This window comes from Melanostigma gelatinosum (genome assembly GCF_949748355.1).
Source record: "Melanostigma gelatinosum genome assembly, chromosome: 10".
NCBI lineage: Eukaryota > Metazoa > Chordata > Actinopteri > Perciformes > Zoarcidae > Melanostigma > Melanostigma gelatinosum.
Window position 1 is genome coordinate 15,275,912 of NC_136643.1, and position 57,435 is coordinate 15,333,346.

A 57,435-nucleotide genomic window follows, 5' to 3' on the forward strand; every position below is an offset into this window, starting at 1 on the left:
TTTTGTATTGATGTGCAAGTTATGTTCAAGTACACATAAAAATAATTAATTTCAACATTCTATTCTCAATGGCATTTTATGAATTCTTTTATGAATTCACTATTTGCTAGTTCACGATCACCATGTTTTCCATGGCACAGTTTTCACAAAACTCCACACATTATGACCCATTTACAGTACGATCTGAAAAGATTGTACAGACTTTTTGAATTGTTTTTTATACAAGTTATTACTGACGACCATAATAACCAGAGATGTATGCTCCTCCACCGGTGTGGGAGACTCTTGTCCCTCCTTCTCGTTCGTGTCTCTTGGGTCAGGTCAGGTTACTCTGCTCCGCGTCAAAGACGTGCGTACAGCGACACTTAGCGGCTGACATGGTGAACAGCACCTGCCTTTAAAATGCGAAACGGCAACGTTTGTCCTTTACGACTTTCCGATGAACGCCGCTGTCATGTCGGCCCCCTTCAAGATTTGTCTGCATCTTCTTTCTCAGAAACAGTGCAGTGCAGCATCATCACAAGTCACATCTGATTTGCATGCTATGCTTTAATTTAATTGATTCAACTGGAATAAAATTAATTCATCATAACTTTGATACTTGATTTATGGTGTTTTATCCAGTACAATACATGAAATATTTGGTGGTTCTGGTTCAGAATATTCTCCATTTCATATGATAGGTTTCTGTATGATATAGCCGTCTTACCTGTGACACGTGAACTTCTTTCCCTCCACAAGAAAATTAACATCACACAGCTGCTGAGCATCCAGGAGCTGCTTCAATCCTAATCAGGAGAAACTCCTGGAAGTGTAATCTGAGTGTCCTCCAGATGAAGCCACATCCACACTCACACAGTTTTGGGTATGTGTGAAGCAGGAGCACCCTGACCTGGGACAGAACGCTTTGGAGCAGCTATACCCTTTGCCTCCACATATTTATGTGAGGCCTCCTTCTCTACAATGACTGTGATCAAAACAAAGCAAAGAAACAGACTGTGACTGGAGAAGACCTTGAAGAGTTTATTTACAGATGCTAAATAAATAACCTTATATACTATTATTGTTATTACTATTATTATCGGCCACATCATTGCACAGAATGAGACTAATAGCCAACAATCGAGCGTTAAGTATTACAATTAGACAGACAATTTGGATTTTAATTATTTTTATACCATATTTATCCCGTTAAGGGGGAAATTCGTCTCTGACCCATCCCTGTATAGGGAGCAGTGGGCTGCCTATGACAGCCGCCACATGACACGTCTCTTGCGGTCACCAGACAACCTTCTTAACCCAGTGAGCCACGGTAGCCCACCTCTTCTACCCATCACGCCCTGGGGTCACGCAGTCAGTGGAGAACAATTCTGCAGCGCCTCAGCCTGGCTCTAAAATCTACGGCCACATCGCTCACGTAAGATCATCGTGACGCACGTATTCATGACGTCAGAGCAAGTCGGACGCAAATCTACCCAGCATGCATTGTGCGCTGATCGCCGGTGATCGATTCTGTGCACGCCTGGCTTATGTCGAACGAGCCTAATGACGTCACATGCGCCCTCGCCTCTCCCTCGCTCTGATTGGTCCTCCGGAAAATGAAAATGACATTAACCAAGATGGCGCTGGGCGACCGAGAAAAGTGATGAGAGAATAGAACAACAAGCGATACAACTAAATAACAGTGCGCATTTATTTACTCTGCGCGACACTTTTGAGACCAGACGTCTATCTTATCATCGGGGGACTGCAAAGCACGCGCTGAGAGTCCGCGCTGGTCTACAGAGATCTAATTATTCAACTGTTTGCTAGCTGCTAAAGTAGCTAACGGTCGCTAACTGCGGAAGGAGAGTGAGGAGAGTGAGGCAGGCAGCTCGAAGTACGAGCCGACAAGTCGAGCTCACCTCTCTGTTTTACACGTCAACTCACCTAAGTTATCCTTTGAGTTCGTGGGACGGACCGGGTCATCCCAACCAGAATCTAACGTTACACCTCTGACAAGGAAGGCAGAAAAAGGACGAGGAAAAGAGGAAAGGCGTCATCTTTGCTGATCTGACGCCATGGCTCTTTCACCTATTATTCAAAGTGGACTGCCGGGGGTTCAGGTAAAACACATATATATTGTTACATTTCTAACTTTCAGAGGCACGCATATTTGGTTAAGAGCCACCCGACTTTTTACGTTTCCTCTGAAGTTGAGCGCGATGCCTGTAAATAACTTTATCTACAGGAACACTGCGTCATTATCTCGATCAACACTTAACGTTATTGCCTTTGCTGTGCAATGATTAATGCACCCATTTGTCAAGTCCAGTGTCTGCTGTCAACTCTAAAGTGCACTGAATGACTAACCCACCGTTAAACCATAATTTATTCTGCTCGAGTTTACTCTTAATTTATGAACAACATTCACTGTAGGCTTTACATGCTCATCACAATAAAAGCACACATCAATGTATTCAACTTGTAATTTAGTCCATGTAATGAAAGACAAGAAAGACACCAACTGATAATTACCTTAATTTTCCATTAATCTGGCAATTCTGTAAGTCTACAAAATGTCATTAAAAAAAGAGCAACCACCATCAGAATTGTCCTAAACCTAACCCAGGGTGATCTAGGTGTATAACCAGCAAACATTTAACAACCTAAAGATCTTTAGGTTACAGTGATATGAAGCCTGTCTTCAGATAGTGAGAAGCTGGAACCAGAGAATCTTTGGACATTTTGCACAATAGATTTAATAAATTATTAATTAATAGTTGCCATTTAATAACCTATTGATCCACTAATTGATTAAGTAATATTCATTTTACTGTCACAATAAAATACTTTCTTATTAATATTCTGTTGCTTGACTTTATAGTAGTTTAAGATTTATTGTCCTTGTGGCGTAGTTTTATTTTTATGGGCCACCAATGGCAAAGTAGCGAGAATATTTTTTTTAATGGTCTTTTGTTTAACTTCATTTTAATTATTTTAGTTGAACCGGCGACTAGCTGCCAGTCAGGACACGTCCCGTTTGAAGATCACACTACAGCCTCTACAGGCTGTGCAATCATAACGATCTCAAGGAGTGACCTAAATACTGCTTCTCTTAAATTATGAACACAGATATGCACAGACATTACGCAGGTTCACGTGGTTAAAAACGGACCTGAGTCCAGAGGTTAGTATGCAGAGAAGACTTAGCACTTTGGATGCGGGAGGTGAGGCTGTGGTGCGTGGAGGCCGCTAGACGACACAGTTGTGTGGTGCCGATGGGAGAGCATGAAACGCGCTTTTAGAGCAAGGTTCAGGCCGTTGTAGTTGTCGCAGTAAACCTGCTGACTGTGTATATGGCAAGTACATTCCCATCATGTGTAGTCTGTGGCCGCAGCTCCATTGTTGTTTTCCCCCCATTGTTTTTACAGCAGTCCGCCTCGACGTTATGATTTTCACCTGGATGACTGACCACACCGGTGTTGTGATAGTATTTTGGTTGTGTTGTTTCTACTCTGCTTTATTCTGCACCGCTCTGCCGTCTTTGTTCTAAAGTCCCGTTGCTATCAAATTCAGCAGCCACCTCTTTGCCAATTTTTCAAAGTGCAGCTGCTCATCTCCCCCCTTCCACATAGGTTGACCACCGTGCATTAGCACTTTTACAGGAAACTGTTCTCTGGGGGGGGATTGTAAGGCAATCTGCTCTCTGAGCCAAGCAGTAGGGCTGAAAAATAAGGAGCATATTATTTTGACTGGTGTTACAATTGCAATATCAGAGGGTATAATCCTTTTCACATCATTATTCGTTGAAAATACATATTAATAAGGAGGCCATATTGTGATTTTATTTATATATTTCACCTTATGGCTGAGTTACCTGGTTCATTAAGCATTCGGCTTAAATGCTTTAGTTTGTTCATTTTAAAGCTTCTGCAAATATATTTGTTTCATTTGAATTTTTCAGATAATCTTAATGTATAGAGTGATGCTTTAATAAAAAAAAAATACTTTTTTTCAGGATAGACTTATTTTGGTGTAATATTTGACTCTGCGATGATGGCACTGCAAACACTACTCGGACTGTTTAGAGTCATGATTGCTGTGCGTGAAGGGAAACTGAACCGGCCAACTTCAAGACCATTATTCTCTCTGGTGCTCCATCCGGGAATGAGCCATTTAGTTCATTCAGTGAGTTCGGGTGTAGTCCTGCGGTTTCTGTTTGTGATGGAGGTCTCAGTCTGTGTTACCATGTGGTCTCATGATTGAAGTGTTACCCACAGCCTCAGGGTAAAAAAAAAAATGGTGACATGCAACGGTTAAGGTCCGGCTGAATTACATTCGTATATTTCACACTTTGCTTGAGTTAAATTACCCAAAAAATGTATAGAATTATGCGTTTTCTCGATTAAATCGATCAACAGAAAATGTAACAGTTTCTATTTTGATAATTGATTTAATATGAAAAAGTGTTGTTGGGTTTGAAACTGTTGGTCGGACCCAACAAGACATTTTTAGATGGAAACCGTGATGGGTATTAGTCACTATTTTTGGACATCATAGACAAAACAATTAACCGCACAAATTGTCTGCAGATTGATCTGTAATGGAAGCAGTTGTCAGATGCAGCCCTAGTGGTGAGGCTCAGGGTGCACGATTCATTTAATCTGTTTTTAGATTGCAGTGTATTAAAATCACAGGCTGATAGTTCCCTGACTGCTGGCTCTTTAATTGCTAACTTGAGTATCGTGTATCCCAGAAACATGATGGGAGACACTAAGCCATGTTGCTTGTCAGATGTTACTTATATAATGTATTCTCGCTCTCTCTCTCCCCGTCCTTCTCTCCGTCACACAGAATTTCCGAGCGGATCCAGAAGAGTTTTTCACCAAGCTGGACAGGATAGGGAAAGGCTCTTTCGGCGAAGTTTTCAAAGGCATCGACAGTCGGACACAGAAAGTCGTGGCCATTAAAACTATCGATCTGGAAGAAGCGGAGGACGACATAGAAGACATTCAACAGGAAATCACAGTCCTCAGCCAGTGTGACAGTCCCTTCATCACCAAGTATTATGGCTCATACCTAAAGGTGAGGAAAATCATCGTCAATCTGTCCCATCTCTTGCTCGACATAATGCGTGTGTGTCAGTAGTGTGTTCCTGCAAGCATGCGTGCGCAATGTAGGTCATTAAATAATGCATACTGGCAACGGAACACGTATTGCCTTTTTAATATTGCACAGATTGAAGGACTCAAAGTAGGCCGACGCTGCTGTATGTAGCTCGAGGGCTTTTCAGAGTATTTGGATATTGACGTATGTTTTACTCTTTCTGCTTTGTACTCTAGCAGATTCTGGCCTTTTTAAATATCCTATATAACATTTCTATAGTGAGAGTAGATTTTCAGTCACGCCACATGTCATGGTGCTTAGAGTGCCTCTCACAGCATTTACTGTGGTACTTAACAGCAGTCAGGAGAGAAGTGGTCTCCATTAGCTTAAGTTGTGTTGCTGGATGAAGGAGAGAATTAAGGCTTATTTGTGTGTGTTGTCCGCGCACTTACGTTTGTGTGCAACAACTCATAATGCAATAACTGCTCATAATGTAATAATTCAAACGTGATGTAATAATAAGCACATGATAAAAGCAAACCATGAGCACATAACGTATAAACAGTTTTCTGTTATAGACATTTATTACATTATAGATTAAACAGAAAATGTTGAATAATGTAATAAATTCAGCTCATAGTGTTCTAAGTAACAAAAGGAGTACTCTCGGTACATTTACTGTGGACACGGTGAGTCTGAACCGTTGCTCTGTTTGTAATAACTACGATAACTTTGTACACCGTCTGACTGAATTCATGATTTATTTTCCAGGGTACGAAGTTATGGATTATCATGGAGTATTTGGGTGGAGGATCAGCCCTGGATTTGGTAAGTATGTTAAAATACAGAAAGTGACCCTGCCTTAAACAATATGATTTTCAGGACATGACATTTATCTGATGTGTAAAATCTGTTCAAACTTCAGCCCAAAGTCACTTCATCCTCTAATGTGTCCGCTCTTCTAGTTGGAACCAGGTTCTCTGGATGAAACGCAGATTGCCACAATTCTCCGAGAGATCCTGAAGGGGCTCGAGTATCTGCACTCTGAGAAGAAAATCCACCGAGACATCAAAGGTAAGCCTTGAACAATCGTTTGACCAAAGCGGTTGAGACAAGTGGCATCGTTTGTATCTTTGTAAGCACTGAACGTTCATATCTTTGGCCTCTTTGCTTTCAGCTGCCAATGTGTTGCTGTCAGAACAAGGCGAGGTGAAGCTGGCAGACTTTGGAGTGGCGGGCCAGCTAACGGACACTCAGATAAAGAGGAACACGTTCGTTGGTACTCCTTTCTGGATGGCACCTGAAGTCATAAAGCAATCTGCCTACGATTCAAAGGTCAGACTCATTCCAGCTTCTATTGTTATCACGGTGAAGTGTAATGTTAGAGAGAAGAATCCCAAAGAAAAACAAAGATGTGTGAAATCATTCCCAAATGATTTGTAAGTTTTGTCTTTGTTTTCATCGCTCTCTTGACCTCTGTGTTCAAGTTGTTAAGCACTTTTTTAAGACCGTTTTTTTCTAGACTATAAATAACCGACTACATATTTTTGGAATAACCACAGCCATGAGTCAGCGCTTCAGTTTACAGGGGTTCCTCAAATACACCCATGCTGCTTAAGTCAGCCAGTTTAAATGTCATGTGTCTGTGTGGACGAATGTGTGAGATTCTGCTGCTTTATTCGATGATCTTTTCTCTCCCAAAAGTCTTTATTTTTTTTATTTTTTTGCAGGCAGACATCTGGTCATTAGGCATAACAGCAATAGAACTGGCTAAAGGAGAGCCGCCGCACTCTGAACTTCATCCTATGAAGGTGTTATTCCTCATCCCAAAGAACAACCCACCGACACTGGAAGGGAGCTACAGTAAACCACTCAAAGAGTTTATTGAAGCCTGTTTAAATAAGGAGCCTAGCTTCGTAAGTTTCAAGGACCGTTGTTCACACCGTTATGAGTAATGAGGCCAGAGTGTTCTTTTAATATTGTCCGGTAAGTTTGTTTTCTGTGTTTTCCATTAGAGGCCAACTGCCAAAGAGCTGTTAAAACACAAGTATATTGTACGGCATGCCAAAAAGACGTCCTATCTGACGGAGCTGATCGACAGATACAAGAGGTGGAAATCCGAGCAGTCCCGGGAGCAATCCAGCTCCGACGAGTCTGATGAGTAAGTTGTCTGGAACATAACGATCCATCCGGCAAGACGTGGTAACTCTGAAGCAAAAAAATCTAGCAACTCTTGAGTGCACTGATGATCCCAAACATCCTTTGTCGCCGCAGGGAGTCCAACGGCCAGGCCTCTGGAGGAGACGACGCTGGCAGCGATGACTGGATCTTCAACACCATCAGGGAGAAGGACCTCAAGAAGTTTCAGAATGGCGCAGCACAGCCGGCTGAGCTTGAAAGGGAACAGGTGAGACCACACGCCGCTGTAGTGAAGCAGTAGTAGAGCGCCTCTTGTTGTGTCTACGGTCTCTTAGATTTCCCCCTTTTGACATTTAAATCATCTTTTGTTTCCTGGTGCAGGAGAGTCCAAAGAGGTCTTTGTCACAAAGCTTATCAACAATCTTTTCTCCGCTGTTTACTGAGGTAATGGCACTAACGTTATTATCATTACTGAATGCATGATTTCAAGTAAAACTGTTTGCAATCATCAATGCTCATCACAAAGAACGAAATGTATTTTGTCAGAGACCGAGAAAGTTCACATTCTATTCTATTGGTATCTAAAATGTGTCATTTTTTCCGCAGTTGAAAGAAAAGGGCGAGATGCGTAATGGCAAGCCGGAGGCTGTGGAGGCGCTGCGGGAGGCCATTTTCCTGGCAGAAGAAACTCACCCAGGGATCTGTGACTCCCTGGTAGCTGAGCTAGTGCAGAGACTTCAGAGGTAATCAGGGTTCATGTTATCTCAAGACCTTTTTTAGGCTTGTTTTAACCCGAGTCCCGTTCACTTCCCTCTCTAGATATTAACCCTTTTCTCTGGTGTTTGTCAGGTTTTCTGTGCCACAGGCTACTGCCAGTCATTGAGAGGCGCCACATCCAGCTTTGCTCTAATTTCCCACCCTGGTGGCAGCAGTCAGATCTTTTCCTCTGACCTCCACAGCCCGGGATGAAGTCTCCCAGGGAAGTCTCCATCACTCATTAGCCTGAAGCAAAATCCTGGCCTATATAATGTCTGTTCATACGCTAGCACACCACCTGAGGGTCCTGTTCAGGACAGTCTGTGTTCAGCCGCTCGGCTGCAACCACGACTGCCACCTGCTGTATTAACGTCCCTTCTCAATACCTCCTTCACAGCTGTTTTTTTTTTTATTTTGACGGTGGAGTCTGCTGTCTTTCTGCGAGGGCTCTTTGAGTTATTGATTTTGATGAACGTAGGTTTACACTCTGTATCCTTTTGGGAGAAAACACCTTTGCTTAATTAACTGTGCATGCGCGCGTGTGCGGCTGCGCGAGATATCCTGTGAAGCGTGCGGTGACGAGTGGGTTGAAGCATTCTATTGAAAACTCAGGTATCCTGCTTTAAGTGGATCGGGTTCTCTGGGAGACGGACAGAGCTCTATGGGGTGGCTGTACAGACTTGTAAATATGCTCATTTCTACAGATTCCCGAAAAAAAAATTGAAGTGTTTGTAATGGAACCACTGTGTACAAATGGCCAAATGCAATCTGTAGATAATGGTTGTGAGGTAAATATTTTGAGACTAAAATGGCCATACATGAGAATGCCTTGCCTTTCTACTTGTTCTTTTGTATATCGGTCTTTTGATTTATTCCAGTTGTTAAACCTTCCAAGTATTCATCCAGTGAATGAAAAATGGCTGCCCTCGATCATGTTTTACTCTTGATTTATTATACATTTCTTAATACACACTCTGCTGTGGCTGTAATAATGTTGCAGAATGTAAAGAATAAAACAAAAGGCTGGATCGATGAAGCCCCCACCAGTTTTAAACTGCTCTGACGCCAGCTCCTGCTCCACAAGGCCTCCGCTTGTGTTGGTTTGTTGGACTCACCCCGTCGTCGTCTTCTTCTTCTTCTCTTTTTTTTGCGGTGTGTTTTTGACTGGTCAGATGAACCGAGGGTTCGTCCATTCATTCCATTAACAGGGCAGCGCTGTCATCTAGTTTAGGAATCAGCAGACTCCGTTAGTCTTCCCTTGGAGCTGCAGCGGTACTATCCATCTCCACAGCTTACCCACAGCTTTAATTGCACTTCAAGTATAAATGCCTTTTTGTCTATAAACAAAGTAGCCATAACACAGTAGCACGAGACTTACAGCATTTTGCAGGTATGCTATCTGAGACAACAACAAAAAAAAGTCCACCTGAAATCTCGCAGCTCGGACTCTGGAGTCGGCCATGCAGTGTTAATATTTGCTCGGCTGAATCTTTCCACTTTGGGACTTGTGGGAAGTTTTCACTTGTAGAGTAAAGACTTGTCTCGTAGTAGAGGACACTGCTCTCAGATGTTAACATGAAGCCACGAGGTGTTCACTGCTACTGCTTGTGACGGCGGTTAAAGAGGAATGTGCATGGTAGTGTAACAGTATAAAGCCCGTTGGTTGGCCTGAGCGGTATGTGTTGTAGCATACTGTAGCAGGACTGCACAGAGTTGAGTCAGCCTTAGAGTATTTGTGATGAATGGGATGAACAGTATCTGCTTTACAATGTTGGATCCGATGCTTCTGTTGTGATTTCTTCTCTTTTGTGTTTTCCTGTGGCATAAAAATGCTTATGCAGCAATACTTTTAAAAGACAAACGATAAAAGATCAAACATATTTATTTCATTCCTTGTCAGTATGATGCATGTATGAACAAATGGACTGATTTTCCTTCTTCTCAGACGAGAGGGCTTTTTATAATTCTTATGGAGTCACACGGGCGACATATGGTACACGGTACACAAGTTGAAGCGACGGTGCTGAAAAACACGATTTACTCGCTTTCTCTGGGAGAGTTCGATTAGAAGATCGATCTGCTGTGATATTTGGCCGTTAAATATGCGGCTACGCTGGTTAGCTTAGCACAAGGACTGGAAACGGCTAGTCTGCCTCTGTCCAGAGGTAACAAAATGTGCTCACCAACTAACCCTTCATAGTGGTGCGTTTCACTTGTCCAGTATCTTACAGGAGGCTTCTTGGCTCAGACCAGTCAAGTCAATATGCTATGCTTTATTAGCATGAGGGTAACAAAGACAATATTGCCAAAGTGTCAAGTGATAATGAGATAAAAATTAAAGACGTACAATTCATTAAATCAAGAAAAAAAGGGTACCTAGCTTAGCATAAAAAAAATGCACGTTTCACTACTTGCTGTAGCTTCATTTTATTCAGTGAAAGTGAGTAAGCGGTATTCATCCTCTTCTTTAACTCCACAGGAAAGCGAACAAACATATTTCCCATATTCTCAAATTTGTTCTTACTTTGATTTTATCATTTAAACGGAACATTTTCTCCAAAGACTTTCTTTTCTCTTCTGCTCGCTAATTGCGGCGAAGTACAAAGTTGAATGGGTAAAATTGGAATAAGTTGTTCACAGTAGAACCCGGTTAACCGAATCAAGAAAAGGTGCCCGACTCAATGATTTCCACCTGTTCGCCCTTTTTGTGTTTTCTGCTCTTCTGTGAAGCATTACTCAGCTCTTCATTGTAACTTGTGAGACGTGCCATGCCCCTCCATCCCAAACTGAGACAAATTCAATACATTTGCACCTTCGACATGGTCTGTGATGACTATCTTTTTATGTGTTGCACTTTGCGGATTTATTTAGATTTTTGTTTTTTTAATGGTAGTTTAAAAGGCTGCAATGTTAATGTCGCAATTACACCCGTTTTATTTTCTTCCCTTTGTGTTGTATGGCAATAAAGCAGTGTGATCGCCAAGAGTCAATCCTTAGCACAAGTAGGCATATATTCTATGAAACTATTTTTATAACCCAAAAGAGCAGTATTATGTCAGAGGGCGTAAAGTTTGGTTCTGTGATGTGTAAACGTTTCAGTAAACACTGGATAGCAATCACTTGAAACGTGCGTTTCATTTTGTGTGACTTTGCTGACAGTTCATAGTCCAGTATACATGTTTGCTAATTCAGGACAGTGCTGTGGGATTTATTGAAAGTTGTCAAATGATTTTAAGGAAAAAAAATAAAGAAATCCAGTACAGTTTGATGTATGTTTTTTACTTATTTGAAATGTGCTTTCCTGCAACAAGTTTTTAGATTTCCTGTGCATGACTATGAATTAATAACTTTAACGCAGAAGTATTGACTTTTAGGCAGCAATGCTCTAAAATGTGAAAACAAATGTAAAATGTGCTGTTCTGCTACATGGTAGGCCAAAACAGGACTTAAATGACATGTGAACAATGCAAAATATACACAACACAACCCCTTATTTTAAGCTTTAGTACAACAGCTACTAAATGGACCCTTTAATACGATTGTTTGATGTGACCCCAATATGACCAGTTCAAATTGGGCTACTTGAATACAATTTGAAAAAAAAATTCCATCTTAATTTGTGAATTTAAATAATACGAATCTGCTGAGAAAGACCATGTGATGTGGTCAAAAGCTCCAGAACAGCTACTGAGTGGGCCGTGTGGTGAAATGTATGAAATGATTTTTTTTTCCATGTGCATGGAAAGTCCTGTGGCAGTGTGCATGTCACTACACCTCATGTTTAGTGGAAATGATTTCAAAGGGCCCAGTAAAATAAAAAGAAAAAACAGTCAGCAAATACCTCACAGCAAGTTTTATTTATACATCCAAAAACAAAAGATCATATTTCTCACACTATATACAGATATTACATACAGTGTTTTTACACATTACATAATTTGTACACAAGAAAAATATACATAAAAATGTAAACTTTTGTATACAAAAAATACCTTAGACAAATTAAACAAGGACCAATAACAAAAGGTGACTAGATTAGCTCATCCTATCTTTAAAAACTAATACAGTACATTCATATGAGTATAGGAATTTGTCAGCCATCTCTGAATTCAAGCAGTTAAATGTGCCAACAGTACGAGCCCTGTTCATTTTGTTCTACGTGGTTTTGTGGGTAAACTGGTGCAGTGACTAATCTCATGCTATGTGGATACAGCAGCCTTGCAAACATTTCCATCCAACTTTTTTTTTCTTCAGTATTTCGGGGGCACCGTGTTTATGACCATTAGTTACAACACAGCGGTCACCGAGAAGCCTCAGTCGTCTCTGGTGGAGCTACGGGTTTACACTTCACTGCGTGTTTTCTCTTTGGAAGGGAGAGACAGAACTGGGCCTTCTCACAGCTGGAAACGTGGGGGTCTGGTGCAGGCTCAGAGCTGGTAATGATGGCAGCTGTTCATTTAATGAGCATTCAAGCAGAAAAGAAAAAAGGCAAGACAGACACTGGACTAGTGAAACACCACCGGCCTCATCCACTCCTGTGCAAAGCTATGTTGAAGAACAACATGGGTGTAATGATCCGTTTCTCTCCACAAAATGAGATTCAATGGTGATGCATATATTCCTATGTTTCATACCGAGAATCAAGCCAGTGATCGTAATCTAATATAACGCTCTCACACAAAAGGTTGCTGCCCCATGCAAAATCGCAAGACTTCCGCCTGGAGTTTAATAGCTATCAAAAATACTCCCCATCAGAATATGATTTAAAGACGAAAATGACAGCATACGAACATTGATCCCTCCAAAACGTACAACCAGTTTGATAGCCATTAACAGACAAGAGACTCATTCTACAAGACACAGGTTCCACTGAATACATTGCAAATAACAATGTAAATCCATTGCTACTCAATAATTCACCAACATAGCCCAAGATAGAGACGTGCTACTATAGACCCAATACTCAACAATATCTGACAATCTGTCAAATGTCTAATATAATATCGATCAGAAGCCGTGGTTGTACTGCTGTATGAGTTGGTAACAGGGGGAGGAGCTCTCAGGTTTGCATAATTTAGCTTAAAATCAGCAAGAGAGTTTTAGTTAAACAGACACTGCTCAACACACCATTTTTGTACAATTTAAATCATTTAGCCCTCTCTGGGTGTTCTGGCGTTGACATCTTGTCGTGAGTTTCCTTGGCGTCACTAATTACCATTGTATGTGGACCAGAGAGCACCTTTGAGAGTAGACACTTAAAGACCCTGGACAACACATCATCGCCCCCCCCCCCACCACCACCACCACCACCACCATTAACACTGACACTCATTTATTTGCCTTTAAAAAAAAAATTCCACTGTGTGTGACCCGAGAAGCAGGCTGACCTGACCACTGGTCTCTAGCTGAGTGAAATATTTCTGCTGTAAAACAGTTACAGAGGCCAAAGTATGTTCCTGATCCAGCCTGGACTCACAAGTGAAGATACGTGTAACGAGACCAATAAAATACCGTACGATGCTAGAGTTATGTTAATGTGTTTATTGCTTTAAGAAACTATATTTACCTTCAAGTGTCTACTAGGCCACTCAGAGTCCCACAACCAATGGTGAGGTCGGAGATATTTGACATCTGAGCAAACCGATAAATGAGCACATGTACAGTATACACGATATAAAAACAGCTGTTAAAAAGCATTTTGGTAAATTCATACTGTGAAATCTGACTCGGTAAGATTCTATATCATGACAACAGTTAAATAGCTTGAAACATAATTGGGGGGGGGTCACACATATCACAACCTGTACTCTTTGTTGTTCCAGAGGGTGACAGAAGCCATGTATGAACAGGTGGAGACGCAATGGCTGTCTGAGCAAGGCAGGGTACAGTTGATCATTTAAAGACAGGACTTGAACTGGCAAACAAACCGACCACCGATTGAGGCTTCATGTCAATGAATTCTGAGCACTGCGACAGATAATCTCTGCTAAGGTCCTTCCGCGAATTTTCACCCGTTTATTTCATCGCAAAATCTGACTGTCTGCCCCCCCCCCGCCCCCCTGCTGACAGGACCACAAGGCATCACACTAGTGGACTCACACCGACTTAAAAATCCCAGACCCCGCCTGGCTACAGGATCAAAGAATGAAAATAGAAAATATTGAGGTTGTGCAAATTCATTATCAAATAGTGCACGATTACCACATTGCACACATGTAGCAGATGAGGAGGGGTGGTCGATCAGGAGCCAGCCGACTGGATTTGTAAGCGACTGAGAGTCCACAGACCGCCGCGCAGCCGCTGCAGGCCCGACGGCTCTCATTTGCTTTGCGTGAAGGGCGGCGTGGCGCTGTTGGCACTTGCAGCGGTGGCACTAACGATGGAAAAGCCAGCGGGGGGCGCTGTGGAGCTGTGGCTCGGCTGAACGTCTTTCGGGATGCCACTGTGGGAGGCCAGTTGATGGCCAAAGGCCGCGATGAACTGTGGGAGCTGTTGCTTGGGGTGCGTGGAGGTCAGAAGATTGTGCGAAGAGGCCGGGAGGGAGGATGAGGGGGAAGTCGTTAAACCCGTCAAGCCACTCTGGGGCATCGCCGACAGCGCCGCCATGGGCTGCAGCGTCACAGAGTGCGTGGTGGCCGGGGGCGTGGACAGGGAGGTGGAAATGAGATGACTTTCTGATCCTATGAGATTGCCGAACTGTGTGGGGTCCGTGAGGGGGAGAGGGAGATTGTTCCACGACGAGCGCGGGGGTCCCGGTACCCCGCTGAGAGGGACTTCCAGCAGCAGAGGGGTGTCTGTCTGGAAGGTGCTGGCGTGGGGAGAAGAGATGTGGTCACTGTACGGGGATGGCACGTGCTCACTGCTGTAGTGGCTGCCTTGGGGAGACGATGTGGGCGCATCCGACTTGGTCAGGACGTGGGATGCGTGCGTCCGGGAAAACGTTCGCTCCGCTATGGAGGTCTGCGTGAGCAGGGAGGGGTTGGAGGGGGCTACTGTAGAAGAAGATGACGTCTGGGGCTGGTTAGCGGGCTGAGATGGCGGCGAGGGGGGGAAGTGGCCCCCGGTGGACTGCAGTAAGTTGTCCTCCAGCTCGAGGCTGGTGAAGTTCTCCGTAGGCATGCGGCTGTTGAGCAGGTCCCCCATGCTACCCGGCTGGACCGGACCAGGGAACACGGTCATGGCTCGGTGGTCCACTCCTTCAGATGGGGCCAGGTCTCCCATGGAGGTCAGGCACACCAGAGAGTCTGGGTAGGACCCCATCGCCTGCAGTGCACGCACCAGCTCCTCAGCCTCTTCCGTGGTGGGCAATAAATCTCCATTCTTACCTAAACGCACACAGAAGCAGAATTTAACACTTTTAAAAGCACAGACAGAGAGGACTTCACCAGCAGACACATGAAAGAATCAGCTGTATGACAACCTTCAAACAAGTCGAAGACCTGCAGGTCATCAGGTAGTCTCGGTAACACGTCGGAGAAATCCTCCTGGTTCAGCTCGAGGTCATTTGGAATGTCTGCCATTTCATTGGTGATGTCGTCCGGAAGCTCCTCCGTACTCAGGTCTGGAGTTGACGGGCTCCTGGTACAACGATGAGATACACTTCGTGAACAGACACAACACGTGTGACACGAGAGCCCGTGAATGAGGGTACAGGTATATTCAATTTGAAAGTAAACAGCGGAAGAGACACAAGTGTGTCTTACCTGATGCTGGCCTGTGAGGGCATCGCTAGGCTTGTAGAAGGCATTCCCAGGTTCCCCTGTGGCAGCGCTGGAGGGATGGGCTTCTGAGGCCTCCGCGGTCCTCTCCTCCGCTTCTTCTTGTGTTTTTTGGTGAGCGCCGGTGGTTTGGTCTTTTTACGTGGCTTTCGCTGTTGCTGGTGGTGCTGCACTCGTCTGTTACCGTCCCCTCGCAGGAAATTATCCTGCGTGTCGTGTATGAAAGAGCATCGAGTCACAACATTATCCCGTAGGAGGAGCAGGCACAAGCAATAACGGGGAAGTTAAAGGAAACTTTCGACGTTTCGGGAAATACGCCTGTTCAATTTCTTGCAGCGTTAGATGAGACGACTAATACCACTCTTAGGTGTCAATCTTCTCGTCTAACTGCGAAAAAAAAAACACTCACCATTTTTTTGGCATGCTCTTCACAGAGTGGTGTCTGGTGCGTGATGTCAAACACAGGGATGGAGCACTGCTGACCATCTGCAAATTTGGCTGTGCAACTAGCGAAGAGCTGCTGGGAACGATTCAACAGAATGTCTGCAGAGGACAATAAAGGAAATAACACACTAGACGGAAAGCCTACGATCGTAGTACTCCACTAATCACAACCCTCTTACAACTCAAAACTGGCAAAGCTAGTAGGCGACGTGGTGGAAAGGATACGCTGAAAGCAGTGTCGAGTGAAGGGCAGAGCTCGGTTGTTGCAGGCCTGGCCCTTTGTGCTGCCGGTGCAGGTCCCCGCATCTGTGCTCTGCTGCCTCGCCGGAGGCACACTGTAGAAACATACAGAGCCGGGGCTGAGCCAACAGCCACAAACAGTGACAACACTCCACATTTGTGATGTTTTCGTATGTTTCAAATCAGGAGATGACAGCGAGTCGGTCATGAAAGCAGCACACTTTGCTGTTTGCACGGGTATAAAAACACATCCGGGTGATGGGAGGGTTTCGTGACTGGGAGATAAGCAAAAACTGACGACTGTGACATTTTGCTAGATTACCTCGAGGAGCTTCGAGAGGCACCGCGTAACTCCTGGATCAGCTGGCCAGCACAGTCGGGGTTGTTACTGGCAGCGTGCAGCAAGGCTTTGCGGAAGGCATACCGGTATCTCTTTTGGCGGATACTCGCCCTCTCCTGCCTGCACATGTGCTTGTATTTCTCCCGGAGGTACGAACAAAGCCTAAGCAGCCGCGTTCTCCGCGAGGAACCGCTGTCGTCCTCCAACCTGTTCAGAAAACAATAGACAGCAATCATGACGAGAAGCACCGGGTCAAAGTTTAGAACTGTGGGGAAAAGTATTGGAATACCGACTCATTATGTGGTCTCCACGAGCTCTGGAAAGGAACAAAAGTCTCTGCCTCCTCATCTTCATCATCATCATCATCAGCACTGTCTTCTGACCAGTCCAGTCCTGGAAGAGAACTTGTTAGAGCAGCTCATCTATCTCGGCAGGCTCAAATCTCAATTGCTACACTATCCCACATGAATTTATATGCATGGAAAAACTGAGTGGTAAATGCATTTAAATTAAGCACCTAGATGAGGAAAGAGGTCTCCGTGCTCCTGGTGTGTCTTGGCACAGAGCTGCACCAGATGTTGCAACCTGGCCAGGCAGCTGGCAGAAGGTGAGAAGGCAGCGGGACGCATGACAACCGTGTGCCGCTGATTGTTACTGCCAATGTCCTTGCAACTGACAGGCAAGTGAGTAGCGGTGAAAGGCATTTTCCTGCTGAGTGATGGCCCAGAAGGCTGCACTGGACTGGGTGCTGCATTTGCGCACATCCCTGGAGGCAGAAAGTTGACCGTCTGAGGTGGTGGTGGATTGCATAATAAACCCTGCTGCTGTCCTGGGAAGATGAAGGAAGTCACGCTGGAGTGCTGGGGCAGCTGGAGAAGACCTGACTGCTGCCGTGGGAGATGAGTGTTGAGAGGCGAGGAGGGGTGGACACGGGGGGCAGGGGAGGGAGTAAAGTGCTCAGGAGGTGGCTGGAAGAGGTCCGTGTCATGGCAGAGTTTCTGGTTGAGCAACAGCCGACTCTGTAGTTTCTTCTTGATGGCGCTGCCCTTCCGAGGAGTACCCACCTCCTCCCCATCGGTGTCGTCCTCATAAAAGGCAAAAGGGTCCAGGAGTCCCTCATCGGGGAGGGGTAACAGGCGTGTACAGGGAGGAGATGGCAGAAGTTGATCTAGACCATTGTGAGCTTTCAGAGCTAGAGAGGGCACAGTTATGTTGAGAGCCACTGACTCCAGGTGAGCCCGGGAGCGCATCTCCTCCAAAGCGTCATGCTTCTTCTTCCGTTCCTTCTTGGGGATAAAGCCCAGAACCTGCAGGTGGCTGTTACAGTATCTGGAAAACAAGAGCACAACCTCAGCATAATGTTGACCTTGTAATTGCGACATGATTACATCATCAATTTCATTCAAACTATTTAAATGATTGTGGTGTTATTTTTTGCAGGGATCTGTACCAAACAAAGATGTTTTATTAATTCTGTAGAATATAATGTGTAACAGGGCATTTCTGCAGCACAACAATATTTAATTTAAATGGTATTTTGACACACATTTCACCATTAACAAATATTTCGATTTTAAGAATTGCAGTAGGCCATATTGCCATTTTGACATAATTTGAATTAATTGTGCAGCCCCAGTGGAAGACGCTACACATGCACATGAAACATACACACCTGCGGTCCTCCGACTTGGGGATGGGGTTGGTACATCGCTGGCTGTTGTACTTTGCCACATATTCACATTGCTTGAAGGGGGCTGTCTTGTCCTCCAGAACGTGCCGGATGCAGAAAGCATAGCCATTTAGTCTGCGTTGCTTGCAGAGCTTTGGGCTGTACGAGCACAACGGCTTATTGTCCACCTCTGAGAAGTGTATGTGTTTGCCTTCATACATCACGTGACTCTTGTTCTTGACAACATCAGCTGATTGGATAAAGTCGGGGACAACCAAGAATTACATCACTAACACTTCATATTGAGGGCAACCATGCATGCAACATGCAGGGTAGAGACTGAGAGACATGGAAATAGTCTTTATAACAGGTGACCGTTTACCTAGCTCTTATCCCTAATATGATTAGTATTTAATGATAATATTCAGGAAGCCCACATAATTATGCAATATAATTTTATTGCAACTGATTTGATAGTTGCGTGATCGTTTAACTACTATTTGACTGTATAATGTGAAGAAAACTAAATTGCACTGACATTCCAATACTTATTTGAGAACAACTTAAGTCTAGACAAACGTTGCGTCTGAATACTGGTTGCATTTACACCTTCTCATTCTCAATGTGAATAGAGAATTGATCATTATAGCAAACAGTCCTTTCAATTATCCTCCAAGCTAGCACTTACAAGATAAGATGATGCTGGTATAACAGCATCTTGCATGACAGCAGCCTGCTTGACAAAGTTAAAAGCTAGAAACATGTGTCCTGCTCTTGTGTGTGCATCATTTACAAACTATCTGAACTCTAAAACAACTCAATCAAAAAGTCGCCTTTTCAGATTGAACAAGAGTGTCGCGCTTCATAACAAAACACACACACCGGCTGCTACGGGTATATTACAGTACACTGTAACGATTATTGTAGCGTTAGCTGCCCCGCTTCAACAGTAGCTTAGCTGCTATATTTAACATGAATTGTGTGTTTTCAGGGTTGTTCTAAGAGCGCTACGTTCTTGACAGCTGTGGTCAATGTTGGACATACAAGGACGTGTTGGCAAATTGCCATTCGTATCAGCCTGGGCTCACATTCACAACTTTAGATACGGAGAACCGGACAAGCAGCAAACGGTGACGAACGTTAGCTGGCTATCATTGGAGCCTGGGGAGCTAGCTTGCCAACATTAGCTTGAAGCCGTTGGACAGATGTGAAACTTTACACTATTAAATTGTAAGCGGATCTAACTGTTAGGTGTAACATACATCCACAATACATAACTTGATCTATCTTCAGGCAGAAATACATTTCATCAACATAAAACAGACACGGAAATTTAAATGCGATAGTTAGCTCACAAGCTAAAAACACAAATTAGTAGGCGGTAGCTAACCAGGAAACGGAAACATCAGCTAATGACAACACTATAAAAAAGGTATATTTTCAGTTTAGTTTCATAAAGAAAAATGCTAGCGTAGTCATACATTACATGAGATAACTTGTCCCAATCGTGGGATTTTGTGTATATAAACACGGCACATTTATAGCTAAATTCCTCCAAACAAAGGGTCTACATACGAGGCGTAAGGCCTGTCCCCGAAGGCCTCCGTAATAATCGATATGAATTATTGCCACCATCATTGCATAGTGTCACGTTAGCAGACTATACGACTTGAAACTGTCAACATTACATCACTTCTTATATCTACTTAAGGCGCCGAGTCATTTGGTCAGATCACAAGTTGTAAAATAAATGAGGCCTATTAGCTTCGATGGCACAGCGGCCTCTAGTTGACCGCTCGACCGTTTGAAAGCAGTGCAAAACGGTACACTCAGAAATCGAGACCGAGGCTGTGAATGATTTCGCTTACCTTGAATTGGTATGGGCTGTGTAAGGTATTCGCTCCAGACAGACGGCCGAAAAGTCTATTCGATTCAGCTAGGCTATTTCTGCATCGATAGTCGAGATAGGATAATAACAGTGATCTTCATCGAGCTTGGAATATCTTGAAATACGGATGCATTTAAATATAGGCTATCCAGAGCAAAATACAAGCAGTAGGCAGACTGCTGAGGATTTTTGTTGGATCCACAGCAGACTCCTCACAGCACCACTACAGGCACTGCGAGGACATGACAACAATCCGCTCAACAACAACAACCTCTCCTACCATATTGGAAATTCAACTTCGTTAAAAACCCCTACAATGTTCAAGTGTCATGTTGATCTCTTTAGGACAGAAATGGCAGTTTCGGTGAATGACAGTGCCGTTTGCATTTTTCACATTTTAAGCAATTTGGTTGAACTATCTTGACTGAGAGGTCCTGCAAAGTGTTGCAGTGGAAATCCATCTGGACCAGGCTATCGTCCTGCCGGCTGTTCACTGATGATGGACCACGTGCCTGACAGATATAGGAGCTAAATTGTATTGATTTCGCATAAAAACAAGACAGCACCCTCCATGGCACCAGTACAGGTATATTTTTTTTACAGGAACACACTTTAAATATTTGGGTTCATTACGCTTTACATAGAAAACTGGTTCATACACAAATATACATTATTTTGTAATACTGTACACTCATATACCTTTAGGAAAATATAATCTCAACACTTTTAATGTTCGTAATTTTACAATAAGACAATATATCATATGTACTTTTGAATAAGGATTTTGAATCTTTGGTTACACCTACTAAAAAGTCATAAGAGATGAAAACTAACTGTTAGGCGTCTTTGGAGATTTGGTAAAATAACCTTACATATCGACTCTGTACGAAGCACATGCTTCCATAATTTGCATAGATGATGAGGCACCTACTATTATAAAACAGTGCAAATATAAACAATTCTAGACATGTGCAAATAGTTGAGTTGTGCGTATATATATATTTTGACTGTGCTATGCATCATTCTTTAGCATATGGATGGCTCGTCCACAGCTTGTGCTCCCTCCCTGACAGCTTTCACACACTTCGCCATCGTCTGGGAGGCTCTGCTTATCGGATCTGTGGGCAAATGACACAAGATTTCTTTTTTTTCCTATAAACACAACAAACAATTACTTTCATTTCCGAGTATGTACACTGTGGTCTCCGTATGCTGGTTCAAACAGAGATTCAAAATTATTGTGGGTGCTCCAGGCGGCTTGCCTTCATAACAACTGCAGAAGCAACAAAACACTTCCTTGAATAAGAAGCACAGCAGTAAACAACACAAAGTCTGCTCTGCTTGCAGAGCAGACTTTGAGAGAAACCTCTGATGACTGGCATTCAAACAAGAAGCTTTCAATGATTACTTTATTCAGCCAAAGTGTAACACTTTTGTGGGAATTGTCATTTTGATATATTTAATTTGGATAGAAAATAACTAATTTAACACAGTAGCTAATGAGGGCATATAATGGCACATTGCAAATTAGATGCAGTAATAAAAGATAGAATATGTGACATTAGTGTTCGTATTGCTATTAGTATTCCTCTCTATAAAAATGAAATAAACATGAATATATTTAAATTAAGGCGGTGATACATCACTGCTGTGTTTCCTGGAGGATTTCGGAGTGAAAACAACATTTAGACTAGGTTTAGTGAGAGCAGTTCCAGAGTACTAGTGACCCACCTGTCATATAGAAGTCCTTCACAGTAAGCTGTGGAGGGACTAAAGGTCCAGTAAGGACAGCCTGGTTCACTGCCTGCGAGAGATAAGCCAGATATCGCGATCATTATGAAGAACAGTGTGACGCAAACTAAGATAAGGAAAAACTGAATTAGCAGATATTTAAATAAAGCTTTGTTAGTGCCTCCTCTGTAATCCACTAAACACATGCTGGAGGAAGATAATAGCTGACCTTTGACAGTTCATTAGCCTGCTTAAAGTAGTTGGCCTCCTCCACATCATCATATCGCACCAGATTTGGGGAAACCTCGGCTATTCTAGCACGCACTTCGTCGAGGGTTTCATATGGCAGAGTCACTCCAGCAAGCTTGTAGATGGACAGAGAAAATACACAGCATTTAGTCTTACTTCTTATTATTTAATACAACTTTATTTTTATTTTGTTTGGTAGTTCACCTCGGATATGGCTCTGATGATCTTCCAGTCCTCCCTTGCCATGCCCGGGGGAGTCACAGCCACTTTGGTCTGCTGGGCACGGCCCTCCGTGTTCACATAGGTGCTACATTTCTCAGTATACGCAGCTCCAGGAAGTATGACGTCAGCCATACATGCATTCATACCATACATTGATGCCATACATGCATTCATGTAAATGAAAGCTTCTGCTGCTGTGCAGTAAGACAGCGGACCTTGATATATTATGAAGCTGTCCTTCGGGAGGTCCTAGCGAGTAATGCAGCCGGCATCAGCTCCTAGTAGGAACAGAACTTTGGGTGGGTTCTTTCTGATCGCCTCCACACCTGGTTTGTATCCAAGATCAAGTGCAGCCACTTGACTGGCAACCCTGAAGACACAGGGGGAAAAAAACAGCACACATATTACGGTTAACATCCCTCTTGAACACTCCCTGTTCCCGAAAGCTTTCCCTCTAATTTTCCAAGACCTGTGAAGCACGTTGAGAACCTTCCAGGTTTCCTCAGCGCCACTGCTGACGCAAGCGTTCTGCGCAATGGTTGACGCAGCAGCCATTATCGCGGCCCCGTCCTCTGTCTGCAGACAGCTGCTTCCAACCACAACAACAGGATGCTTAGCTTTAGCCAAGACCTGCAAGAGAAGATAAAAGACTAAGATACTTTGAAGTTGACTGATAACAATCATTACATGACTGAGAGTGTTACCTGGGAGAATGGGTGAGTTCCTGACGCGATTTCCTGAAGTACCTTGGCAGACTCCCCAAGATGGTCGTACGTGTAACTTAGGTCCACTTCCTTTCCCAAAAGAGCCACTTGCAACTCATTGTGAAGGCAGCTGAATCAGAGACGCCAAGAGCATATTAAAGGATGCGCATTTTTGTTGAACATAACTCAGATTTACTACTCTGACACTGTTCAACTACCTTTTCCTGATTCGTGCATTGATGAGAGGAGCCTCATAGCGCGGGTTTGTGCCGACCAGAAGCATCAGGTCGGCTTCTTCAATGCCAGCAATCCCAGTGTTTAAAAGATAGTTTGAACGCAGGTCAGATCTGAAGAAGCCAAAGTAAAATCAGAAACTTAACTTCAAGTCCAACTGGCTGTGTCCCATCTTCAGTTTCCCTCTCTCTGTGGCCTTACCCAGCTCCAGCCATTGGGAACACCTCCTCAGTGCACAGGTTGTCACTATTCAAACGGTTCAGCAAATCCTTCAGGGAAATCAGAGCCTCTGCATCCACCAAGCCCCCGACGACGGCAGCAACAGTGTTTCCTTCAACTCTTTGCAACCGTCAAAGAAACAGATGTTACTTAGGACAAGCCAAAGTTGAAACAACAAGTTGCAAATTATCCTCCACTGTTACAGGTCGACCATCATAAATTACATACTACTCCAGCCACTCGAGTCAGCACATCTTCCCAGGTTGTGGGAACGAACTGCCCACACTCGTTTTTCACCATCGGCTGAGTAAGCCTCTGCCTTTTGAGTCCATCATACGCAAACCTGTCAGGACGGGAAGCATGAGAGAGCTCAGCAATGACGCAAACATCATACAGGACACCTTAAAGTAAACTTTGTGTCGTTAGAAAAGTACCTGGTTTTGTCTGAGATCCACTCCTCATTAACATCCTCGTTAAGACGAGGCAAGATCCTCATCACCTCGCCCCCGCGAGTGGTCACCACCATGTTACTACCCACAGCATCCAGGACATCAATGGATTCTGTCTTCCTGCAGAAAACCAAAGGTAATACATGAGATTAAAAACTAACCTTTGACCCTAAAAAGTGACTCAAACAGGAAGAGCACAATCCAAAAACCTGGTCTCCCAAGGGCGAGCCGTGAATGCATATGGTTTAGAGGTGAGGGCCCCCACTGGGCAGATATCGATAACGTTCCCAGATAACTCCGACATGAACATCTTCTCCACGTAGGTCCCGATCTGCAGGTCATTGCCTCTGCCAGTGGTGCCCAGGTCCTCCACGCCTGCAATCTCACTGGCAAAGCTGTAGGAGCAAAAAAAGACTCATTTTCATATCCTTAACTTAATCAGCATCTCAACTTACTCTAGATATTGATTGAATGTGTGACGCACCGCACACAGCGAGTGCACTGGATGCAGCGAGTCATAATGGTTTTGATACGGGGACCAATGTTTTTGTCTTCCACGGCTCTTTTGCCCTCTGTGAAGCGGCTGCTGTCACTGCCAAACTGCATGGACTGGTCCTTCAAACAAAATAGTGTTCAGTCGTATTTGTCAATCTTGTATTAAATTATAAATAAAATAATGCAGTTTTGGTCATGCACACTCTCAAGCCTATAAAAAACACATCTACTGTTCACTGGTGGTGATTTATTTTTACCTGTAGGTCACATTCTCCCCCCTGATCACAGATTGGACAGTCTAATGGGTGGTTAGCCAGCAGGAACTCCATCACACCCTCTCTGTGTAAAATGAAACAGGTTACTTTAATACAAAGAAACATTAGATTTGTTGTGTTTTTAGATGTGGGTTATCATATCACCTCAGTTGAAAATTGCCCACAGACCACTTGGAATAATTACAGAGCAATATTAACTCTAACCAAACACAAATATGTAATATTATTAGAGAATACAATGTCTTACTTTTGATCCTACCTTGCCTTTCTTGTTTTGTCAGAGTTGGTTAAAATGTTCCAGCCCTTCATGACCGGCATCGCACAAGCTGCCACCGGCTTTAAGTTGAATGAAAAATGATTACTAATCATTCCAAGTTATTTAAGGCAAATTAGTGCAGCATGCTGGCTACCATAAATAGAAAAACACCTGAAGCTTACCTTAGGAACTTTCTCTATCTCCACCAGACACATGCGACAAGCGCTCATGGTAGCAGAAGCGAGGAATCTGCATTCCTACATTTTCACATGCCTGTGAGAAGATTTGAGTCAGTGCCAAATCTGATATCATGACTCAATATGTCAACAATCAATCTATCTATCTTATGTGACTGTATGCATGGATTTAGCGTGTTACCTGCAACACGGTGGTTCCTGGCTCCACCATGATAGGGTTCCCATCCACGAATACCTCCACAAGGTTACTGGCGGCGGCTGTTGCTGCGGTGCGAGCTTCAAGCACAGACAAAAACAACATTTTTATTGCAAATCTTTCCTTTTATTTTCATCCAAGAACTGTTACTTAAAAAAAATAAAAATAAAAAACAGCTGCATAATTTATCACCATCTATATCACATCCTATTATGATGAATCCCGGGTATTACAAAGTAACAACACATGATTGCCACGAGTAATATTGGCTACATTGAGCCAGCAACAGCCTGGCACCAGATGTGGTATCTGGTAAATCTGTAATCCTGCCTATAATCCATTAGTGGAGCAAAGTGACAAGGGTTCAGGTGCTTGCACACAACAGACAACATACAGCCTGGGTGTTCTGCTGATACACAAGACACACATATGATCAATTAATCCGGTTATGAAGGGACATTGGTCTTACCATTGTTCGTTGCAGTCGTACTTCCTCTGATAATTGCTGCTGGAAAAAGACTCCGGCTCACAACAGGCAAACGCAACATGCTGCAAGAGAGTCAACGTCACGTGTAAAGGTTCTACTTCTTCTGGTAAACACATGTGTCAAGTATCGGCAAGACTTTAAGATGTTCAAAGCTACTGCGTCATATAAACCCAGAAGAACCGTAAAGCATGTATGCAACGAGCAAGCAAAACAATAGCAGAAACACGAGCAAACGTTTGTCATTTAGAGCAGCTAATTTATACTGCGACGTATTTTTTTTTAAAAAGAACACGTCTAAATGATAGCCTGCTATTCATGGCGCCCTTTAAAGGACATGTTAAAACTGTTAAACTACGCCAAATGTAACGAACCTTAGACCTGCCAAATGATGTAACTACCAAGCAAAGCTAGCTGTGTTAGCTCGCGACATAGTCATACGTTACGCCAATGATACATAGTATCCACTGCCACCGCGAGCAGCTTACACCGCGTTTGTAACGTTGACTCCAAAATCACAAATGTGAACACACTTTGCCTCAAACAAGCGAACGTAACACGTGAGGTCAACCTATTGCCAGAAGACTAGTCCGTTTATTCTAATAAGAAGCCGTTTCTAACATTCGGTCAGCAGACTAAATGTTGACGACATACTTAACGTTAAGTATGTTGTCAGCATTTAGTCTGCTAAATACTATTTCCTAAACACTACGGTGATGTGTTGCTTACCTTGCCAGTGTTTGGGGTTCGTCTCAGGAGACTGCCTGCGACGCAGATGGCGCACTGTTTTGTTATTCTGCTGCGTCAAGGATTATGTACTCCTGTATCGGCTATAATAATCCAAGGCCACTTTTTCCTCTACTTTTCCTGCAATTACTGACTGATCTAGTCTGTGGTAAAGTAGCAGCTACAGCAGGATTTTTCTCTCACATACACAGACCTAATCTAGTTGACACTTAATTCGTTTTTCATCCTGAGCCACTTTAAAGAGCACTTAATTGAAACGATGGAGGGGTCGCAGGTACACACATTTTCCACAAAGTGAAGTGATGCTGATTGTAGTTGTTGAAGAAGTCTAAATGTTTGCTTCTTTCCCCTGATTTTTACAGTTACCCCAGGGATCCAACCTTACGGTCACAGACAGGATGGGGAACTATCTTGTCTTAAACCAACAGTCGTGTCATCCTTACAAGTCAGAGTTCACCAGAAAGAAATAACAGGAAATGTCTGGTTAAACAGAACCTCAGGAAATGGAAGGAAATGCACATCTTGATTTCGGGTCGTGCTGCTTGAAATGTAAACTGTGTGTACATAAAACATCAAATCCTGCTTTTTTTATTGACAGACTCTTCTCACATCAAGTCAAACAATATAAAGAAAATACTCAATTTACAAAAATTCAGAAGAATCATTTTATTAAGAAATATGCTATTTACTTGAAATATATTAGAATAAAACATTTATACAATTCTCAATAAAAATCAGCTTACTTACAATACATTAATAGGTGACTACCAGCCATACAAAACTGTATGAAAACATACTAATATTGACTACCAATAGATTTATGCAACATATCTCATCTCTAACTAAAAGATGTCGTTCAAGAGTAGACCACAACAATAACAAATTCAGTAGGTTAAATACGTTATTTACATTTGATATAACACTGCAACTAATTCATATGGATACATCCTTTTGTTTTACTTTTACTTTGTTTGTAAAATCACAGAAAATAGTAAAAAATATCAGAATTTTATATATTCTGTTATATATTTATTTAATATATATATATAGTTAATTTATATATATAAACCATCAATTCATTATCAATATACCAGCAGATTATTTTTTGTTTTTTCTCGCATCTTTCATTGCAAATCACTGGAGTTGTGCAAATGTAAACTAAAGGGAAAGATATATTAACTCCATGTGCACATTATGCACAGTTCTGCTCAGCTTTTCCTTTCAGAGTAATTATGCACAACTCTGTCCAAATTAAACAAAATAGGAAAATCTTGCCACTACAGCTGGAAAGAACAGCAACGATAAACCTCCACATTTACGGATTCACGGTAAAGTAATAGCCAGTCTTACTTTCATGTTTTTCATGGACAACAACTAGGCCTACAGTCTGAGGATGGTTGTAATCATACAGTTGATGACTCCACAGGCTCCTCTGGGACACTGTCCTGGTGATCTCCTGGCACAGACTCCATCTCGGTGGCAGAGATTGACTGGCTGAGCTCTCTCAGTGAACTCTTAGTAATGTCCAGGCATGCACGCTTCAGGATATGACGCACCTTTTTGCCCAGGAGCATATACAGGAGGGGGTTAATGCAGCTGTTAAAAAAGCCTAAACTGGTGGCAAGAGGAAAGCCAGATTTCAGTATGTTGTGCAGGTATAATGAGGAATGTACGGATAACTCCATCAAGCTAAAAGTATGAAAAGGTGCCCAGCATAAAAAGAAGGCCAGAATTACTGCAGAGACTGTTCTGGAGAAGCTGGACAGCCGAAACAAGCCACCAGATTGATTCACTTTGATTGTCAGAAGTATACCCGTCACACATATGGCAGTAAAAGGCAACAAGAAGCCAACAGTGGTACGAATGACCACGATCATAATGTGTCTCATCGCCGCTGTGTGTCCATCCTGTGTGTGGAAGTTGTTAAAGCACACCACCTTGTCGTGTAGGCGCATGGTGTCACGAAAAATCAGCGCAGGGCAGCTCAAGGCAGCAGCCAGCCACCATATGCAACCACATACAACCCAGGCCCTCTCTATAGTGCGATACCTCTGAGACCAGCTGAGGTGGACCAGAGACACATACCTGTCTATACTGAGCACTGTGAGAAAGAGCACACTGGCATACATGTTCATCACAGACACAAACGAGTTGAGCTTACACATGACCACACCAAAGTCCCAGTGGAAGTCCCGCAGTATGTAATCAATGTAGAAGGGGAGAAAAAGCACAAACACAAAGTCTGCCAAGGCTAGATTGAGCAACCAAACATTGTTGACTGTCTTTTTGCTTTTCAATGCTATCACCCAAATAACAGTTCCGTTTCCAATCAGACCAAGCACAAAGGAAATAATGTAAATGACCACTGAGATTATGTGCATAGTTTCCCTCTGCCTGTGGTCTACTTTAAGTTCCTCTAGGTCTCCGTACTCCAGGTAGTAATCATAGGTGTAGTTCCCATAGTCCTCGCCGGAGACATCCATTGTTGCAGAGCTTTGACCTCTGTGGTGAAGCTATCTGCGGGAAGGAAAAGCTCATCATAAGATGCATTCCTTTAAGAAGATCCGTAAACACAGTAATTCAAAACATTCCCATCCGTTATAATCAACGACACGTTGTCTCACCTCACACACTCTGTGATTACGCTGCTGTTCTCCAGAAGGATGCAGTTGTCTGTCCCGTCCCTCTTTCTGATCATCCAGTTCCTGTGTTGAAGTTAGGACTGGGTGTGTCCTGACTAACCCTGGAACAAAGTGTCAACATTCGTTTGGATCAACAGTGTGGAGAGTGAGATGCCCAACAGAGGAGGCGGAATAGTGTGATTCATCGTGTTGGTTGTATAAGTAAACATGGAAAAACTGGCAAATGCTGTATTGTTACTCAATGCACCCTCTTAATTTAGTTGGGCATCTTTCCCAAGGTTATTACCAAACCAGCAACTGGGTGAAATGTTAGATTTCTTCCCATATCTAATATTTATATATTCATCAAGGCTAGAATGGGGCCCAACTACAAGTTTTACTGAAGCCAGATTAACACCAAATTTAAAAAGACTTTGCGGTCTGAGGTGAATGTTGTTTAACTTGTGTTTTTATCAGGCTTTTCCCAGTCTTCAATACAAATCTATTCATATCCTGTATATCCTATTGATACACTTTGTAAAACAAAAGTGTAAGTCAACAGAACAAAGTTAAGATTAAGAATATTAATTAAATCTCAATTTCAAAGAGAAAAATGAAATAGATAATGAATAATCAGACTTTGCCATAAAAAATGTGTTGAAAAAAAGTAACAACAGACCAAAGAGAAGATGTAGGCCCATGCCATATCAGTTCAATCACGCAACAACATAATTATACGTAGACTAAGTCCTTTTAAAAGTATTAATATAACAACATAAGTATTAATATAACAATGGAGAAAACACCGAACGCTGAAAGCAGAATCAGTGCAATCAAAGAAGTACATGTCTCATAGGAACAAGGGCTCCTATACAAATCTCAGTAAACGATGCAAACACATTGTTTACATAATTAATAGCATGTTCTCATAATAAAAGTGCCACATACACACTATTGGCATAGTAGCGGGATAAACATTTTAAACAGACAGCGCATCGCTTACCTAAAAGTGCAGCGCTCACTTTTATTGGTATTTGGACCAAAACACCGAGAGCTCCCGGATGAACGTGACTGCTAACGTTTAGCCCTTTCGCTCCCTTTTTGTTTTTTTGGCCGGCCCTCGTCAGTGTAACTTCCCCACTCGGCTTCAAAACTCTTTCTGCGGCATGTGCAGTCTTTCCGTGAGTCCATCCAAACTCTTCTCCGTTGGGAGGAGACGCGCAGTGGGCGCGCCTCGCTGACGCGTCAAACTCGGCCCGCCGAATGAAGAAAAGTTATTGGTCACCGGGGCACAGAAGAATGCTCTCATTCACCAAAACCGAGCTGCGGCTGCTTTTCATAACAGCAGTGTAAACCACGCAGTCTGTGGTGTGTGTAACCCGGAGCGCCCCTCTTTCTCCCCTCAGTGACTAAACGGAGACGTTTTGAATGCTGCAGATTCTCTCATAAAATGCACAAATCAACGTTTTAATATTAGTATTACTATGTTGTAGCATGACAGCTGCCGCATAGTTGATTACCGTGATTTATTACTGAATTTTCCACAACGTTTGGGGACTTGTGAAAAGTTAAAAAGGAAAAAAAGAAATGGTCCAAATGTGTCACACTCATCATCAATCAACTCCACCCGCCTTGGAAAAAAAATGTTTTTTATTCAGCCTCAAGCCCAAGCAGAGATAACCCTGATGACATCAGCAGGGGTTATTTTTTCTCAGACTTGCTAATGCTCCTCCAGAGCCACAGAAGACATGATACAACTGTGTTCACAGGCTGAGTAGCACTCCCACCACGAGTTAGCCAACGCTCACGTGTAAATGCCTCTTTGAAGTGTGGTGGAATGTGAGTGGAACATTTACTCAAGTCGTGTTCTTAAGTACAAATTCTAGGTAGTTGTACTTTTATTCTTTCATTTATTTATTATGACTTCCATTTTATGCAACTTCAGACTTCTCTACTACATATCAGATGCAAATAATTGACTTTCTACTCCACTACATTTGTCTGTATACCTTTTTGCACCCTTCCTGTCGGATTCAGAAAAACTATTAAGTGTTCATCTGTGGGTTAAGTACATTTGCTTTACATCAAAGTTTATAACACTGCTTGGTTTTCATTTTCAAGCATACCACCCCAATCAGTGATGTCACAGTCTCCAGTTAAAGGCACAACACCTGCATCACTGATGGAGGCACAGCCAGAACTTCTTTTCAGGTTGAACATTTTAGCTTCCTGCCCTGTGATGTTTTACCCTTTATATCTTATCTTAAACAAGAAGTAAGTCACATTGAAAACCAGTGAAATTACTGTCAACTGTTTCGAAAAAGTAGCAGTAAATTACAAACATGTCTATTGTTATTAAATTTGTCAAATGTAATAGGTTTTTCAAACGGATGCAAGTTGAACTCAGAGAGACTTCATGTGGACTCTGCTGCTTACTCGTCCCATGTTTGTTTCATCCGACAGCCTTGTCTCAGTTGTCTCAATTTCGTGTAATATTGTGTTATTGCTAAAACTTTGAGTAGAAGACCATTTAGACCCATGAAATTAAAGAAGTGGCTAAATGCTTATATCCTCCCCTAAAACATACACATTAGGCTACAACAATAACCAAGACATTAAGCCACACAATTTAAAATGTAATATTGTTTTTTTTCTTTCTCATATTCATAACAAAAATACTTATCGTGTGTGATCACGCAGTAGGTGCGAGTGGGTCGTTTCCTGTTTTTTTTCTGGTCGATGGGATTTTACAGGCATGTCTTTGAGGTCACCTGTACGGGCTTCCTGTGGCCCCGGAGGGAGGGAGGAAGGACATCTCCCTGCTCACCGAGGAGGAGCCTGCTGGTCGACTTCCAGTAGCTGCCTGGCCACCGCCTTCTTTCTGCTCACCCCATCCCTCCCTCTCTCCTCCTCCGCCGCTACTGCAGCAGCGAGCAGCCCCGGTGCCTCCTGGATCCATGAAGAGAGCCCCCCCTGCACGGCACGTCCCCCGCCACGATGGGCCGCGAACTATATACTGCGTTGAAGTGTTGATATTGAGATATTTCAGTTGTCAAATATGAATCATGCATTTGATATTTCTGGCCACTTTGCTCGTGAGCATCCTTTCGCCTTGGCTTCATCCTTCACTAGCGTCATCCGGTATGTATCGCAGTAGCCTGCTGGCTTTTCTTGACACTTTTATCGAATTCGAAACACCTTTCACTTTCTGCGTTGGGCTAAAATCATATCTGATGATGTACTGCAGGTGCACACTATCGCCCCCTCTAAAAAGAAGAAAAGATACGTGATTTAATATGCGGCGTCTTCGGCTGATGGTGCATGATGCAGACTACAGCATATCAGTGTCTTTTGTTCAGCTTATAAAAAAATAGTGCTATTGATTATGTATGAGTATCATATTTAAAATAACTGTTGCTGGGACTCTTGTACTTCAAGCGCATGCTCGTATATGTTATTGTTGTCAGAAGCTATTTGGATTTATATTGCATAATGCACACTGCATGTATCTATCTGGTGCAGAGTTTTTCACTTTGGAAATAAGCGAATCAAAAGTACCGCTTAAAAGAAATGAAGCTATTTATATTCTGTATTCTAAATCAGCCGTATGGGGTTGTCAGTGTAGGATGGCATGTAACCAATCATTCCGAACTGTGTCCAGAAGAATCGCAATAAAGCCGTGGCCACTTGCCTCAGAATTATCAATGCGCTTCATGAATTAAGGATGACAGCTGGCTGTGTGTGTGCGTGTGTGTGTGTGTGTGTGTGTGTGTGTGTGTGTGTGTGTGTGTATATGTGTGTGTGTCAGGTATTTCATGTCTGTGCGGTGGCAATTGTCTTGCAGTTTCTCAAGGAGTAGGGGACAAGGTTGAGAGGGACGCAGTGCCAGCCCTGCTGAAGCAACAGGCAACTGCAGCACCGGCTACAGACAACACAACACACCATGCAGTGGAGCATGTGATCACATACCCCTCGCGTTTAATCTACTACTTAAACGAGGACTCGGAGAGTACCTACCATGACCTGGACACCCGGGCCAAGAACCAAGCCACAGAGCGGCAGGTAAGCCAGCATCGAAGCGGGATGGGTGAGGGAGATTGATCCTGGGACGTTGCGAGAAGTTACTTCCCAGAAAAACCTTTGTGATCTACAGCAGGAATGTTTAGTCACATAGCGTGCTGTGTGGACAAGGCTTTTGAAGTTTTGAATCCAGATTATGTCTCGTATTAGACCATAATGCTGTCTTTAGTGTCATGTTACTGCACAATGTCAGACAAAGCAAAGACGGCCATCACATGCAGCACATTAACAGCTGCTTTGTTATACGTTTAAGGACTGGAGCGATGCCAGACCGACCATGTTGAAGGAAGCTATTCTTCCAGTATGCCCACTGTGCATTACCGTCTGCCATTTATCCGCCACATCTGTTATCTTTGTGCTGGAGAGGATGTTTAAGGTGTACTCTAGAGGATTTTATGTTCGTAGAAAGCTATAATGTTATGGTTTTGCGTCATCTGCAGTCCCGACTCTTTTTCTACCTGACAGGCAGTCCACCTCGCCCAAGCCAGTTTCCAGTTAGAGGCATTCGGCATCCGATTTGCTCTGGATCTATCATTGAACACGTAAGTCCTTCTCATCCTATCTAACTGCAGTTCATGTATGCTAAAACGATAGATTTTGGAGCTAGTCAGTCCCTGTGGTCCAGTTGTTGATCTCTATCCAGTTACTTTCTTTGTTTACGTTTCAGTCAGACTCAGAGACGAGATTGTGTAATTATAAATGACCCGAATCTCTACAACGGAGGTGGCAAGTGCAAAGTTGGCACAACTAAGAGTCACAATTAGCCACATTTACGGGAAGTAAACCACGTTGAAATAAACCAATTTCCCTTTCATCATAACAAACCTCGGGACTTGTGGTTGAACTTCCAGTGTGAGTGAGTCGTCTGTCACTCACAAGAGTATCTGCTGTCACGGTCATGTTGACAGTTAATGTGCAGATGGTTGAAAATAGCAGAACGTCTGTATTTCTATTCCTAAAGAGAAGCTGTGGAAACCTTGCTGCCACAACAGAGCCACACTGACACTCCCTATGGCTATTATAAAAAATACTGTAGCATACTGTACAAAACATTATAAGAAAGTATTAAAAGGAAGCTGTGATTTAGGGTTTTATTAGTTTAATGCAGGGCTCTTAAGTTGTACTAATTTAAATGTAGGCATAGTGTGCACTTTAAGCTGTATTAAGAAGGAAAAGTTAAAAAAGAATCTAGTTAATTTAAATAAAGATTGGATATTACTAAAACATCATTAAGCCCTAATAGGCGACGATGAGGGCGTCAAAATGAGCAGAAGTCTGAGTCAGCAATATGTGTCATCGCAGACGCCAAATCGACAACAACTGTGAATCCCGTCTGTAGATGACTGTTGTTTGTAACTGATACATTGTTTTATATGTCTTATCAGTGATTAATGCAGCGTCAGTCAACGATAATTTAATGAGGGAAACTGTAATTGAATAGGTCGGCGCGCTAGTTTCTGTGTTTTGTGCACATGTGTTGTTTGCAGCAGATGTTAAGTAGCATAGAGACAGATACAGGAGGAAGTGCACTCTTGCCCTGTCATTCCCAGCTCAAACAATCACGCGTCACGCCTAAGAGCCGTTGTCCTGTACATTATCGTCAGACACAAAGGAAACACCACGTAACACAGCATTAGCTCTTTACAGCAGCTGCATGGAGGCTTGGAAGCGTGACCTTGATTCCTAGCTGTTTGCTTGTACCGTAGGTTATCTAACTTATCTAACGTTATGAGCTAACTTCAGTGTGTGCCTTTTTTGTTTTCTTTGAGACAACAGGGGTTTGAATTCTGCTTGGTGTCGTAGCTGCGACAGTACTGATCTAAATATAGATAGGTCTGCAACCTGCCAATGGGTGCTACTTTATCTGCAAACCTCTTACTGTACCTCGGACTGCAAACCATGTTTTTCTCAGTTGAAACAAATCATATATTGAATAGAAATGTGAATTGGAAAAGTGAATAGTTTTAGTGCTGCTTGTTGAGAGCATCTCTGTTTTTTTATACTCATTATTTCCATGTGTTGGAGGTATGAACAATACTGACAAAAGTCACTCCAGGATTTAGAGCTGCATTTGATCTGGCGCCAGATGTTAGAACCTCCCGCAGTTCTTTTTGGTCTTCCCTCTCTGTCTCGCTTCCCAGATGCCGCTGCTGCTGTATTGTGAACCGAGACACCTCAGGGCAGGACTCCCTTCTCAAGATCTCCACACACTTTCACAGCTCTCTCACACACACACACACACACACACACACACACACACACACACACACACACTCATACAAACACCAACTAAGCGTAGCCCACTATCCTCGCCCTGCCTCATCTGTCACGCTATTAATAGCCCCTCACTCAGGAATCTCTCACATGCCTGGACTCTCCTTTCATCATGGTGCACTTCCTGCTCTCGTGCCGCCGAGAATCACTCAACAATGTCACACTGCTGGTGTTACAAAACTAGATCCATCACTTCCATCTTTTCCTTTTTTTTTTTCCCCCCCCAGCTGCAACGCCACTATACATGCGTATGTACAGCAGGATGTTTTTTTTGATGTGCAAGGTTACTCGGAAGGAAAGCGCCATTGTGGCAGAAATCACAGTCTCTTGAAGTCCGCTGTCAGCTAACAGATTGAATGTGTGAAACGGTGAAGGGACGCTGACTCAGACAGCGGGAACTGGCCGGAGGACCGTGGTGTTCAAGGTGAAACCGAGGCCTCGCAATCATTCATCACATTAGGCGTCGGCGTTTCTGTTCCTGTTATGGGTGCTGTTTTCTCAACCAGTGATGCCATTTCGGGAGATTTGAGGAAGAACCATGGTTCTGTAGATGAGCTTCTGTAAACTGTAGTTTCGTGATGATTGATTTTAATCCTCTGTTTCTTTATGATAACCTACGGCCACTTTGCAAAACTATTGCGTGGCTGTGAATCTTGTTGTGACAGTGTTTATTGCAGTAAATTCTTCATAATTTTTCCTGAGGGGAGGCAACATTTAACATATCTGCTGCACTTTTGAGATGCCATGGGAGTGTTTGTGCAGGCTTATCCAGGCACAGTGGTGATGAGTGTTCTTGTTTAAATGCCAGCCAAAGCACTACTCACCGCCAGTTGAAAACCACAATGTGTGAGTCAGAGAAAGCAAAAGCAGAGAGATTCTATTTGTGTGTTTTATTCTTATTGTCACTGCATCACATCCGTCCACCTTAATGAACTGCAATCTCTCTTTTTACAGTGACTTGCTGTCTTCAGATTACGTTGAGATCCACTATGAGGCGGGCAAGCCTGTTTTGTCAAAGGTAACGTCTTCGTTAGTTGTGACTGAAATGTTACAGCACACATCTGTTCAGCTGATGTTTTTAATTTTTTTCACCTCAAAGCAAATGGCATAAATATGCTTTGTCTCAACTTTCGGAAATAGACTTTGAAACAAAAGGCAGGAACAGATGTTTGCTGTCAGTTTGCTTGTCAGCTTATTTTATCAAGCATTTTGCAAATTGGAAATCATATTTACACTGCAACTGTCACATCAAGGAAATCTTCTTTTGCAGACTAAGAAAAAGAACAAAATGTACAGGAAGAAGAGATGGGTAGACAGATGTACAGAAAGACAGATAGATCGTGATAGATAGGCTGGTAGGTGGATTCAAATGTGAAAGTACATGATTTTCACAGAAAAAAAGAAGAGAGGAGATAAAGAGAGGAGGGAGAAAACAAGGTTGGGAATGAGAGCTGGTTCCGGCTGCTGCTGCTGCTGCTGCTGCTGCTGATTCAGGCACAGGGCTGGGCATACTGTAGCTGAATCAGCAGGGTTTCGCTCTCCTGCAGCCTCCTGCTGGATCTCTGGTCACATGACGACAGAGAGAAAGCCCTCTGCAGTATCAGTGCAGCGTGGGATGGGTGAAGAGAGAGAGGCAGAGAGAGGGGGGTGAATGTCCTCTGCTCACCCTGGATCTGACAGCCGAGTCACAGATAGCGCCAGGACCCACCTTGCAATGTTTTAACTTCATCTTAACAAGCAAAGACCCCCTGCTGAAATGTTTTGCAAATGTACCAAATCGGCATCTGTGAGACAAGCTGTTACCTCCTCTGAGATGTTAGAACATTTCAACACACGATAATTAAGTGCAAAATATGACACATCCACCATGTAACGGTGAATTTGAGTTATCATCATGTCAGTGTAGGCACATTTCCGTGTGTTGTGATGCGAGTGATGCTTCTTTAGTTGTGGCTGGGGATTGCTGTGATGCTGCATTCGCACTCTGTCTTCTTCCCTCAGGGCGGCGAGCACTGTTACTACCACGGCCAGGTGAGAGGGAATGATAACTCCCATGTGGCCTTATCTACCTGCAACGGGCTGCAGTAAGTGAACAGCAGAATTGTGTGTAATCCTTGCCGTGTTCAGAATAATTCTGGATGCACTCGTCTCTGCTCCTCAGCTCCTATTGACTCAGTGTCGACTGCCTTCTCTCTCTTTTCCACTCTCTCTGCCCGGCAGTGGGATGTTTGACGATGGAGTCTATGTGTATCTAATTGAGCCCTTACTACAGACTCATTCAATCGTAAGTTATTCCTGTCGCAGAGAACCAAAATATGTATCACACAAAGCTCATGACCCGCTCGCCTCCACCGCACATGCACAACACATTCTGCTGTTTACTGCTTTTTTCAGTTTTTGAGTTTTTAGTCGTATTTGTATACAGCTGGAGAATATGGTTGAAATCAACAGCAATATATGAATAATGATATTTATTATATTATATTGATTTCAGGATGCATCACGGTATAAAACATTTATGTAACTGAGATAGAACTTGTTTATTAGTGTGCTTCAGAACTGCCGGTAGCTGAGCTCGGCTCACTGTTTCCCCCTGTTTCCAGTCTTCATGATGAATTAACCTGCTGCTGGCTGTAGCTTAATTTTCAACAGACAAACTCAAGGGTGGTATCAATCTTCTCATCTTACTCTCGGCTGTTAACACTTGTTTGCCTCGCCCCTGCAGGATACAGCTGCAAGGCCTCACAAACTAAGAAGAACATCCTCCCTTCAGTGGAGCAATGATTCAGAGGAACAGGGTAAGAAAAACACAACCCTGTGGGCTTGAACTCACCAAAGAGGGTCACACAACCCAGTTGTAAATCTGTGAGTTGAAATGTCACTGTTTCCTTGCGTGTGTGTTCATAGTTGAGGAGGAGGAGCAGCTCTTCTCAGAGCTGGATGACTTGTCCTGGCTGAAGCGCAGGAAAAAGAGAGCGGTAAGTCTCTGATCTCACCTCTCTCAAACGTAATGCAACAAACATCAGTTCACCCACCTGTGAATTATTGTGCAATGAATTGAATAGCTTTGCATTGGATAGTGTGGTCAATGTCAAATGCGTGGTCTTAATGGAACTACAAAGAAATCAATCCTCTTCCTGATAATTGTTGGTGGTTTATTATTTTGCAGATGCCTCGCAGTGTATTTGAGGAGATGAAGTATTTGGAGATCATGATTGTCAGTGACCACAGTATGGTATGTAACTAGTAGCTGCTCATACATTTTACAATGCAATTTAGCATACTATACAGAGTGAGCGCCATCAAATCACTGCAGTTTATTTATCTTTGTACTTTTTTCTTTGCGCCTGCAGTATAAACGACACAAGACCAAGCAGCACACAAGGAATTACGCCAAGTCGGTGGTGAATTTTGTGGATGCTGTGAGTAAACTGTTTCGTGACTGCTGTTTAGCGAAGTGCTAACACACCACTAATATGGTGAACATAGTAACTATAGTGCCGTGTTTGCATTGTTATTGTGATTATGAGCATGTTAACATGCCGACATTATAGCCTTTAGCTAACTCAAAGCTGCTCCGTTCTTAATTAGAGGCTCACATTGCTGGAAGAAGTACTCATACATTTAACATCAGTAAAAGTAGCAATACCACTCTGTTACAAGTAAAAGTTGTCCAATGTTGCAGCTGATGGAGGTGGAGCACATTTGTTGTTTGAGTCCAGCAGAATATAACATTTCACCCATGATAAGGTAGCCTCGATGTTGCATGAGTACAACACAGGCATTGAGACAATGGTAATTGCCAAATATGTCCTTACAGTGTGAACCTATTGATTAATTGTTCAGTACAGCTGAAGTCCTCCTCATGTGTCATAATGGAGTACGTCGCTTTCAACCTGATTCGGCCCGATAGTCTTATTGTTAGTCCTTATGGTATTGTGCTGGTGTTTGCACTCGTCATGTGTATTAACACTCCCCTGTTCCTCCTTTTCCCCAGTGTCCTGCATCCCCTCATCTGTCCTCCTCAGACAGTACAGATTCAAATTCACACCCAGTGTTGTTCTCCTCTCCTTGTGCTGTTGCTGCTCTCTGTCTCTGCCTCTCGCTCTCTCTCTCTCTGCCTTTCTTTATTCCTCCCATTCACTGCGCGCTTCAATGGCAGATCTTCAAAGAGCAGCTACACATACGAGTGGTGCTCGTTGCCGTGGAGATCTGGACAGACAAGGATCAGATCCCCATCAGCGTGAGGCCGCTGGAGATGCTGCGGGATTTCTCCAAGTACCGGCAGCAGAGCATCAAGCATCATGCCGACGCTGTGCACCTCTTCTCGTAGGTTCTTCATTTAAATATAATGCGTTTGCATCACCCTTTGGTGCATCTTCTTTATTAATATAGATTTTAAACCAGGATTGAAGCTTCATTTGCAATCATTTTCTTTGAATTTCCAGCGTTTTCTTACTTTTTTTTTACGTCCTATTTTATTTTAAACTCACTATAGGATAGTTTCCATTGTATTTATCTGTGATGGACGTGTATTTAGTTTGAATATAAAGATGCTAGCAGTATAAGTACACAGATAATACATACAATAACAAACCAAAATCTGAGTTTGAGAGGATTCCTATGCAGCCTGTTCCAAGCTTTGGCTCGTTGTTCTGATTATATTCTCTCTGTATGTCTATGTAAGTTCATGGGGATGAAACACCACTGTGTCTTCAGAAGTGATTATTTACATAAATGTCTTCCTATGTGATGTTTTCTTGTTCATGTGTAACTCTTCGTCTTCCATCGTTCTCGTAGAAATGTGACCTTCCACTATCGCAGAAGCAGCGCGGGATACTTTGGAGGCATGTGTTCTGTGAGCCGAGGAGTCGGGGTCAATGAGGTGAGATTTGCTGCCGTAACACTGAGCATCACTCTGCATCACAGGGAGTGGCTGCAGGTGAATAATCCTCTGGTCTCTGTTGCGTCCACAGTACGCCACCAGCTGGTCCATGGCAGGCTCGCTATCCCAGAGCCTGGCTCAGAACCTGGGTATCCAGTGGGAGCCAGCCTCCAGGAGAAGTACACATGATACACATGTTGTTATCTCTCAGCTAGTATAAATGAAGGGCAGGCTATTAGGAGCCAAAATCTCAATGTTCAGATCACTAAAATTACAAAAAACATATTTTTCTCTTACCCCTAGTTGTATTCAGCCATGCAGACAGTTTTAGATTTATTGTAAGTTATGTCAGAAAAAAACTGTCTGTTGAATGTATTTTAATTTGCTGATGTTTCAAGATAAAAATAGATTGAGACTCTGGTTGTTCTTTTATCCCTTCTTTAATGTTTGGTAGAAAATAGAAATAGAAATAGCATAACAGTATCAAAATATTAAAACTGTCTACCGAGTAGTCTGTGTGTTCGACCTGTTTAATCCGAGACACAGTGTGTTTCTTGTGAATGTTGTGCTTTGAGGATCAGAAATTCAATTCCCCTTCCATTTCATTGGCATGGCAGCTTACATCTTAAAACCTCAGCAAATAAACCATAACTGTTGGCAAGGCTAGAAGCCTACAGGCGTAAGTAGCATAATATATTGTTTTGTGTTTTGTGATGTGTCCAATAAGTACGTAAATGGCCTGAATGAAAGAAAGTACATTTTTTTGTAATCTACATTCGACAAAGCGGGGTTTCCTCAGATTTGATCTTTAGAAACCTAAATGTAAAGCAGGATATAGTGACTATAGAACAACATAAGTCTCTTGTCAACTCTTACATGTGCCAGAGGAGACAGATGCACTGATTTTCTTGGCGAAAGTGGTGCAAAAGTCGACTTTTAGTCAGGCTTGAAGTGGGATGATTTATGCCATTAGTTTCAAGATCACAGTGCTTAATGAGGCAGAGTCCGAGTAGAACAGCTGCCATGTTTTGAAGCTCAACCATCAGAGGGATTATTTGTATGGTCCCAAAACTGGCCAAGCTTGAGAGGAGATTCTGCGTATGTCGGTAAAAAAATATAATTATTCAGCTGGAGATCAGGTTCTAAATCCACTGATCAATTCTCAGTGAGAGGATAAAGTAGAACTCATGTTCACATAATGTATTTGAATGCTTGTTTTAAAAAGAAAAACTTGTAAGTGTGTCTATTTCTGTCAGTGCATCGCTCTCACTGTCTGCTTCTGTGTTTTTTCTGTCCTCTCTTTCCTGTTTGCAGAGGAATGTGGTTGTGTTGACTCGTGGACTGGCTGCATAATGGAGGACACTGGGTAATGTCCAACATGTCCCCCTGAGACACACATACAGTGGAACAATTACAGACGCTTGTTTATGGTCACTCCAAGGTGTAGTCACCGCTCTGGGAGTGTGGGAATGAATGCAGAACTGGGAGATAAATGTTCTGTTTTGACCTAACTTCTGAGAATCTCTTGAGAATCTTATGAGAATTTCAGAATTCCAGAATCCCTGTCAAGTGTCGACTAGGGGTGTCACGGTACGCATATTCGTATTGAACCGTTCGGTACGAGGCTCAAGGTTCGGTACGCATGACGAACCGAATACGTTTGAATAAAAAAATAAATAAAACTTTTTTTTAAAACCTTTATTTAACCAGGTAGTCCCATTGAGATTAAAAATCTCTTTGCAAGATGTAAGTAACAATACAAGATGTAAGTAACAATACTACATAACGTTAAGGAGCAGTTTTTGTTTTTTATGCTTATGTGTTGCTAAGAAGACACCCCAGAAGATGAGTCACTCAGGTATAGTTCCATCATTGTTCAAAGTCAAAGAATAACTTCATGATGTTAGTTGTAATGAATAAATATATTTTAAAATCAAGTACATTTCTCTGGCATTTATAGTTTTCTACTGTACCGAAACGTACCGAACCGTGGCTCCACTGTATCGTACCAAACCCAACCGTGGATTTTGTGAACCGTTACACCCCTAGTGTCGACCCTTTTGTTTTCCACAATTTCTCACCAAACATTTAGTCAGTTATAGAATAAACTGATCGGTGCATGTTAATGGTATAATTGTGGTCAGTATGCTTTTATCAACTACTGCTCTGTGATGAAATGGACAAATTATACATCACTTTATACTCAAAGGAGCAGCAGTATCACTTTCACGGTCCCCGTACATGAAGGCATTTCATTGCTGCTTTTTTTTAAATCATACTAAATCATTGTTCCGTTCCCACATACCGTTCAGTGTTTCCATCTGCTCCCATTGCTATTTTTTTATTTATTTCCTGGGCTTCGCTGAATGCTGCATCAATAGTTCAAGATCGCAGTTGTGCAAATGAATGGACAAAGATCTTAATTTAACATAATCGTAATGTAAACTGATCCGTGCTTTGACCAACATATTCTGACAGTATTCTCACAGGTTACCTGCAGGTTTTAAAAAGTCTTACAAAGAATTCTATTAAATTTCTTTAGAAGGGAATAAAAAGAGTTAAATTAGATTTATAAATGTCTTAAATATGTTCTCTCTCCTGTCTTAGGCAGTAATGTCAGTTCACAAAAGTATCTGATTGCTGTCAGGAGACGTTATACACTTATTAAGTAAACGTGTGATTGTTTCGACGATAGTTTGTTCAATAATCTTTTTTTGTAGAGTTCATAAAAGGCTTTAGCAAACACTGTCTCTCCCGTTAGCTACAGCGGGGCGCTCGTCGTTTCATAATGGGAACATCCTATCCAGGTCCAAGTTGCATCAGTTCAATTATTATGTTCGTTGGAATTATTGCTGGAAAGCAGTGACAAATATGTAATATAGTAACAAATAATCGCAGGATTCCCACTGGTTTTTCATCATACTTTCAAACTTTGGACGGTAGGATTGTGAGACAGGGAATAAACTCTATGTGGAATGAACAGGTAAGCAGTGTGTGTGTGTGTGTGTGTGTGTGTGTGCAAAAGATGCTCTAATTTAGAAAGCTGCTCATCACACACATGGCACCCGACAGCATTATGAACCATGCTTCCATCATGATTGGTCGGCACTGATACGTCTGGTTAGTTATCAGCTGGTATTCTCTCTCTTCAGGGTCCAGCACCCGCGGAGATTCTCCAAATGCAGCATCTCAGACTACAAGGAGTTCCTTTTGAAAGGTGGAGGCTCGTGTCTGTTTAACAGGCCGACCAAGGTTAGACTCTCACAACTCTGCCCCAGCTGCCATGAATCACACGTCTGCTCCAGCCTTTACACTCTCCTGTCTTCTTCCGTTAGCTGTTCGAGTCCACAGAATGCGGTAATGGATTTGTGGAGGTGGGAGAGGAGTGCGACTGCGGAGCGAGAGCAGTACGGTTGTTGTTTTTTACTCCAGAAAGTCAGATCTGTTTGTTGTCGTCTGTTTGTTCGGCTGGATGAAGCTTCTTTTTTTTTCCCCCCGTTTGTTTTCAGGAGTGCTACAAGGACTGTTGCAAGAAGTGCTCCCTCGCCAACGGGGCACACTGCAGTGACGGCCCGTGCTGCAATAACACATGTCTGGTATGAGTTCGGTCTTTTCTTTAAGTTTCACAGCACTAATTATTTATTTATTCCTCTGACTTTTATCTTCTCTCCTTTTCTTGGCAGCTTTATCCACGAGGTTACAGCTGCCGCTATGCTGTGAACGACTGTGATATCTCAGAGACCTGCTCTGGGGACTCTGGACAGGTGTCCTTGTGTTGAACTGCTACTTTTCTTTTGGTTTCTAAATGCTCATTCTTTCAATGTTTAATAGAATGCGCATGGTTAAAATGAAGTGTTATTTTGTGACTGTTTGCAGTGCCCTCCCAATCTTCATAAACAAGACGGTTACTTCTGCCAGGTAAACCAGGTAGGCACCTGGTGACATCAGAAACAAAGCAGTCCTGCATCAGAATAGCAGTTTGGGAGCAGCTGACTGAGAATGTATTCACCATCTTGTTATTTATCTTTCTGAAGGGACGCTGCTACAGCGGCGCGTGCAAGACCAGAGAAAGCCAGTGTAAATACATCTGGGGGTCAAGTAAGATGAACATTCCTTTAACTCGCATTAGCTCGTATCAGTAACGTGTCAGAGTATCATCATACAGAGATTACAGTTCACGCTTCTTCCTCTTTCCCTCAGAGGCTGGAGGTTCGGAGAAGTTCTGCTATGAGAAGCTGAACACAGAGGGCACAGAGAAGGGCAACTGTGGAAAAGATGGAGACAAATGGATCCAGTGTAGCAAACAGTGAGTTTCAAAGAAAGACAAATTAGATTCACTCTGGTATTTCATACATACCAGCAGGACAGTCCTTCATATTTCTACATAGAGACAGGGATGGGCTTTCCTTATTTTCTTTTGTTACTGACATCAGAAGAGATTAATGATGTTTTGAAGCCAACCAATAGATGGCAACAGAGGGCACATTGTACTGTTTCGCAGCCTTCACATCTTTCCTTGAGCTTGCAAGCCCAGCGCATTGACTTTGTGCATCCGCTCTTTATTTGCAGTGTTGTGTTGTGTTTGGGAAGTAATGAACATACGAGTGGATACCTTATACTGCATGAGTTGTGTGAGGGTGTGACAATGTATGTTTTGGTATAGTTTTATAGTTTTGCTGTTGATGGGTTGGATATGTATAATAAAGTTTAAGTTTTTAGAAGAAAGAAGCCCCGACAAAGCAAAATGTGTATTAAGTGGACGATTGGCATCTGCACAGACTTCTCTCTTGTATTTTTCAGTGATGTGTTCTGTGGTTCCCTTTTGTGTACCAACATCGGCCGCAACCCACGCATCGGCATGATGAAAGGAGAAATCACCCTAGCCACCTTCAACCCTCAAGGCAGAATGGTAGACTGCAGGTAAAGACACGTATGCTACCACATATTTAAGAGCTGTCCATGTCCTGGGAACGTTTTCACTGTCGTCTGTAGTCCCATTCTTCTGGTTTAATCTTCCATGTATGAGTTTGTCCTCCCTCCCCCTCTTTCCGTATCTTTCTCCCCCTTTCCGTCCCTCCAACCTCTCTTCACAGTGGGGGTCATGTCCTTTTGGATGACGAGACTGATTTAGGCTACGTGGAGGATGGGTCTCCCTGTGGGCCGTCAATGATGTGCCTTGACCACAAGTGTCTGCCAATCCAGTCACTCAACATGAGCATCTGCTCTAGTGGACCTAATGGACAGGTGTGCTCTGCCCACGGGGTGAGTCCTGCGGTCCACTTTTACATGAAACAGCATTTAGACAGACAAATTAAAACAAATATTAAATTCTACAAATAAAAAATAGAATAACATTTTCGGTAATATTCATTAAAAGCAATGCTACAGACGTGTGTTTTCAATCACCCTGACTGACTCGGCGTCCATCTTTTGTGACATCACCAAATTTAACGAACTATTAGGAGCTGAAAGGTGTAAATTGTCTCATCAGGCAACATAAGTGAAATCAGCCGTGTAGGTAGAAGTAGAATAATCTACAGAAGCTGCATGTCATATATGGCTTACTCCATATTTATGCTCAATAGAAGCAATGGTCCATGCTTTTTTGAGTTAATTGTTGGTACATTTAATGCTGCAGATTTGTTTTTAGCTACGTGTTGGACAAGTCAAAAAAACTGTCCCTGTGAGAGCCATTGTTAATGTTATTAGTAACACCTGTGACTAGTAAAGATGTCCGCTGTGAGAAAGGCCTATTGGGTTTCAGTACATTGTGGTTCATCCAGCCATCGCTGTGTAATTCAATCAATTAGATTAAGTTCTGCCTGGAGACCGGCTCTGCTGTTGTTTGCATAATTATATCAGTCTTAACTAAGCAGCTGGCCTGGCTCAAAATGCCATTGTAGAGCTGTAATAGAGTCAATCTCATCTGGATCCGTTTCCAGAAATGTGTCTTTATCTTTATCAACTTTTTACAGTGCAGTAAGTGTCTACGTGGGAGCCTTTGTTAACTGTGGATGAACAATCCAGATGGTTCCTAAAAAGTATCCCAGTGTGTCAGCAACTTTATTTGCAGCTCTTGCGTTCCCCCCGTCACCTCATCTATTTTTGTCTGATCTGTACAGGTGTGCAACAATGAAGCCACGTGCACCTGTGACACCACCTGGGCGGGGACAGACTGTAGCATGCCTGATCCGCCTAAAGAGCCTGAGGCCACTAAGGACGAAGGACCCAAGGGTCGGTTTCCACCTCTTTCAACCTCTGCTGTCTGATAGAATGAATAACTCACAGGTTTATGTACACTGATTTGATTTAGCCAAGATTCACGCTGACTTATATACTGTATATATCCGTTGTTGTCATTGTCAGTCGCACTGTTAGATCTGAGTCAGCGCACAGTTTCACAGGTGTACTGGGGTCATAAAGACTTTCCATGTAAGATGCCGACTGCAGGAGAATAAAACAACAGTGTTACATTTGTTACGTTTTTAGAAGATGAAATGAAAACACTGTTCAAGTTGTACACCTGACACTTTGGACGGGTGAAGTGGTTAAGGGGGCGGGAAGCGTCACAGAGGGAACCGTGTCACTTCATCCATGACTCTGAAGCAGAAGCCTGCTGTTTGTGTTTGCCAGGGTGGTAATAATGCTCCTTTTCCCTCTGCACAGTGAGCGTGGCCACTAACAGGCTGATAGGGGCAGTAGCAGGGACCATTCTGGCCCTGGGGGTGATTTTTGGAGGCACAGGGTGGGGAATAGAGTAAGCATCTTTAACCCTTTCACGGCTCTTCCTCTCATAGTGGTGCCTCAGTGTGCGGGCGGTCTCGTGAGCCGGCCTGAGCCCGCGTGTGCGTCCCGGTGGCTTTGTGTTTTCTTATGTGTTGGTGATGACCATATAATTGTCATGTGATTGGATGTATTCAGTGTTGTGTGATTGATTGATGGACTCCTCCTCCTCCTCTCCTGCCACCTCCTGTTGTTCCCCATTACTACAAGCCTCTTTCTTCATCCTCCCTCTTCTTCCCGTTGTCCCTTTCCTTTCTCTAATTCTTAGTCGTTATGTGGTTGCTCCTGTGATCCTCTCCTTTCTGGGGCATGTGGGGCATTTAGATGGAAAACAGTCCTGAGAAATGTCCAGTTAGTGACCTGGCTTGTCAGTCAGTGGTAGGCTGTGTGGTGACTGGGACCCCTAAAAACATTTCGACTGCTCATACTGCAAATCACATACACATACCAACTGTCAATCTCTGTTTGAGTAAACCTTTGTAGTGATGGATACCCAGGGTCTCGTCTTCTGCACAACCTAAATGGACAAACTATTGATAATCACGACCTCAGCTGACACCAGATAAATGAAAAGATTCCCAGGGCCTCTACTTCATTATCCTCATGTTACACACTTAAGGGGGCATGCAAACTCAGTTTCAGTCATTTTACTGTCACAGTACTTCTGGTTATGTTTTCTGTTCCATGTGAAATCGTCATTGTGCAGTTCCATGTTATTTATACAGTAAGTGAGTATAGAAACTCATGTCTTTTTCCCCATAACCCTTTACAGGTCCTAGTGCCACCAATCTAATAATAGGCTCCATCGCCGGAGCCATCCTTGTGGCTGCCATAGTGCTGGGGGGGACTGGATGGGGCTTTAAGTAAGCAACGCGCCGCATGCCTCTCCTGCTGTAACTCTAGCATCCCTGCTGCTTCTAGACACCAGGGTTTGAGGTCCTGCTACAGAATATGGACCCCAGGGTGGACAATACACAAACGCATGCTTAACACATATCTTAACTGCTCAACTTCATCCAGTGTGCAGTCCTGGTTTTCATATAGGAGGATGCGTGGATGGATGTGTAAAGGGTTGATTTGGAGACACACTGGGCTCCATGTGGGGCTTGTCCGTTGATCTGTAGCAGAACCTCAAACTGATTGGACGAGCAGAGCTTACGCTTGACATGCATGTTAAGTCCTGACAACAGAGGGGAAACAATCATTTTAATAGTTTGATAATTAAAAGAAAACGTGTGTATTCTTGTATTGATAAGTTGAAATTGTATCTCCCCTCTGAAATTCAAAGGTAGCCCTCTAACATCTCTGTGTAGCCAGTAAATGTACTTCATTGTACAATAGTTTAATAAGTTCCAGTCTACTGCTAATTAGCCTGCTGTCTTGAGCAACAGGGGTGTTACACATATTAATTTAAATAGGCCGAAAAGATAACTGAGAAATACAATCCTGCAGCCACCAAAGCATGCCAGGTAGCAAAGCATCATGGTCTTCACCAAAAACAAACAAAAAATGAATGAAAGAAAACAGCATAAGAAACATTTCTGCATGTTAACTTGTTGATTTGGAGGAGGTCAGTTCATTGCACAAAGGCTGAGCCAAACCCAGGTTGATTTGGTCCAGGGTTGTCATGCTTCATCACCTCCATGATCTTTTTCTCAGTCCGTTACTGTTTGAGGGTGAGACTTTAAATGGAGTGGTGAGAGCGACAGAGAGACAGAGAGACAGAAGCCAGGACCCTTTTTGTTGGCCGCAGCCTTTGTGCCATGGCTGGCCACACGCACCTAAGATGGCCAGGCTCCGCCCTAGAGCAGAGCAGGACTCTCGGACCTCGCCCACACCAGCTGCCATTGCTGCCTGCTTCACAGACCTGGTACAGACACGGCGCATTTGCACTGCATGAACCACGCACAGCAATAGTGCCACCTTCGACCGGCCTGCTGTTGGAACAGGTGCATGACAGAGTGATAGAAGCCCCACAACAAGCCACAGTACGGGGAGGTTATGCATCACTCCTGTTGTCGTATTGTTGTTGTCCCACTGTTGTGGTAGTAGTTATTGTTGCTGCTGCTGCTGTGGTTGTTGTAGATGTGGTTGTCTCCTCTGTCCCTCTTCTGTAGACTATATTTGATGTTAGCTCTTTCCTCCCAGATTGTTATGTTTTGAGTGGAACCAATGTCTTTCCCATCCAAACTGGTAATGAGACATGTCTCCTACACTTCTTCACCTTGTAAACTGATGTTGCACGCACAAGCCAGTCGGAAGTTGCCTGCAAGAGGGCAAAAGAGGACATTTATATTCATAGACCTTCAAAATTAATTTATTCGCTCATTTGAAAGTTTTTTTTCATTTAGGTTCTTTCCGATGCTCAGTGTTCACCAAATCGTGACGCAGAAGAAAATATGAAGACTTAAGTGGAATGGATGCAAAATAGAAATGGTCTTCATTATGTTTACCATACTGCCAATCATCATGAATTAGGATGTAAAGATTTGTGAATATAAATACCTCTGACTGCCTCTTTACAGTCAAGGCCAAACTGGCTCAACAGGGACCTGCCTTTTATCACTTCTTGGAAGTCCTCGAATAATCATATAACCGTGGAGAATATTGTTTTATTTTCTGCTCTTGAACATAACAATAGCTAATGAATTGTTCGTGGCATTTTAACTTACGAGTCTACTATTGTAAACTGAGGAGATGAGTGTGGTTGCTTGTCCAGGTTGCACTAGCTGTGTTACAGATGTGATTACAGCACACACTGACTTCTGTTTCTTGTCTCCATGTAAGAAATGTGAAGAAACGGCGATACGACCCCAACGCTTCAGCCATTTAACCCGAGGAGAGATGGCAATCACAGAAGGACTCCTTCAAGGCTTCCTTAGTTGGCTACCTGACAGCTGGACTGCACTTATTGCTGCTGATCTTTGGCATTAGATTTACTTGAAAAAGACATAGTGGACGTTTTAACAAATTCCATCGTAGTGACGTTAGAAATGCAGCCTTTTCAACTCCACCTCACCCATATAACAAACCCCCACCCCCCACTCTGATCTCTAGAGTGACAGAGCTCCTCTTCCATCCTTTAGTGCCAGTGCACAGGCGTTCAGGCGGAATCCACACCACTCTCTCACCTGGCATGACTATCCGCACAAAAACGTGCTGCTTGCTGCTGCCCCCCCCCCCGGGCATGAAGAGCCCTCTCTGCAGGGCTCTGCATGGCTACAAAAGCTGTACCGCAAACACATACAAAAAAAAAAAAAAACAGAATTTTTCTAATGCTGGGGTAGCCTCGTTAAAAAGCAAACCCAGTGGAAAGACGGTTAAAGCTCCTATGGTTCACGTTTTAGGGGCTGTAGATGATTAAGGAGGCTGCATGTAAGGGCCCATAGGGGCAGTGCAGACCACCTACACAATTGTACATAAATAAAGAGTTCAGGTTTGGAATAACAGCATATTTTAAAAGGACATCAATTGCTTATGTTTTTTTTATATTTTTTATCTTAGCATGTTGTATAGCGGGTGTTTTTGGTGATGTTCCTGACAAAAAATTGGGATTTAGGCCAAAATTGTAATCGCACGCTGCACAGCCTCCTGCCATTGTCTGGGAGGTCCAAGGTTCGACTGAGTGGACAGAGTAGCCATGGTGGTCGAGGAGAAGCATGTCAGTTCTACTGTGGAGTGATTCAGATAGATGTCGCCTCAGATTAATGTCGCAAGACAACCCCCCCCCCCCCCCCCCCCCCCCACTCCCGGAGTATCTTCAACAGTGACTCTAAAGCCAAAGAACAAATCACCTGAACATATGGATGTTGTTGCACACAGAGCACTTTCCCCTCTGTCTGCAGCCAGTGGTGCCTACTGCTGGGGGCATAACGTCTGTCCATGCAGGCGCTCACCTGTCCAGCCAGGTCTCACGTAACAGTCCTCTTCAACACCCACTATACTGACTTAACATTTTGCTCTCATAAACTCTTAGTAGAAACCAAGTTCAGCTCTACCGGTAACGCTGCATGCATTCACTATAGTGGGCTTATAATTCTATATGAGAGTCCCCAAAATCTGCAAGAAAAATATGCTACAAAAGATAGGTGCATGTCAACAACAAAACACATTTAACTTTTATTTACTATGCAAAGAGAGATATTGCACAAACGTATGGGTATGTTAATATCAACGTATACATGGAATTACAAAAACGTTCTGCCAATCAGCTAATCTTTTGTATTTGGCCACTCCTACTTCTGGTTTCACTTCTCTTCAACATACTCAAACTATGAATGGGCAAATAGGACAAAAAAAAAGAATGAATTAATATTTCCAAAGAAAAGCGAAAGAGCACCCTTTTACATTTGTGGAACTGAAAATATCTTTTTGTGTGTTTTTCATCCGGTCTGATATTTTTTATCTCACACATGCACACGCACGTACACAAACACACTGTATGGTGCCTGTACATATCGAGACCTGGACAGTTTTCTTGTGCAGGGCTATTATTTACAGTCCAGCTGATAGTTGGTGTGTTCCAGGTGCTGCCATAGCACTGGCATCGTTGTAATCCTCCATGTTACTCATCATCCGGTGTCCCTCTCTCACTGCATCATGTACATTTGGACCGATGAATAAACTACTGACAAATTTTATCTGAGCGTTTGTGTTTTCCCTGCCGAATCATCATGTTTTTATTTTATCTCCTTGAGCATCGCGGATATATGACTGAATGTGACTGGAAATTTAAGAGAGCAACTCAGTGAAGCTGATTTTACAGTTAACTTCAATATTTTTTGTTACATCTAAACATTCGGGATTAGTGTAGAAAACACTTAAATATATATTTGACCGCTGCATTTATTCCTTCACATTGTTCATAGTCTGAGTCAGTGTTATTACGTAGAGGCCTTTTATTTAACAATCACATATTCACAAAACAAGTTATTTTGTAAAGCATAAAAAATGTAATAAACTCATTTGACATTTTGGGAAATATAATTATTTGCTTTCTTGCGGTGAGTTCGATGATGAGATTGATATCACTATCATATCTGTCCAACCAACCTCTTCGATGACCCTGGAAACAGGGATGTATGCTACAACCAAGTGATCGTTAGCTTAGCTTAGCTTTGTGAAAAATATAGTTTGGCAAATAACTCCCAGTAAAACCACAAATCGTAATTTTTACATAATGTTTTGTTTTTGTGCTGTTTAACCAAGCTATAACATGTTCACTTCTGGCAGGAATATTGTTTTGGGAAAGAGCCACATTAAGCTAACGGTTGTAACGTTAGGTTCATGTGTGGACATGGTGATATTAAGTGGTATTGATTCCGAAATCTAACTCTGCAAAAAAAATGTGAATAGGAGATTTCCTAAAATGTCAAACAGTTCAGTTAATCCATCCATTCATCCATTATGCTCTGCTTATCCGGGGCCAGGTCACTGGGGCAGCAGGCCTAAGGGCAGTGCGTTACAGAAGTCCCTCTCCCCAGCAATGTTTTTCCAGCTCTTCCTGGAGGACCCAAGGTGTTCCATGATATGGGATTTCTCGGTATGTAATCCATCCAGTGTGTTCTGGGTCTACCCCGCGGCCCTGGTTGGACTTGCCCAGAAAACGTCTAAATGGAGGCGACCAGGAGGCATCCCGATCAGATACCTGAACCACGTCAGCTGGCCCCTTCCGTCACGAGGAAGCAGCTGTACCTTCCGGATGTCTGAGCTTGTCACCCTATCTCTAAGGATGAGCCCAGCTACCCTACAAAGTAAGCTCATTCCAGCCACTAGTATCTGCAATCGCACTCTTTCGGTCACTACCCAAAGCTAACAACCTAGGTGCTGATGCCGCAACAAACCACCTGTCTATCTCCTGCTCCATTTTACCCTCAGTAGTAAACAACACCCCAGGATACTTGAACTCCCTCGCGTGGGGCAGTGAATCACTTCAAACACAGAGGGCACAATCCATGGTTTTCCAGCAGAGAACAATGGCCTCAGACTTGGAGGTACTGACTCTCATCCTGACCGCTTCACACTCTGCAAACTGCCCGAGTGAGTGCTGAAGGCCACGGTCTGAGAAAGAACCCACAGAAGATTCCAGACACCACAGAAGATTCTGTGGTCCCCAAACCGGACACTCCCCCTGGCTGCGCCTGGAAATCCTGTCCACGAAAATCACAAACCAGATCGGTGACAAGGGACAACCCTGGCGAAGGACCAAACCCTCTGGAAACGTGTTTGACTTTGTGCCAACTATACAAGCTAAAGGAAGTGATTACTAAGGCTGAATGAATGGGCTATAGCTATGACCGATGATAGCTAATGTGCACACAATGAATAAGGAACTGTTTGTCATTGCTTTCCTGCAGCAGATGATAGAACATTCATTGCAAACATCAGAAACTTGAGATTTGACTTTGACTTGTGACCAAAGGCTTGAAATTAGATACAGAGTGGATGTCTTTTTCACCAGATGCAATCTTTCTTTCTTATTGTCTGTCAGAGATGTTTTACTGTCACTAAAGAATCTCGTCCATTTCTTTTGTTCACATTGGAGCCACTGAGTCGTCTGATTTTTCAGCTGCTCGCTCACATGTCCACTGTTCCTCCAAAACTCCCCCCCGTACAAGTCTCGTCATTGTTTCCGACTGAAAACTGAAACACAGATGTTTTTCTCCTTTCACCCTCGTTCCTTTAAGTCTTTAGTAATGTGGTGTTATTGGACCAGCTTTCAGGGATGGTCTACAGAACAAGCTTCTCCTCAATCTGGAGATCAGGCAAAAATCGACCTCCTTGGGGAGCTTGAGAGTGTAAAGAGTTCTAATATCATGTTAAGACACATGTGAGGTCAACTTTATGAATGTTCAAGCAATTCGTATTGTGTATTACACAGTGACAGATATATTTAAATGGTTGAAGTTGATATTGAAAATGTTTATGATACATTCTGGTGACGATGAAAACTTGGTTTGAAATCTTAAAAATGTGTCCATAACATTGGATATTTCTGACTACTTGAGTATAAATCTATAAGTTAAAGTTCAGAAAAAAACAAAAACATCCCAAGTTATTATTTTAGAGCTTAACAACAATGTAACGTTTTACTGCTTGGATCAGCATAAAACTCCTGGTTATCATCAGTCCAAAAGATAAAGAACTTGCTTTGAAAGTATCTGATTTTTGATTAAAAGTTAAAGTTACAAGCTCGTGCACATAGTGCCCTTGTGTGGGAATCACTGATCTGTAACCTTGATGGTCAGTGTGTGGAGAGAAAGATCTCCCCTCTTAGAAATGTTATTCCCTCATAACCCATGCTCCCGAAACAATACCTCCTCAGTTAATAACAATAATTTGTACCTTCCAGCCTCTCTTCAAGTCTAGAAGCACCGTAACATCACATTTTGTGTTTCAATATGAATCTGAAAATGGTTTTCCTTTCAAATGTATAATTTAGGCTTTGCAGTGGAAATTGTCACAAAGTCTGCTTCCTTGCATCATTAGAAGAATGAATGAACGGGTAAGAAACCTCCCCAGTGCATTTAGTGTTGGCCTCTCACCAGGGGCGGACTGGGGGAAAAAAGTGGCCCGGGAGTTTACTGTCAGACCGGCCCACTCAATGCATCGCACGTATCGATGTCAGTGGCCTACTTGGAAAAATACCCATACACTTAACATTATTTTCGATGATTACAAAGAAATTACATCATATATGTTTTTTTTTATAATAATACTCCAAGGTAGTAGTTTGCTCGATGAATATGCTGAACTTTGGGTATCAGATGGTATCAGATGGTTATACGTATAACTACAGAGCCTTAAGGAATGAATGTCAGCAGAGAAAGACCACACAATAAAGAAACTGGAATCAGAGGGTAGAATTAGTTTGAACTATATTGAAATTAACAGAACATACGATGGGGTGTGAACATCAGTGGTATCAGTAGTGTTGCATGCTGGGTGTGTGATTGTGTGTGTGTGTAGGGGTGTTGAAGGTGCATAACAAAACAATAAGTTAAGTAACAGAACCTAAACTAACTCTGCCAGCCCAGGTGCATTATAGTCACATAGTAATAAAAAACAATATCAGTATACTCATGTGTTATTATTACCTCACTACACGAGTAGTTTTTGCAGCAGCTCACTCTTTTCTGCAACACCGTCTATGATTTTCTCACTGTCCAGCATCTGCAAAACATCTGTCTGAGTAGCCATCAACATAAAAGCCTCCAGGTGCTGTTGAGAGCTGGTTAACTTAAACATTATTTGACATAAATTATTAGAAATGATAAGATTGCCCTCTTTACAACTACCACCATGGATAGCTTGCTCATCGATTGTAAGCAAGTAACTACGGCTAACATGTTAAATTAAATAATCTCGATGATGCGAACAGCGCCAGCTTGCTTATTTGACCAGATCATAACGGTCTCAATTTTGGACATTTATCATTTATCTAGCTAACGTTAGCTAGGCTAGCTTGTAGCCGAACACTACCTCATCTGTGAAAAGCAAGCTAACATTGGCCAAGTCAATGCCACAACTTACCATCAACACTGTCACCAGTCGGTGGTTTCCCAAATAAGTCAGAGATTTTTAAATATTTTGATGCACCTTCCTCCAGATATCTCTTCTTTTTCTCCCTGAGCTTTTCAGCTCCACCTTTAAAGGATTTACGTTTTGGTACCGGTGCCATGCTGCTAGCTCGCACTCAAAACGGCTTGTCTCTGAGCGAGTGACGCAAGCTGCAGATACATGAATCCGTGACGGGACGCTACGTCAATAACTGACAACGCATAGTCAAATCAACGTAATTAACACAATGACAGCCACAAAGTCATAAGAACCAGTCACATATATTCATATGACAACAAAGCACATCAATCCAGCAGACCTGCAGCGGATCCACGCATTCCACCACACAAGAGCACGAGCCATCAAATATTAGTCATAAAAACGTTACTGCAGATGTAAAAAAACAAACGCAGTTTGTCACTTACCAAATTCTTTGTTGACAAAGAGTTTAATCCCAGTACATCGTTTCAGTTCCAGTAAGAAGTCCTTCTCGATTCATGGACGCCGTGACAGTCGAGCCGCCCCTGTATTTCGCCGGTCTACGGCGGCCATTCGCACCTGCGCCGGCCCCGCCCCGACCGTCGCCCGGCACGAGCGCACGGCGCAGACCGCGGTTATGGAGAAAAGTTTTTAAAAGCACCGTAGTGTCCAGCCGTGCTATGGCGTCTCAGATCGCGAGGAGTAGTATAATGTCAGTATATACTGTTGATACAGTTTTCACTGATTATTGACTTTCGGTATTAGAGTCAATTGAACGTGTTCTGTGAAGCATATAATATAGTTAGTCGGGGCCGGCGATGTCAGAGACCGGCCCAAACCCCGTCGGCCTACCGGGGATTCCCCCGGTATCCCCGATGGCCAGTCCGCCCCTGCCTCTCACTGAGAAAGTATGCATGTGACATTTCAGTAAAAGCATATGTAACTCGTGCATCACTCTCTGAAACACCTTTAATGACTCAGCTCGTTTTTTACAAAAAGCAGAACCACCCAAGATTCTGACGTCAGATTGCTTGTTTTCTGCCAGCTTTTTATTGAACAATATACCACTGCCTTAAAGCTCTGAATGTGGATATGGTGGATATGGTTTTTTTCCTTCATTTGAGCTGCAAACAATTTGATTTGATGATTTTCTTAATGCAAAAGAATCAAAAGCAACATTTTATTTCAGACGGCAGACGCCTTAAATCAAATGCTCTGAAGCAGCTGGACATAAACGTTATATGGAGCTTCTCTTGTTGGGCAGGATCCTAATCTGCACAAAGCGGTATTAAGAAATCCCTTTACTCAAATGTTGTTGTTTTTTGGGACACAGCAGGGAAGCTACCACATTAGATAGTCTACCTAAAAGTATTTGTCATTAATTAGTTGGAAGAGCCACTGGATTTATTCCTGATTTGATCAGTGTGTTCAGAACAAACCTCAGACATGTCCTTTCTTTTACAACACATCCTCACTAAGCAAGAAAACAAAATCTCATTTGTAATCATATTTTT

General features: G+C 42.9%; 5 protein-coding genes across 8 annotated transcripts; 2 read left to right on the plus strand and 3 right to left on the minus strand.

The window, feature by feature from the left end:
• The first annotated feature begins 1,633 nt into the window (after positions 1–1,633).
• stk24a (serine/threonine kinase 24a) lies at positions 1,634–11,240 on the plus strand. Its single transcript, XM_079276565.1, has 11 exons — positions 1,634–2,105; positions 4,837–5,067; positions 5,860–5,916; positions 6,054–6,162; positions 6,266–6,423; positions 6,819–7,004; positions 7,104–7,249; positions 7,363–7,495; positions 7,609–7,671; positions 7,834–7,970; positions 8,077–11,240. Exons 1-11 carry the CDS (start codon positions 2,061–2,063, stop codon positions 8,108–8,110), a joined length of 1,299 nt encoding a protein of 432 aa, XP_079132691.1. The 5' UTR covers positions 1,634–2,060; the 3' UTR covers positions 8,111–11,240.
• A 2,070-nt stretch (positions 11,241–13,310) lies between these two features.
• On the minus strand, positions 13,311–20,453 carry ino80da (INO80 complex subunit Da). Its single transcript, XM_079276392.1, has 10 exons — positions 20,263–20,453; positions 18,398–18,644; positions 17,243–18,054; positions 17,019–17,118; positions 16,708–16,932; positions 16,371–16,480; positions 16,111–16,244; positions 15,687–15,907; positions 15,404–15,561; positions 13,311–15,308 (listed from the first exon to the last, which is right to left on the minus strand). The coding sequence occupies exons 2-10, from the start codon at positions 18,613–18,615 to the stop codon at positions 14,302–14,304; spliced, it is 2,985 nt and encodes a 994-aa protein (XP_079132518.1). The 5' UTR covers positions 18,616–18,644; positions 20,263–20,453; the 3' UTR covers positions 13,311–14,301.
• A 410-nt stretch (positions 20,454–20,863) lies between these two features.
• LOC306783610 (NADH-ubiquinone oxidoreductase 75 kDa subunit, mitochondrial-like) lies at positions 20,864–26,499 on the minus strand. The gene is given in 20 exon segments (XM_079277319.1): positions 20,864–21,400; positions 22,014–22,086; positions 22,243–22,377; positions 22,467–22,733; positions 22,737–22,854; positions 22,954–23,114; positions 23,189–23,318; positions 23,407–23,535; positions 23,624–23,769; positions 23,870–23,984; positions 24,076–24,210; positions 24,300–24,485; positions 24,575–24,705; positions 24,843–24,924; positions 25,120–25,196; positions 25,299–25,338; positions 25,340–25,389; positions 25,495–25,589; positions 25,979–26,058; positions 26,368–26,499. Coding segments are annotated over 19 exon segments (2,241 nt in total). The 5' UTR covers position 26,058; positions 26,368–26,499; the 3' UTR covers positions 20,864–21,308.
• A 984-nt stretch (positions 26,500–27,483) lies between these two features.
• cmklr2 (chemerin chemokine-like receptor 2) lies at positions 27,484–30,500 on the minus strand. The gene is made up of 3 exons (XM_079276868.1): positions 30,365–30,500; positions 29,365–29,483; positions 27,484–29,257 (listed from the first exon to the last, which is right to left on the minus strand). The coding sequence occupies exon 3, from the start codon at positions 29,221–29,223 to the stop codon at positions 28,144–28,146; it is 1,080 nt and encodes a 359-aa protein (XP_079132994.1). The 5' UTR covers positions 29,224–29,257; positions 29,365–29,483; positions 30,365–30,500; the 3' UTR covers positions 27,484–28,143.
• A 1,855-nt stretch (positions 30,501–32,355) lies between these two features.
• adam23b (ADAM metallopeptidase domain 23b) lies at positions 32,356–51,997 on the plus strand (the record flags this gene model as incomplete). Of its 4 annotated transcripts, none has more annotated exons than XM_079276339.1 (26): positions 32,356–32,502; positions 33,170–33,423; positions 33,907–33,983; positions 36,670–36,733; positions 37,717–37,799; positions 37,936–37,999; positions 38,441–38,513; positions 38,623–38,693; positions 38,885–38,950; positions 39,069–39,137; positions 39,878–40,044; positions 40,516–40,600; positions 40,692–40,779; positions 41,915–41,966; positions 43,753–43,852; positions 43,936–44,007; positions 44,110–44,196; positions 44,284–44,364; positions 44,477–44,527; positions 44,635–44,698; positions 44,801–44,906; positions 45,401–45,520; positions 45,694–45,862; positions 46,723–46,834; positions 48,156–48,246; positions 50,171–51,997. In XM_079276339.1, exons 1-26 carry the CDS (start codon positions 32,427–32,429, stop codon positions 50,214–50,216), a joined length of 2,388 nt encoding a protein of 795 aa, XP_079132465.1. In that variant the 5' UTR covers positions 32,356–32,426. The 4 variants fall into 4 exon arrangements, with proteins under 4 accessions (XP_079132465.1, XP_079132466.1, XP_079132468.1 ...); XM_079276340.1 differs by having other exon boundaries at positions 33,206–33,423; XM_079276342.1 differs by lacking the exon at positions 48,156–48,246.
• Positions 51,998–57,435: the final 5,438 nt, after the last annotated feature.

Excerpts from the sequence above, each read along its gene's own strand:
- stk24a (XM_079276565.1), top strand. The coding sequence starts at position 2,061 with ATGGCTCTTTCACCTATTATTCAAAGTGGACTGCCGGGGGTTCAG. Across the intron at positions 5,068-5,859 it reads ATTATGGCTCATACCTAAAG|GGTACGAAGTTATGGATTAT; the intron begins GTGAGGAAAATC and ends TTTATTTTCCAG. Across the intron at positions 7,250-7,362 it reads AGCTCCGACGAGTCTGATGA|GGAGTCCAACGGCCAGGCCT; the intron begins GTAAGTTGTCTG and ends TTGTCGCCGCAG.
- ino80da (XM_079276392.1), bottom strand. The coding sequence starts at position 18,615 with ATGTATGAAGGCAAACACATACACTTCTCAGAGGTGGACAATAAGCCG. Across the intron at positions 16,933-17,018 it reads TCGTGGAGACCACATAATGA|GTTGGAGGACGACAGCGGTT; the intron begins GTCGGTATTCCA and ends TTTTCTGAACAG. Across the intron at positions 16,245-16,370 it reads CACTCGACACTGCTTTCAGC|ACATTCTGTTGAATCGTTCC; the intron begins GTATCCTTTCCA and ends TGTCCTCTGCAG.
- cmklr2 (XM_079276868.1), bottom strand. The coding sequence starts at position 29,223 with ATGGATGTCTCCGGCGAGGACTATGGGAACTACACCTATGATTACTAC.